General features: G+C 42.3%; 2 protein-coding genes and 1 pseudogene across 3 annotated transcripts; all 3 read left to right on the top strand.

Annotated features, from left to right (window-relative positions):
• Positions 1–10,653: 10,653 nt before the first annotated feature.
• Positions 10,654–11,630, top strand: LOC120051864 (GS homeobox 2-like). Its single transcript, XM_038998749.1, has 2 exons — positions 10,654–11,047; positions 11,290–11,630. Exons 1-2 carry the CDS (start codon positions 10,654–10,656, stop codon positions 11,628–11,630), a joined length of 735 nt encoding a protein of 244 aa, XP_038854677.1.
• Positions 11,631–17,567: 5,937 nt separating this feature from the next.
• Positions 17,568–18,592, top strand: LOC120051865 (annotated as a pseudogene).
• Positions 18,593–29,008: 10,416 nt separating this feature from the next.
• pdgfra (platelet-derived growth factor receptor, alpha polypeptide) lies at positions 29,009–50,966 on the top strand. Of its 2 annotated transcripts, XM_038999577.1 has the most exons (28): positions 29,009–29,266; positions 33,071–33,149; positions 33,513–33,797; positions 33,912–34,175; positions 34,622–34,752; positions 36,030–36,192; positions 36,710–36,902; positions 37,110–37,225; positions 37,397–37,696; positions 37,791–38,191; positions 38,319–38,487; positions 38,632–38,821; positions 39,171–39,286; positions 39,445–39,571; positions 39,859–40,055; positions 40,726–40,820; positions 41,126–41,258; positions 41,769–41,873; positions 42,311–42,421; positions 42,692–42,845; positions 44,510–44,667; positions 45,037–45,152; positions 45,868–45,990; positions 46,171–46,282; positions 46,437–46,536; positions 46,802–46,907; positions 48,543–48,778; positions 49,007–50,966. In XM_038999577.1, exons 2-28 carry the CDS (start codon positions 33,092–33,094, stop codon positions 49,146–49,148), a joined length of 4,401 nt encoding a protein of 1,466 aa, XP_038855505.1. In that variant the 5' UTR covers positions 29,009–29,266; positions 33,071–33,091; the 3' UTR covers positions 49,149–50,966. The 2 variants fall into 2 exon arrangements, 1 of the variants encoding a protein (XP_038855505.1); XR_005477390.1 differs by lacking the exons at positions 45,868–45,990; positions 46,171–46,282; positions 48,543–48,778; positions 49,007–50,966.
• The last annotated feature ends 21,123 nt before the right edge of the window (positions 50,967–72,089 follow it).

Genomic DNA, 72,089 nt, shown 5'->3' on the forward strand with positions numbered 1-72,089 from the left:
CTGAATCCACAGCAGTTTTTTTAGAAGCTGCCTGAGTGGCGCAGCGGTCTAAGGCATTGCATCTCAATGCTAGAGGTGTCACTACAGACCCTGGGCCGTCCAGTCTGAATCAGTGGGTTCACTGATGGAGAGCAGGGGTGGGGGGGAAAACATCAGGACCTTAAAATTTGTGAGGTTACAATATCATCTGGGGGGCAGTATGCCTCTTATCATTGTACATAATATGTACTGTATGTATTAAGCATATCCTGTTGAAACACTCTAATCTACTAACTTTTCCTTGAGATCACACTTTAATCTATACCACTCTGTTCATTCAAAGACTACTTATAGGGCAATTCCAGCACTTTTCAACCTCTTTTTCATTATCTCCAGCATGGTGCATTTCTACGTTTTGTAGAAAAAAATATAAAGTTAAGTTCTACCCGACGACATCATCAAAAGTTAAAACATTTTAAAAACGGAGATTTTCAAACACTATGAGATTCACGGTGAGCAAGAAAAGCAAGAAAATATCTTCCCTCCGGCTAGAACCTTTCGGCAGGGTTTGAAAATCACTGTTTTTCTTACTTTTAATCCTACCCTGTGATGTCACAGAGAAGTGTTTTTTAGGACCGTTCTTCTTATCTTTGTAAGCACAGATCATATGTAGAAACTTGCTGTTTTCACATATGTAGACACTGGTATGGTGCTGAAGACAATGAATATGAGGTTGAAAAGTGGCGGAATTGCTCTTTAACGAAACTCAAGATATTTTTCAAAGGGGAGCATGGGAACACACAAAGAGCATGCAATGGCTGAAATGTATGTAAACATATAAAACCTCTGACTTGAGGAACAATAAGACCTGATTATGTACCTCTAGGTCTGGGAACACACCCTCAGCTACTGTAACCCACCAACTCAGGAATTAACTTTACTGTAAATTGTGTAAATTGAGGGTTCGATTAGAGGCGGATGAATTACTTTCTGTAACAACAATGACTAGATGGAGACGGATAACTATTTAGCAGCATTAATGGTGAAATAACATTGATCACCATCAGCCACAACTCTAGAACTCTCTGTCACTTCCTGTATCACTAAAGCTTGTTCAACACAATTTAAGCATTGGCCAATTAAAGAAAAATCGGATCATTAGTTACCATGTAAAGAATTAAGTAAACACAGTTATTTCCTTGAACACAGATTCACCATGTATTAGCAATGTGTATAAATGCAATATAAAACAGGTTCAGTTCACAGAATATAAATGCTCATGAAATAGTCTTGCAATTGTAACAAAACTATATTATTCACAGGTAGTGATGATAAACAAAATACATGTCCTGTATTTTAAAGAATGTACTTTCTTTTTTACAGAACACTCCTCTAACAAAAATCACATGGCCGTTTGATTCTGCTTGATTTATTCTGATATGCAAAGTATTATTATATAGGAATGGTCCTATCGAGTGTTCTTTGGCAACTATAAGCGGTTAAATCTCACTTAAAAGCAGAGAGTACTGTAATGAACTTTCAGACCTCAAATTGGCCCATAAAATGACTTGATTTGAAATATGGCAACGGTTGTAAATTAATCATTGGAGATGAGCTTTGCTGATAGTCATCTCTTACAGACAGGGAGAGAATCATTTCTCTCTGAGTTCTACATGGCAGAAAAACCCTTTCTAGATGTAACAGAAGAACTGTGCTTCGTTTTATATAAAACACAGAAGATTTCAATTATGCCTGCTTGCGCTAGCAGCTCTGAAAAATGAATACACACAAGCAGTGAAATGCCAACAGCTTAAAGGAAGATGGAAACAAAAAACAAATTGATGCACTCATCATTGTCAAAATGAGCACAGTATGGCGAAGGCCCAGTGTGGGGCTGAATCTTGACAGCTAACCCCCCTCCTCCTCTCAAACAACCCTGTTCTCCTCAGCACATCTTGCTTAGCGTCGCATTAGAAGAACACAGTGGATAATGGGTGTAAAAATGCAGACATAGTCTCAATTAAGAGATGTGTGACTTTGCTCATCCAGAGGGGTAAAGGGTCATTAGGAGACTAGGGATGTAGGGCCTCTCCTTTCCACAAATATAGTAGTGTTGCCTGCCTGTGTGAAGGCCTGGGATGAAGGAACATGGTAGGGGACACTAACTGGCAATGATGAACATCAACATAATGACAAACACTTCTTTGGATGAGGGGCTGACATGTTATCCAATCAATAGTTTGTCTGAGGATGCATTGAGAGAGAAATAAATCATAAAGCTTAATTATTTATTTATAAATAAAACATGCTCAAATAAAGTCAGTTGTGTCAATTTGCTAAATGTCACAAGAGCCTCACTTACCAGATCATTCCCCTGCCCTTGAAAACATCCTCTAAATCCCAGTAATGGGCGTTTTATTCCCTACGATAAACTATAGGGGATGAAAATCTGTTTTTAGGTGGCAATGCATGAGCTACAATCTTTCATAAATGGAAGATATGATATTCCCATCAATGATTTTGTACTTTTATTTGTAAAATACCCCAGCATTATAATAATAATAATAATAACTGACTGATCAAGGAAACCTTTTGTATATGACCGGACTAAATTATTCACATCAGGTCTGGTGACAAAAGACATGGCCTGGCTACACATTCCAGGCTACTTCCGCCCCAGCACACATGCTCAATCCTGGGATTTCCCCTTTCAGAAGGAGAAAACAGTTACAATATCACCTCTTTTATGTCCTGGGAGAGATGGCTGGGGTAACTAGCTGGATAGGAGAGCTAGCACTCACAAGGGTCGTCACTAGTTTCCACAGCCACAAAGTCATAATTATGTCTAAACCCCACCTATTTCTTCAATTGATCTTCTTAAAATGTAATTTTAAACATAACCCTAACCTTAACCACAATGCTAACCTTATGCCTAACCCTAAATTAAGACCAAAAAGCAAATGTTAGTTTTCCTGCATTTTTCTACCAGTATCATCCTCTTGTTGTGGGGGTTTGACTAAATGGCATACAGCTTATGTCAGATTTGACCAGTATTTACTTTTCATAGCAGGTTAGGACATCTTACGTGGAATGTTAGAAAAATGAACATAGCAGGTTAAGAGAATTAGGTTAAGGCTAGGAAAAAGGTTAGCATTAGGGTTAGCTAAAATGCAAAACAATTCAACTTTCGGGATGAGAAACTTTAAGGGTGAAATTCATATATCAGAGGAGGCTGGTGGGAGGAGCTATAGGAGAATGGGCTCATTGTAATGGCTGGAATGGAAACCATAGAACGGCGTCAAACGTGGTTTGATACAGTTCCATATATTCCATTCCAGCCATTACAATGAGCCCGTCCTCCTATAGCTCCTCCCACCAGCCTCCTCGGTCAGACCCACTGTAGAATATTATGATGGCTCAATAATACTAGCCCGCTAGGCATAGCTGATGGAAGTACGGGTGCTGCAGCCCCCCTAAAATGTGACCGACCGCCTCGATTCGGTCTTATGTAGCAAAATTTGAAATTGTGTTTTTTACATCGAATAAAAGTAGACTCAGAGCTAGAAAATGATATATCATACACTACAGTTGAGGAACAATGGGAAAGTAATTCTGCTTTGAAAGTTGATCAACTTGTGGCCTCACTGTTGAGAAAATGTCCCTTGAATGTTTTGGTACCTAATGGAGAGCTCTTCTTTGTTTACACCCATTCAGCATCGTTCACATCCTCTTAAGCTTAACCCCACCCATATCTTTAAGGATTCACATGTGAGGCTATGTACTGAACAATCAAATACTTCAAGACTAAAGGCTGGTTTATACTATGGGTGTGTTTGTAAAATTTAATCTGGAGTGCCAGAGTGTACACTGGGCGTTCGTAAACTCAGAGCGTTGTCAGATTGGCCGTTCATACATGCAGAGCGTTTCGCTCTCTGAGCGTTCAGAGCGCACACTGGATGATCTGCCGAAAATTAGGATTGATAAGAGCTTTCTGAACAAACATCAGTCAAGCACCCAAGCTAACTGGCTAACGTTGGCTAGTTTGCTAGCCACTTCAAGACACAAATGAGAGAACAGTTCACTCTGATCATTTTACTCGCCCTAGCAGAGCTGGTTAGGCTGTTTTTATGTTATCCAGAGCGTTGGTGATTGCAACTGTGCTGCTGGCAACAATTTAATTTTTCGTTTTTGCAAACAGTTACTGACACCGGCCAAATTCAACAAGTGTTGAGTGTTCGTAAATTTGTCAGTTATTTTGCGCTCTGGAACACTCAGACGAGAGTGCTCTGAAATCGGAGTAGATAGCCAGAGCGGATTTACCAGCTACGTCTGTACAGTTGTCACAGTGACATCATAAACATTCTATTAAAATAGTTACTTGCATAGTGGAGTCTTTTGTTTATCTAGCTAAACAATTAACCATAATCCCAACTCATAACGTTACTACACTGCAGGAATCTGCAGGTAGCTAATCAAACAGGTTCAACGTTAGCTAGCTAACATTATGCTATAACTAGCAATGCAAATGAATCTGAGATACGAATAATATTACTACACAGATCATACACATAATGTTAGCTAGCTAGCCAGCTAGCTAACGTTAGCTAGCTAGCTAACAAAAAACTCTCACTTGAAATGAAAATGACTTTCTGACAAAATTAGAAACGTGTAATATCTGAAAACGTAGCTAGCTAGACTCTCTTACCCGTATACATGGATGAGCGCTTCTACCTCTCTGTCACGGATGCCATGGTTACCCTTAGTTTGAAGAAGTAATCCGGAGACAGGTGTTTTATACAACAGGCTTCTTTCTATGTTCTCTTTTCGACAGAGGCAAAAAGAGAAAATTATCTCAGTCAATCATGGCTAGTGGGAAGGTTGCTCCTTTTTCTGTGGCTAAACACATTTTTTTATATTTACCAATGGCATAAAAGTTTGTTAAGACACATGAAAGTTCACATGTTCCAGAAGGCATTTCTGCCAAAAGAAAACGCATTTCGATAGAAAAAAAAGTATCAGTTTAAATGGCGCTCCTGTAGTGACGCGCGACATATGCCTAGTTTTCTGAAACGAGTCACAAATATGAATTAAAAAAAAAATTATAAAAAAATACAACATTTGGAGGGGAAATAACAATTCTTCACAAAGATCGTGCACTGGGCCTTTACTAGTCCTGTATTAGTGGACCGATATAGCCATCTGTAGCGAGGAGAGACCAGGATCTCAAATTAAATGTTTGGTGTATGGTGAACAATAATGCAGTTGTTAGGGTAAAATACCACCCATTAAAAAACAGGGTATTGATGTCCAGAGTGACTAGAAAGAGAGTGCATGACCCCAATATTGTCCCTAACAACAATAACCATTAATACACTGAGGACAGAACAGAGATGCGTCACAGGGCAACTTCTGAAATATCTTATTATTAAAATGAGGACGGATATTTTCTTTGGCAACTCAAGCAAGAGGAGATTGCTATAAGGGTTATTTTATTTTCTGTAGCTCATTTTAGCTCAGTAATGATTATTTGCTTAGTCTTTTGGAAGGAAGAAAAGAGGCAGAAAGGGGAGACCAGGGCCCGTCCAGACACTTCTTGCTGGACGGACACACTTCAGTCTCGAGTACCTCAGCTGAGCAGCTCGCTGAGGTCCAGAAATGTCTCTCTAATTAGTGGGAGCTGAGCGCATCTCTCCGGCCCAACAATGGAGGCCTGTAAGTGGCTTTGTTCACCAGGCTCACCCAGTGTTGTGGGTGTCACTGTCCTGAGGATTGTCTGGAATGGTGTTTTCTATTGAATTTAGGGCAAAATAGCTTCCCTGTTAAATTAAAATATGCTCAATTATATTGAATAAAGCCTTATAGGGCTTATAAAAAATGGTTTGCCAGAGTATCAAGTTCCAAGTTTGACAATTCCGAATGAGGAGTGAAACCCTTATTTTGAATTCTTGATTTTGCTTAAAGACTGTATATATAAGTGGACAAAGCCATTGATCACGTGACACCATTCATTCCTAGGTGAAGACTCAATATCACAATGAAGCCAAATGAAGTCGGTTAAGATGTTGTCTCATAGAGACATAACATAACATGTACAATTTGAGCTACTTCAGGAAGTGATGATGTAGACCAGCTTAGTGCTTGAGTAACTCAAGTTGACAGCCATTAGCAGCTAAATGATCCTTATTAATTCTTCTGTGTGCGATTTAAAAATAAATAATAGGGTCAAGGACAAAGTTGAAGTCGGAAGTTTACATACACTGAGGTTGGAGTCATTATAACTCATTTTTCAACCACTCCACAAATTTCTTGTTAATAACAAACTATAGTTTTGGCAAGTCGGTTAGGATATCAACTTTGTGCATGACACAAGTAATTTTCCAACAATTGTTAACAGACAGATTGTTTCACTTATGATTCACTCTCACAATTCCAGTGGGTCAGAGGTTTACATACACTAAGTTGACTGTGCCTTTAAACAGCTTGGAAAATTCCAGAAAATTATGTCATGGCTTTAGAAGCTTCTGATTGGCTAATTGACATAATTTCAGTCAATTGGAGGTGTACCTGTGGATGTATTTCAAGGCCTGCCCTTCAAAATCACTGCCTCTTTGCTTGACATCATGGGAAAACCCAAAGAAATCAGCCAAGACCAGAAAAAAAGTTGTAGACCTCCACAAGTCTGGTTCATCCTTGGGAGCAATTTCCAAATGCCTGAAGGTACCACGTTCATCTGTACAAACAAGTATAAACACCATGGGACCACGCAGCCGTCACACCGCTCAAGAAGGAGATGCGTTCTGCCTTCATGACTTTTAAAAATCCAATCAGTTTTCCAAGTTGATTCAACGTCATCGCATTTAATTTGTTTGATATAATGACTTGGAAAAAACATTGATTCCACCCGTTTTTGCCCAGTACATCTAGCTACTTAAAAAGTGTAGGCTACCCCTCTGGTGTATTGTGTAACGTCTGCTTCCAACTCACTCTCAAACACGTAGATCCCCTGAACGCAGCTAACTCTCCAGATCCCGATGACCTGAATTCTGATCACCTGTTCACACACCTGTATGTCATTTTCACACACTATTTAGTTCAGTTCTTTGCATTCACATGAATATTGACCACGAAAATTACACTTTTTCCATTCACTATAATGGGGGATCCCGTTTTCTGCTAACAATGCCTTCAGTTACCCACGAAAAAATATATTTAATAATAAAACATTGCCTGCCTGCAGTACCGCGGTCGGCCTTGACCTTCCATGGATTCAATGCGAGGGGCCAGTTGTTCTCCCAGGTTTTGCTCCACATGTAGGCCTAATAACGTTTATCCAATGTTCTGTGCACAAAAATATCCCAAATTCTCTCTCATGGCATAAACTGGTGGATGGTCTGATGCGCTCAAAGAAAAGTTTTTATTTAATCTTGGTTGTCACGCTATTTGTGGAATTATGTATAACTCATTTTTGCATAGAAATCGAATTATTCATTGAGATATAAATTAGATTCCACATTCAGTGCGACCGGACTCCTGCAGAATCCTATTGAATTTCCTCCTACTGGCTCTTTCGCTCACTCTCTCTTTTCTCTGAAACCCATGAGATCGAGCGTAGCCACTGCAGCTGCTATTCACATTTACGAGGTAATTGTTAATGAAAAGTCACTGCGCGCCATTATGTTGTCCGCAGGATCATTGTTCATTTTCCCATCGCCATTGAAAACTATATTGAGGACCCGAGTGTTGCTATTCATGATCTGTTGCCTGGTTACTAATAAAGGGGGAAATCTCCCACTGTATTGGCCAAGATGGGCCGCAAACCGGCCCTGTGTAACAATGCAACTTTTGTAAAAAGGCGTTAATACAAGTTAATGACGCTTGTTCAACAAAACATTAATGGACTTCTTCACGGTATAAGACTGCGAATGAGAGGGACTGCCTCAGCACTGCACTTTAACATTGTGTGTTTTTGTTCCTGAGAAACTCAAAGCGCTGTGTCCACTCCACACACACAAGCAAATACGTGGTTTATCTTCCCACTGAGAGGAAAATATCAACAGCTACTCTGTGTAGGACTAAGCAGTGTATATTAATTCCTGAAGTGTGATTTATTAATACTCATTTGATCTTCATTGTAATGAATGGGTACATGATTAATTGCCACATCAACATGACTTGAATGGGGCTGTCTGCAATAACTGCTGCTGGATTATGTATATAGTTTCCTCACAACATGGGAGAGGGAACTTATTGCAGTGGGGCTCTTGGAGCTTTGTGGATTTCTGACATTCTTTTCACTCTGACGTTTTTAAGCGGGCAATTTGGTAACGGTCCCATTTGTTGCACCCGCTTTTTAACTGAAGCGGACAAAGCTGTAGGTAGTCCTGTCACCCCGAGCAGAATAAAAAGAATCAAAGGATTTTTCCCTTAAATGGACTAATTTTCTCCTTGAATTATGAAAGTAATGGCAAGGTAACAGCCTGTTCTCTGTACCTAACGGCTTAATGCCTGCTAAACCCTTCCACGTGGCTCGACTAGTCGTGGCAATTAGAGCTCATTATAGACTCATAAAGGATCTCATTTGTGGGATTACTTAATAGACAATGACATTTTATCTTGCAGAATTCTGGAAAAATAATATTGGAGCTAAGATGGTGTGATGAGGGCGCGCGCCACACATCATTCCGGCTGGTTTGTTCTCTCTCTCTCTTTCTTTCTTTCTTATCTTCTTCTCTTTCTGTATATCTTTATTTCTTTCTTCTCTCTATATATATATCTTTCACTCTCACTCTCTCATTTGAAACCGTTCTCCGTACCTTAACAACCCAGAGCGCCTCTCGTGTCATACGCTGTGTTCACTTTATTATAGCAATTACAGTCTGCGTGACAGACGTGTTTGTTTTCTGTCATTTATTCCATCTTAAAGTCATATTCTAATTCGTTTAAAGATGCCAATTCAATTCGTATCAGCACTGGTCACCCACTGGTTGCTCCCCCAAATTAGCAGAAAAACACAGACAACGAATTTACCATGTTCCCTTCCCCTATAAAGCTAATTTACACGTAGAACAAAACAGTTATAAACCCCACAAAAATATAAGTGTATGATCGTGGAGATATAGTTCAATTGGAAAATGTGCAGCCAACGTGGTGCTGTTTATAGTCAGTCCAGTTTGACCTCAATATTGTAATCCTTAAACTGAACTCTTGTAGCTTGTAGGCCTACTTATCCTTTGTTTGATAAAAAGGCTTAATGGATGTTTGCGCCTGTAATGTTTGCGCCATTAAAACTCGCAAAGGGCGCGCGCGGCTCGCCTTCCTGCGCTCTGTCTGGAGGTTCGAGGCGTTTGTCCGCAGATGAAAGTAGAAGTTAAACCCACTGGTGACTCACCCGCCTGGAGATCAAACTCGATAATTATTGTCACAAGATAAGGGATTAACATATTTCTGAAATAGCTGCCTGTTTACCCGGCAGAAACCCACCATAACAAACACTTTCTAATTGAATCCTAATAACTATCATATAGGCACCATTCATAATTCTTAAACGTTGGACCCGAAATCTTTACCAAAAGGACGCATGCAGTGTATGATTATATTGCAATTATTAGTCCGCGTAGTCACGAGATTTACAAGCTTAAATATCATTTCCACAAATAAACTTTCACATATAACGTAGACGTACGCTTATTGTCACCATATATAAGGATTGGGCGATACAATTATGTTAATTATACAGTAAATATCTAATCATAATTTGCTCAATAATGGGAATTTTGTAACAAAACGAATAACCGACACTAGAGGCATTAAGATGGTTTGGATCCCTGCTAAAAGAGAGCTCCTTGTTTACAGTGTTATGGACGATCAAGTCTGTGGTTATACAGTACCAGAATTATAATTCGTTTGGAAATTTCACTCATAGCTCTAAGGCAACTGCTCACATTCTAGAAGATAATGCGGGTTTTTTGTATCTCAGTTTGCTGAGAGCTATATTTAGAGACTGACGATTGATATAATGATAGAGGTTGATATGGTGGTTGGGGCTTTTCAACTCCAATAGGCTATTTCAGATGTTTGTAATTAAGTTTTACCTATAGACCTACTCTTATATGAATAGATGTAACCTATCGGTCAAGTTCACCTTTGAATCGAGCGTGAACAGGTGTAGGCCCTACAGCCAATTTTTGGGGAAACATTGCAGATGTGCGCACTATTCAAATCAAATTGTATTGGTCACATACACATGGTTAGCATATGTTATTGTATTGGTCACATACACATGGTTAGCATATGTTATTGGGAGTGTAACGAAATGGGTCACCCATGCGTCACCAAGGCAGCGGATGATACTAGAGAAATATTACTTTGCTAACTAACTTTCACACAATCACATTATGTTTTTGTGTGACTTGTTATTAACATGGCTTTTCATTTGTGGTAAAATTAGCGAATGTGGAGATTTTGATTGGAAGTTCTCTGAGGCATCACGTGGTTTTGCAGAAGAGCATACTGAGCCGGGTGCGCACGTGGGTGACGCTAGGGCCAGCCCTCTCCGGGGTCCCTTTTGTTTAACTATCAAACATAAGCACCTTCCGAGATCCCGAGGGCTTCAGATGACAAAACGGCCAACTTCTTGTGCAAGGATCAATACTGACCGCCTATCGTTCTGCAGCCATGTCTAGGTCATTTTATGTCGACTCTTTGATTATCAAGGACACGGTGCGACCCATACCTCTTAACGAGCATCCCCGACAAGACTTCCTCTTCCCCATCAGCATGCACTCGCCCACCATGATGACGGTCACCGCGCCAGTGTGCCCGTCCAGGAAAAGCGGCACTTTCTGCGTCTGCCCGCTTTGCGTCACGTCCCACCTCCACTCTCCCCGCAGCGGCATTTCGATGCTGAAGAGTCAGTTCCCGAGAGCGGAGCCCCAATATTGTCAGAGGATATCAAACCACCAACAGTCTCCGCCACTGGCGCACCCGTCTGCACGACCTGTCTGCACGCCTGTCTACAAGCCCATGTACAGCGTCACAGACCCCATGAGTTACCACTGTCTCTCCATAGGTAAGAAGACTATGTGCTCTCTGACCACCTGTATCTGCAATATAACAACCTGTCAATTCAACCTTTGAAATTAGAGCGACACATTTTAATTGAACCACTACATAATGTTTGTTAGTTCGTTAGTCTATCCAATTACGCACAGTAAAACCAATGCAATGTATTGCATAAAACATGTACTGCAGTGTTAGAAATTTGGAATAGAACTATAATGTTTGGCTAAATTGTTGTCCTGTCTCCATCAGGCGCCTCTGAGAGCAGTCACATCCAGAATGGCAAGAGAATGCGCACGGCTTTCACCAGCACACAACTATTGGAACTGGAGAGGGAGTTCTCCTCCAACATGTATCTTTCCAGGCTCAGAAGAATTGAAATAGCAACTTATCTGAACCTCTCGGAGAAACAGGTGAAAATCTGGTTCCAGAACCGGAGGGTGAAACACAAGAAGGAGGGAAAGGGCACACAGAGGAGAGCGCACAACGGTTGTAAGTGCGCAAGCGGTCACATGGATTACCCAAGGTCTGAGGACGAGGAATCTCTATCCCCTGCATCAGCGTCAGAGGAGAAACATATCTCCCCAGTCTGAGGGCATCTCAGACTGTCACTGCACAGACTTCCATTACACTACTGGCACTTAGTCTACCATGGTTCATCACGAATTCTGCAACACCAGACGACCTCCGGGCCATGAGATGCTACTTTCAGTCTGAGAAGAAGTACTGGAAATATCCTTGGTTTCCCCTGGTTAAATGATGTAGGCCTATTTGTATGTTCATTTTATGTTAACTGTGAATACATGTTTTATTTGTTGAAACATTTAAAAAAACAAGTGACGTTAAATCCTTCAGGGTTCAACCCAACGTCAAACGTCAGTTGTACATCCTCAGTGGTTGTCATACAATGCTTGATATCATTCTTATCAGTGTAAAGATGATGGCCGTTGATCCACTCTGTTTCATTTCTTATTTTCCCACGTGAAATTGTATGTACATAGTAGACTATGTGTATATAATATGTATATTTGTATTTATTCTAATAAAACATTGGTGAGTTGTATCTCAGACAAAAGATTTGTATTTTAAGGGTTGGCATGGTGGATCTCTGATGCAATCCTAACAGGCATATTGCAATCCCTTAGCATATTTGTAAAGCTTTTGGGTTTGATATATTTGTCAAGAAATCGATGTTTTGTCTGTATTTTGACTAAATTTTTTATTTAATATAATAATTACACGCATTTTATCATGAGACCATTTCAAAGAGCATATTGGACGTCATCACAGGCAGGTGACCAGAGACGTTAAAATGAACAGTATCAGATTCCCATCCACGTTAACCTTAATTTACACCCTGAGGAAGATACTCTAGTACAGGGATCATCAACTATTCAGTCACGGGCTGATTTGTTTTCTTGAGTGGATGGTCGTGGGAACATAATTAAGAATGTGTAGATTGCAAATTGACCACAAGAAACGCAAACAGAATGTTTGATTAAAACACAGCCATTGCTAACATTTGTATGTGATCACGTCTCTCTATTAAGCGTGGGAATACTTGGGAACAGATTTCCAAAATTAAAATAACTTGGAGCAGATTTTCTTGTTTTTAGCCTTTTCTTTTCTTTTCTTTTTAATACTTGGGAACAGTTTCCCAAAATTAAAATCGATTGGAGCTGATTTATAGTATTTATATTCTATTTCTTTGCTCAGAAAACTTGGGGGGCCAAATAAAACTACCCGAGGGCTGCCAGTTGGGAAACCCTCCATTATGTACACTGAGTATACAAAACATTATGAACACCTGCTCTTTCCATCTCATAGACTGACCAGGTGAATCCAGGTGAAAGCTATGATCCCTTATTGATGTCACTTGTTGAATCCACTTCAATCAGTGTAGGTGAAGGGGAGGAGCCAGGTTAAATAAGGATTTTTAAGCCTTGAGACAATTGAGGCATGTATGTGTACCATTCAGAGGGTGAATGGGAAAGACAAAACATTTGAGTGCCTTTGAACGGGTATGGTAGTAGGTGCAAGGTGCACCGGTTTGTGTCAAGAACTGTTTTGTACACTCGGTGTAATCTATACTCATTTTAAGAAGATCAAGAATAGATGGTTTAAAATTCTTAAAAATGTCAGTATGTTCCTTGGACTAGGGTATGCAGTGTGCATCCCACAGGGGGGTGCTCCTACTCGGGTTAACCATGTTATTGTGTCCCTCTCTGAGGAGGTTGATAATGAGTTCATTCACTGTTAATGAACTATACTGGCACTTAATGAGAGTTCACTTGTTGTCTATACTTAACAACTCCCTCGCTCACTCAGTCACTCACTCACTCACTCACACACATTCTCATCAACCCCCTCCCATTATAAAAAAATATAAGACAAATTTAAAAAATGGCAAATTATGATATAAAGCATTAGAGAAAACTAACATGTAACCTAAACTGACCTATTTCAACTCAGACTCAAATACATAGGCAGGCCTAAGCCTAATATAATTTCAAATTGGTCATCTGAAATTGAACAAAAGCCTAAATAAATATGTTTGTTATATTTCCATTTAAGTAGACCTACATTCGTTATTAATTATTTTTTCATTATTATTATTATTATTATTATTAACACCACCATTATTATTACGTTATTATTGATATCTGGGCTTTATTTGAACAGTAGCTACATAAAGTACTAGGCCTATAATTGATCCTGCCCACAACGCCCTGTCCGGTTAAGCCCCGGGATAATAGACATTTACATTTACGTCATTTAAGAAACACTCTTATCCAGAGCGACGTAGAGTTAGTGCATTCATCTTAAACTAACTAGGCCTCTATCGTCCATGTTATGTTGCTTGTCCAAACGGAGTTTAATTGCTGTTTCAGTCCCACGTTGGCTGATTATGCTGCAATTCCTTCGAAACCACAGAACAAGGATACATAGAACTGGGCAAAGGCTTTGACAGGTTAGATTGTCCTGCCTTGGGACTCGCATTTAGCAGTGGACCCCCGACGGCTGCAGACTCTGAGGGCTTTGAAGAGACAGCTACAGGGTTCCTCGGAGGGCGAGAGAACGATTTGGTCACTGTTTCATTAAGCACTATTTGAACCTTTCAGTTTATGGTAAATTGAGGGGGCACGCTGTAAATGGAAGGATTACGTAGGAAAGGCGATAGGAAATGATCTAACGGTTAATTTAAATCGTTTGAGTCGACGTTTGGGGTACATTCCTAATTGAGAAGGGAAGCAGGTGAAGTTTTGGTCCCACGCAGGTCCATTCAGACCAGGAATAAATGGTCTCTTTTCACATCCCGCTGGTGATCATATATTATTGAGGGAAAGCCACCTAATGAATATATATTGAAGTTCCTATTAATCGAATTAGAGTTCACCCCTTGCAGGTGTGAGAGTGAAAGACCACCGGCCCATTAAAACTGATTAACAAAGGAACTGCAGTTTTGAGAAAGTCTCCCCCTTTTCAGACCGACGGCCCTGACCTCGAACTGTCAGTCCACTATAATAGCCTGAAGCTCATGTTTATTATACCTTCAGGCCATGGAAAGACTATCTGGGGAGACAAACGAAACTCTCAAAAACCCCATCACAGTCGTGTAAGCCAGTCCAGTTATTGGCTACAATCAAAGAAAAGGAATAGCATGAAGCAGTTGTGTAAATTCCTGTGGCATTACTTTTAAAAAATTGCATATTGGCCTAAATCATAAACCGTGATAAACCGTTTTCTCTTTGCCCGTGGAAACCTCTGCTTTGGTCATGAATCTGCAAGTAAACTTTGAATTGATTTGGATTTTTGATTTGAAGTACAATTCTGGCACTCGATAAATGTGACAACCCTCTCTTCTGAGTCCAAGGCCTTCGAGTGACCACGAATCATCCTGCCCTGCGTAGCCTATAGGGGCCAGGAGTGTCCTGTGAGGAGCTTGCTTGTTTCAAATGGTGATGAAACTGTGAATTCTGGACACTGTCCCATCAATGCTGTCATTGGTGACTTAGTCTAGTGGTATCCCGGTCACCACACAATATGTGCCAGTAACTTTTGCCATGCTCTTCATAATATGCCTTTTCTAAAGTGTCCATTCATTTGTTGGATTAGAGTTGCCTCTTATCATTTAGTGGCTGAATTAATTAATATAGCTCTACAAAACAGAGGACAATGAACTGAATATGATGATATCGATTAAATACATTTCAGAAAGACCCAATTGCAGACCACTGCAACATAATAATGATAACACCTTATTTTGCAGAGTGATGTAATTTAGCTCAAGTGACTTATGAATAACTCTACCACCAGAATAGAGATGTCATAGGCCAATTGTTATATTCAGTTGTATTATGATCATAATGGCACATTTCTTTGTGTGTGTGTGTGTGTGTGTGTGTGTGTGTGTGTGTGTGTGTGTGTGTGTGTGTGTGTGTGTGTGTGTGTGTGTGTGTGTGCGCGCGCGCGCGCGTGTGTGTGTGTGTGTGTGTGTGTGTGTGTGTGTGTGTGTGTGTGTGTGTGTGTGTGTGTGTGTGTGTGTGTGTGTGTGTATGTGTGTGTGTGTGTGTGTGTGTGTGTATAACAAAGTTACTAATCACTGCCCTACACTGAAAAAAGTAAAAGTTCTTCAATGGTTTTTCCTTGACTGATAAAGAACCTTTGCGTTAAGTGTCGGGTTCTTGACATGACATCTAAGGTTCTTATGAATTCTAAAAGGTTCTTGAAATGTATGGAAGCCTGCAGATGTGTCCCTTTCATAGCACAAAGCAAATTGGCCAGTGTTAACTTGATTTTTCAGTTGAACATTTCTAGTGTTGAATCAATAGTTAAATTAACACTGTAAAGAGTTAAATTAACACACAGTGGTGTAAAATAACCCCAGTGTTGGTGTTAATAACCAGAGTTGAACCAAAATCGCAACCATCATTACCATACAGGTAACTGCCAAAATAATGAAATTACTTGAGTAAAATAAGGGATACAAAGTATAATGAAAGCAGGTGCTTCTACACAGGTGTGGTTCCTAAGTTAATTAAACAATTAATATCCCATCATGCTTAGGATCATGTATAAAAATGCTGAGCAGGCCATTATTTTGGCTACCATGGCTATTCCCCTATCGGATGACAATGCCCGCATCCACAGGGCATGAGTGGTCACTGAATGGTTTGATGAGAATGAAAACGATGTAAATCATATGCCATGGCTGTCTCAGTCATCAGCTCTCGACCTAATTGAACACTTATAAGAGATTTTGGAGTGCGCCTGAGACAGATTTTTCCACCATCATCAACAAAACCTACAAGCTCTCACAATCTCACATCAGAATTAGACGTTCATCCATGTTTCTCAACCATCAATATTCGAAGTGTTTAAGGTTAAGGTTAGGCATTAACTCTGAATGGTTAAGGTAAGGGTTAAGGTTTGGGATAGGCTTAAAAAAATATATAAAAAACATTTTTCTATCCCTGTACTCAAACTTTGGAATGCTTATGGCTATCTGCCATCCCTGTCAACTCCCTAGCAAAACCAAAACGTACTTGAAGATAACAGCGCTCACTGTTGCCCCTAGTGGCCAGTTTCAACGCCCTCTCCCGACGTGAACTGGCTGAACAAAATACCAAATTATGGAATTCCTCATGGAAGAATGATGTCGCATCCCTCCGATAGAATTCCAGACACTTGTAGAATCTATGCCAAGGTGCAGTGAAGCTGTTCTGGCTCATGGTGGCCCAACGCCCTATTAAGACACTTTATGTTGGTGTTTCCTTTATTTTGGCAGTTACCTGTATTTCCCAGCATGCTCTATTGTAGGTTGATTTTTAGAATTCTTTGTTTAAATATCTTTGTTTTTGCATGCACATTGATTGAGTACTTAATCTTATGCTACTTAAATATATATATATATCTAAAAAAAATGTACTATTCCAATCTGTTACATGGATTTATTGCACCCGCTACTGAAATGGTTGCTCCAGTTTATATATTTAAGGTAGTCTCTTGCAATAGTTTCCAGCTCTGGCAGTCATTAAGAAGGCAGGTTGCGGGTGAATAAAAATTCCAAACGCTGGCTGTCCACACTCTGGCTGGATCCCAATAGGATTAAAAGAGCCATCACATTTATGGTTCTTCAGAGATCCGAAAATGGTTCCCCTATCACTCTCAATAACCTGGTTCCAACTTGCAACTTTATTTTTAAGAGTGTACTTACATATGTTCCCAGTTGTTCCATAAATGGAGATGGTGTTATTTTATCAGCTAAACCAGTCATGGTGAATGACAGCTTTACATACAGTATTTACAAAGGAAATAAATTAAACACCCCTTTGATTACGAAAGGTGGATGAAGTAGCCCTACATTTCATGCAACAAGTCATAGTGAACAGTTATTCGTTTAGTGTCAGTCACGTGACTAGGGTCAGGTATGCACTCATAAGTGCACTCCAGGTTGTGGCCTCACTTGAAGGATATATTGCAGGGACGTACATAAACGTCCTAAACATTATCGCTGGGGGAAATTTGCTCAATAATGGATACCTCGGGTATTTATGATGGTGGGCGCTTCCAACTGCCGTCACCGGAGGAGTATGACTCTAACCCTCCCTCCTGCCGCTACAGCTGTGACACCGAGCAGGTACGGATCCCCATTCCCGCTTGTGCCTCTGTCGAACACCAGAGTAAGGGGACTTTACTGCCCTACCATCTACCTCCCTGTCAGTACTCGAGCCCTATTCAGACCCAGACCCAGGACCAGGAATACATGACAGGCCAGGGTCGTGTACCGGACGACTACCATCCAGGAGACGGCCCAGTAGTGGGGGGAGAGTCCCTGGGACACTTGCCATTCTCCTGGATGAGGAGCTCCAGAGTTCACTCGTATCAATCACTCCCAGGTGAGCAGGCTACTTTGGGGCTACTTCATTATTACAATTGTTTTTTTATCTGCTTGTCATAATTGTGAAATTGTTTTCTATTGATTTTTATTAGGCCTACACTTATGTTTTGAATCGATTTTGTGTCTGACAGGTGAAATTAAATGAGAGATGAGGGAGCAGAGCAAAGGTTTCACAAGGCATCAGAACTAGGCCTAACCTAGAATAAATAGGGTTAAAGTATAAGAGTAAAAATGCATACAAATCGAGATAAATTAACTGAAAAAAAATAGCTACACTCCTTGTAACCTTTTATAGTCTTTTTTAAGGTGGTCATTCCGAGAACCCAGACCAACACAAGCGGAGCCGCACCGCGTACAGCCGGGCTCAGTTATTGGAGCTGGAGAAGGAGTTCCTCTTTAACAAGTATATCTCCAGGCCTCGCAGATATGAACTGGCCACCACACTCAACCTGACGGAGAGACATATTAAAATCTGGTTCCAGAACCGGCGGATGAAGTGGAAAAAAGAAGAAACGAAAAAAAATTATCTGACCACCACGAACCGGAGACTTCCAATAACAATTTCTAAAACGTTTGGAGCAGCATATGCCCCTGGGTTTGAAAACCATGCCGGATAATTTTTTGCTCTTGCCTTTTAAATCATATACTGTATGTCCTTAAACTGTATAGCCTACGTTAGGCCTATTCCGAGGTTCAATGAACAGTTTACAATTTGCAGTTGCGAGCTATTAAGTTATTTATACAGTTAATGTGCATATCTAAGTAATATGTTAAGTAGTTGCCACATTGATTTAAAATATCTCACATTTTAATTAAAATGGATAAAATCACCCATTTGTTTCACTCGGAATTTATTGTCTAATTTATTTTAGACATACAACAGTTTACATAAATTAATCACTTGTTTACTGGGTTCTAAACTTGCATGATAAAAGCATGATAGGCCTACATTAATTAATTATCCATGTATGATATGAATCAATTAATGATTGTGTTGAATAGATTGAAGTCGAAATTGGAAGAATATCCATATTCTGAGGCAACTTGGTCTCAGAGCATTTCGTATTATTCTGTACATAAATCACAAACACTCCATTTAGTATATGTTACGTTTTATATGGTATGTATTCATTTGTGGATGTCCATCACCCATTTCATATGATATGTTACGAATTGCAATTCATATTATATGTTACGAATTTTCACAACATACTACATGTTATGAATTTGCAAAATGTATGATATGTTAAGAATTCTAGCTAGGTGGCTAGGTGGCTAACATTAGCTCGCTGACTAATGTTAGCTAGGCTAGGGGTTAGGGTTAAAGTTAGGGTTGTTTAGGAGTTAGATTAAATGGTTAAGTTTAGGGTTGGGGGAAGGGTTAGCTAAAAGGGTTAAGGTTAGGGGAAGAGTTAGCTAACAGGGTTAAGGTTAGGGGAAGAGTTAGCTAACAGGGTTAAGGTTAGGGGAAGAGTTAGCTAACAGGGTTAAGGATAGGGGAAGAGTTAGCTAACAGGGTTAAGGTTAGGGGAAGAGTTAGCTAACAGGGTTAAGGTTAGGGGAAGAGTTAGCTAACAGGGTTAAGGTTAGGGGAAGAGTTAGCTAACAGGGTTAAGGTTAGGGGAAGAGTTAGCTAACAGGGTTAAGGTTAGGGGAAGAGTTAGCTAACAGGGTTAAGGATAGGGGAAGAGTTAGCTAACAGGGTTAAGGTTAGGGGAAGAGTTAGCTAACAGGGTTAAGGATAGGGGAAGAGTTAGCTAACAGGCTAAGTAGTTGCAAAGTAGATCAAAAGTAGTAAGTAGTTGAAAAGTTGCTAATTAGCGAAAATGTTAAAGTTGTCCGTGATGAGATTCAAACTGGCAACCTTTGGGTTGCTAGATGTTTGCGTTATACGTTGGGAAATGCCTTCAAAACTAGCCACTAGGGGCAGCAATGAGTGCCATTACCATCAAGTGGGCAGGGGTGGTGGAAGGGCACTATCCCATGACTCTGCTTCAGAAGGTTGTGTGATTGATCCCCAGGCAGGTTACCCATGATACAACTCAGTATTCTATGTCCATCCATGTTTAAAGGACATTGTGAGATGAAATGGAAACCAGACACTAGGGTCAACAGTGAGTGCTGTTACCTTCAAGTAGGCATGGTGGATGGGTGCAAGCATCTGCCTATGTTTGCATATTTGAATCCAGCAATAGACAGTTGTTTTTGATATTTTTGTTTTAAGCCTATCCCAAACCCTTACCTTAGTCATTCAGAGTTAATGGCTAACCTTAACCTTGGAACGATTCAGAGAAGAAGCCAAACACTTTCACTTTTGACATTTGGAATTTGATGTTTGAGAAACATGGATGAATGTTAAAATCTGACATGAGACTGTGATAGCTTGTTGCACTCCTAGTCGTGGACACTGGTTTGTTATTTTTGGTTTTAACCCAAACCTTAACCCTTACATGCTGACCAGACCGCCCAAGATGTGTGTGCAAGCGTTGCAAAATAAATGTACACATACATATTATTCAGTCATTTAATCCAAACTGCTTGTGCGTGTCAACGGGCGTCTTCGTAGCCAGGTGCTAAAATAGAACTTGGGATAAAACTTGGTTCTATTTTAGACACTTGACACGCTCCAAGTTTTTGGCATCTACTCCTTGGTTTTTAAGAGAATATACCCACATGGGTGATTGAAAGGGGCGGCAGGTAGCCTAGTGGTTAGAGCATTCGACTAGTAACTGAAAGGTTGCAAGATCGAATCCCTGAGCTGACAAGATAAAAATCTGTTGTTCTACCCCTGAACAAGGCAGTTAACCCGCTGTTCCTAGGCTGTCATTGAAAATAAGAATTTGTTCTTAACAATTTTTATAAACCTGCGGCTAAAGATAACAAAATACCTTTTCAAAATGAAGAACAATGCATATTGCAACATTTTCTCTTTCAGGGCCCTGTCATAGCCTAACTCAGAGAAAGTGAAAAGAAGAAAAAGGGACCAGCAGAATGATGGCAAATACCCAGAACAAGTATGACTCCCCCCCGAGTTTGAACAAACAATTAAGTCACTGTGTCACCTCCACTGTTTGTGCAAATGCAGGTTGCTCAGCAACACTCATCAACACAAATCAACACAACCGAGCGACTTTACTTTCAGCCTATAGGGGTTGGATTAAATACATGGTATTTTTGTAAAATCCTGGGCTATTTTTAAACATCAATGTTGGCTGATATGAAAATGTAATTCTTTGACGTTTTGAGGTCGATTTTGCATCAGGACTATATTCGTTTTTAGCAGGTTCCCTTGTAAATTGAAGTTCAGTTATTCAAATCTCTATTTGACTCATTCATTGTGTACTCTGAGGTCATCTGGACCAACCTTTTAAGCTAAATATGACGTATGCACAAGTCATTTTCATGTTGTTAGAATACTAAGATAAGGATATTTGTGTTTGAATGGGAGTGGAATGGAATGGGCTGCACCTTTTGGGTGCGGACCACTGTGTGAAACGACGAGAAAGCCCCTACAGTCGCGAGGGCGCGTTTCAGCAAGCTAGACAGCACTCGAGGGGACAGATAACCCTATACCATGCAATGACCACTGAATATGCTCTAGAGACAGTAGACTATGCCTAATTTTACGGAAAAGCCATGTGTTTGAATGTCTGAAAGTGAAGTTGCATTGCTGATTGAAACAGCCTAAGATTAGACGAGTTTTGTTGGTCTATCTACGAATTACCTTACAAAAAGCTTAAAGCGGCAACCAGCAGTTGAAACAATAACAAAGAGCGTCCCCGCCCCTGTATCGGTAAAAATCTGAGGGACGGGGTCGGAGAAATGTTACAACTCTCAAATTCATAGACAGAGCTATGGATGTAAGGACTGACCAACCATGATATCAAAATTATAGTTTAAACCATGTTTTTAAGTTATGTAGTATCTGTTTAAATGTCCTTTGTTAACAAACATTGGAGTAAAACAAACTTATATTTTGGTTTCTGTTGGGGTGCGACAGTTGAACTAAGCTAATGAGGAATTTACAAGTTATATTCTTCAATAATCAATGGGTAGGCAACTACATATCATTAATTTCTAAGTCCAAGAATGGATGTAGCAACTGCAGATTGCTCCTCTGACATTACGTTTTAAGACGGCAATGTCGATTTCAACAGGGTGTGTATCTTCACATTTCTGTGGTGATTAAGATACATATTTTTGGCCTATCCTAATTCAAAATATGCAGATGTATGCCTTAATTGACATATATTCTGCCCAGGGGCAACACAAATATCCATTTGACCTTATATATCACTGATTAGGACCTTTCATATAGCTCTATATAACAATGTTTTTGTCTTCATATAGCCTAAGTAGTGCAATCTCTTTGGAACTTAGAGGGCTCTCCTAAACTGCTGTTTAGAAGTCTCACATGGCACATCCATAGATAGCTTATTCCTATTCATTTCTATGGGTTTACAGTATTATAGGCTATTGAAACTGTCATTTTGACTGATGCTGGGTTCAGACACTAAAACAGGTCTGGAAAAACAGTTTGTGGTCAATTATTGACCAAAAAGCCTCCAGTTGAAACCAAAACCATTTGAATGCCCCCTTGTGGATGCTTGCTTCTCAGTGTAAGTAGGCTACAGGTAACTGACAAAATAAAGGAAACACGAGTAAATGAGGGGTACAAAGTACATTGAAAGCAGCTGCTTCCACACCGCTGTGGTTCCTGAGTTATTTAAGCAATTAACATTCCATCATGCTTAGGGTCATGTATGAAAATGCCCAGTTGCCCATTATTTTGGCTACCATGGCTAGAAGAGAGCTCAGTGACTTTGAAAGTGGGGTCTCAAAGGACCATTGGGGGTTTAAAGGGTGCAAATGTGTGTGTTTCTGTGTGTCAGTCACCAGATCTCAAGAGCAGTGCCTGAGACAACATTTTCCACCACCATAAAAAAAAAAAAAAAAAGATGGAATTCCTCATGGAAGAATGGTGTCGCATCCATCCAAAAGAGTTCCAGACACTTGTAGAATCTATGCCAAAGCACATTGAAGCTGTTCTGGCGCGTGGTGGCCCAACGCCCTATAACGACACTTTATGTTGGTGTTTCCTTTATTTCACAGTATGCAATCTTTTCTTGTTGGCAGTCAATAAATGTTATCATCCTGATCCCCAGTTGGTTATTGGGCGACACAATTCATGAATTACATTTCCAAATTATTACTATAGACCAGGGGTCCACAAACTTTTTCACTTAGGCCCCATCATTGGGGAACATCTGTAATTTTTCAGGTTTAATAAAGCTTATATCCTCGAATTCCATAGGCCTACATTTTGCCATGGCATGGATTTTTTTCTTCATTTTTAAAGCTCATTCCCTGCAATTCTACACACTTTTCCATGGGTTGGAGAGAAGATTTTGCCGTTTTAAAGGTTATTTCTTGCAATTGTACACTTTTGCCATGTCTTATGTGTGTTCGGTGTGATATCTGAGTAACTCAAACATCACAACAAAATCAATGGGCTAAAACACCTATCTCAAAAACATTAGCTGACATAAGCCAGTTGATCTAGACATTTCTGAAAAGTTATAAATAGCTCTCTAAGGTCTGCAATGACTGACATGACAAGAGGAACTGATGATGCACTATCCAATTTCGAAATTGCACCTTGTGCATTGTACTATTACAACTGTCCAGAGTAAGTTGAAAGTCTGATTGAGTTCCTTAAATAAACTTAAAACGTGTATTATTTATTTTAACTCCGGGCCCCGTTCTGACCATGCCCCACAGTTTGGGAAACACTGCTACAGTATACACTGAGTATACAAAACATTAAGAACACCTTCCCTTTCCATGACAGACGGACCAGGTGAATCCAGATGAAAGCTATGATCCTTTATTGATGTCACTTGTTAAATCTACTTCATTCAGTGTAGATGAAGGGGAGGAGACAGGTTAAATAAGGGTTTTTAACCCTTGAGACAATTGAGACATGGATCGTGTATGTGTGCCATTCAGAGGCTGAATGGGCTAGACAAAATATTTAAGTGCCTTTGAACATGGTATGGTAGCAGTGGTGTAAAGTACTTTAGTAAAAATAGTTGAAAGTACTACTTAAGTAGTTTTTTGGGGTATCTGTACTTTATTATACTATTTATATTTTGGGCTACTTTTACTTCACTACATTCCTAAACAAAATGATGTACTTTTTAGTCCTTACATTTTCCCTGACACCCAAAATTACTTGTTACATTTTGAACGCTTAGCAGGACAGGAAAATGGTCCAATTCACAATCTTATCAAGAGAACATCCCTGGTCTTCCCTACTGCCTCTGATCTGGCGGACTCACTAAACACATGCTTAATTTGTAAATTATGTCTAAGTGTTGGAGCATGCCCCTGGCTATCCGTAAATGTAAAAAAAAAAAAAAAAAATGGTTCTGTTTGGTTTGCTTAATATAAGGAATTTGAAATGATTCATACGTTTGATTCTTAAGTATATTTTATCAATTACATTTACTTTTGATATTAAAGTATATTGAAAACCAAATACTTTTAGACTTATACTCAAGAAAGATTTTACTGGGTGACTTTCACTTTTACTTTTGAGAATTTCAATAAGCATTTTTCTACGGCTGGCCATGCTTTCCACCTGGCTACCCCTACCCCGGTCAACAGCCCTGCACCCCCCCACAGCAACTTGCCCAAGCCTCCCCCATTTGGGGTGGCAGGATAGCCTAGTGGTTAGAGCGTTGGGCTAGTAACCCGAAAGGTTGCAAGTTCAAATCCCAGAGCTGACAAGGTACAAATCTGTTGTTCTGCCCCTGAACAAGGCAGTTAACCCACTGTTCCTAGGCTGTCATTGAAAATAAGAATTTGTTCTTAACTGACTTGCCTAATTAAATAAAGGGAAATAAAATTTCTCTTTCACCCAAATCCAGATAGCTTATGTTCTGAAAGAGCTGCAAAATCTGGACCCTAACACCTGGCTACCCCTACCCCGGTCAACAACCCTGCACCCCCCACAGCAACTTGCCCCAACCTCCCCCATTTCTCATTCACCCGAATCCAGATAGCTGATGTTCTGAAAGAGTTGCAACATCTGGACCCGTACAAATCAGCCGGGCTAGACAATCTGGACCCTCTCTAAAATTATCAGCCGAAATTGTTGCAACCCCTATTACTAGCCTGTTCAACCTCTCTTTCGTATCGTCTGAGATCCCCAAAGATTGGAAAGCTGCCGCGGTCATCCCCCTCTTCAAAGGGGGAGACACTCTACTGCTACAGACCTATATCTATCCTACCCTGCCTTTCTAAGGTCTTCGAAAGCCAAGTTAGCAAACAGACTAGACCATTTCAAATCCCAACGTACCTTCTCCGCTAATCAATCTGGTTTCTGAGCTGATCATGGGTGCACCTCAGCCACGCTCAAGGTCCTAAACGATATCATAACCGCCATCGATAAGAGACAATACTGTGCAGCTGTATTCATCGACCTGGCCAAGGCTTTCGACTCTGTCAATCATCACATTCTTATCGGCAGACTCAACAGCCTTGGTTTCTCAAATGACTGCCTCGCCTGGTTCACCAACTACTTCTCAGACAGAGTTCAGTGTGTCAAATCGGAGGGCCTGTTGTCCGGACCTCTGGCAGTCTCTATGGGGGTGCCACAGGGTTCAATTCTCGGGCCGACTCTTTTCTCTGTATACATCAATGATGTCGCTCTTGCTGCTGGTGATTCTCTGATCAACCTCTACGCAGACGACACCATTTTTTATACTTCTGGCCCTTCTTTGGACACTGTATTAACTAACCTCCAGACGAGCTTCAATGCCATACAACTCTCCTTCCGTGGCCTCCAACTGCTCTTAAATGCAAGTAAAACTAAATGCATGCTCTTCAACCGATCGCTGCCCACACCTGCCCGCCCGTCCAGCATCACTACACTGAACGGTTCTGACTTAGAATACGTGGACAACTACAAATACCTAGGTGTCTAAGACTGTACACTCTCCTTACAGACTCACATTTTAGCATCTCCAATCCAAAATTAAATCTAGAATTGGCTTCCTATTTCGCAACAAAGCATCCTTCACTCATGCTGCTAAACATACCCTCATAAAACTGACTATCCTACCGATCCTTGACTTCGGCGATGTCATTTACAAAATAGCCTCCAACACTCTACTCAGAAAATTGGATGCAGTCTATCACAGTGCCATCTGCTTTGTCAGCAAAGCCCCACCACTGCGACCTGTATGCTCTAGTTGGCTGGCCCTCGCTTCATATTGGTCGCCAAACCCACTGGCTCCAGGTCATCTATAAGTCTTTGCTAGGTAAAGTTCTGCCTTATCTCAGCTCAATGATCACCATAGCAGCACCCATCCGTAGCACGTGCTCTAGCAGGTATATCTCACTGGTCACCCCCGAAGCCAATTCCTCCTTTGGCCGCCTTTCCTTCCAGTTCTCTGCTGCCAATGTCTGGAACGAACTGCAAAAATCACTGAAGCTGGAGACTCATATCTCCCTCACTAACTTTAAGCACCAGCTGTCAAAGCAGCTCACAGATCACTGCACCTGTACATAGCCCATCTGTAAATAGCATATACAAGTACCTCATCCCCCATACTGTTATTTATTTTATTTATTTTGCTCCTTAGCACCCCGGTATCTCTACTTGCAAACTCATCTTCTGCAGATCTATCACTCCAGTGTTTAATTGCTATATTGTGCTTATTTCACCACTATGGCCTATTTAATCCCTTACCTCCCTTATCCTACCTCATTTGCACACACTGTATATAGACTTTTTCTATTGTATTATTGACTGCATGTTTGTTTATTCCATGTGTAACTCTGTGTTGTTGTTTGTGTCGCACTGCTTTGCTTTATCTTGGCCAGGTCACAGTTGTAAATGAGAACTTGTTCACAACTAGCCTACCTGGTTAAATAAAGTGAAATAAAAAATAAAAAATAAAACTTGAGTAATTTTCTATTAAGGTATCTTTACTTTTACTGAAGTATAACAATTGTGTACTTTTTCCACCACTGTATGGTAGTAGGTCCCAGGCGCACTGGAACTGCAACTGAGTGTTTCACACTCAACCGTTTCCTGTGCGTATCAAGAATGGTCCACCACCCAAAGGACATCCAGCCAACTTGAGACAACTGTAGATAGCATTGGAGTCAACATGGGCCAGCATCACTGTGGAACGCTTTCGACACCTTGTAGAGTCCATGACCCAACAAATTGAGGCTGTTCTGAGAGCAAAAGGGGATGGGGGTGCAACTCAATATTAGGAAGGTGTTCCTAATGTTTGGTATACTAAGTGTAGACTGTAATGATTATGTATTAGGTAATGCTGGGAAGTGTGTGTGTGTGTGTGTGTGTGTGTGTGTGTGTGTGTGTGTGTGTGTGTGTGTGTGTGTGTGTGTGTGTGTGTGTGTGTGTGTGTGTGTGTGTGACATGACGGTTGCGCATTAGTGCCATACATGACGTTCCATTCCTGTTTAGAAATGTGGAATGTTGAATCAACATCTAAATGTAATCATATCATATCCAGAGAACACCCTTATACTTGTTTACAAACACAACTTGATAGATATGAGTTGATGCAAGAAACAGTTATCACAAACAGCATCCTCAAGGGCCAGCTGACCTTTTACAGAGTTGGAAAAAGTAACACTGGTAATAGCCACGATACTGTCTCTGAATCTTGATCAAAGAAATTAATAACTTAGACGAGAGATTGTCAGAAAGTGAGCTCTAGCTGGCCCATATAGGCTACGCATGAAAATGTCTGAAAGCAATTGGCTACACATGAACCCTAATACGTGTAGGTATCCAACTGATTTGTGCAGCAATCCATTGGTTCAGTTTTTTTTGTATAGCCAATTTGCTTAAAACAAATCACAATTCCGAAAATCCCAATTAACTTACTATTTTAATGGACTGACGTTTTGAATGTGTTGTTGTAGAGTGTGAAAGAAAATGAGAGCCAACAGTAAGGATCTCTACACGTTTTAGGCACAAAATATTGACTTCTTTGTTTGGAGAAAAAGGTACACCGTTTTTTTGTTGTTGCGATTCTTCGTCTAAGCCAGGAACATGTGGAAGTCATCGTGCTTGAGCGGCTGGAGAGATGTGTTTCTCTGCAAGGGAAGCGCTGCGGTGCGGGCCGGGCACCGCTGGAAGTGCCGCTGAGAGAGAAGCCAGGTCAGCCGGCCTGGTCGTCTGACCTGGCTCCGTATCGCTGAGTGCAGTGAGATATAAATTCATAATGACCCTTTATCCTGTGTGTCTGTTAGGAGAGCTTCATGTTCGGGGGTGAGGCAGGGAGTCACATATCACCATCACAGAGTCCGTAAACAGAGGCAATGGTGTGCCAAATCTGCCAACAAAGCAACTATAATTTTGTTGTTTTTCTTTATAAGCTATTGCCCAAAAAAATAAGAATGACTGGAAGTTATTCTATCTGAGAGTTAAATGAAGCAAATTTGTGGTTGAGAGAGAGAGAGAGAGAGAGATTTGAGTTGTGTAGTTCATGGTGTTGGAGCGCCCCCTATGCGCTATGGAGGCTTGGACGATCATGTTTCCAAGTTTCGGGTTTTGAAAAGTGCCGATGAGCTCTAGGCTACATTAATGTTAGACCACAACTCTCCAAATACAACCTATTAGTATACTATTGTTACTATTTAATTAGATGTGTATGACAATCACATTTATTTGACTTATTTTAAACATAGGCCATCTTAATAATTAATAAAACAACCCTGGTCACATTTGTACATTTGACAGTCTGTTCCCTTTGCGTCTTTGCGCAAACATCCTTAAATGTCGCTTGATAACTCAAATGTATATTGCGTGCTTTCCTTCTATAATAGTCTCTATACCGGATTCTTATTTCTCCCCCTTTCCTACATCACTACATAGCAGAGAAATCTGACTCCCGCTCCAGTCTCACTGAGAAAACAGCTAGGACTCTTATTTTGAAAGGAACCCCATGCTGGAGCGGAGTAGAGGGGGTCATTTCCTGAGAGTTATTTACTTTGAGCCAGATGATTAGTTTTTTGGGGGAAGGATGGACTGTAACGTTGAATCAATTACAGGTCGCTGTAGCTCAAGCGCATTTGTGAGCGCGGTCGTGGATGCAGACGGAGGGGTGCACATATGCTAGCTCTCAGAGTGAAGGATCGTGGCCATAGGATTACTACTACTACACACTTGAGGAGAGGAGCCTTCACTGAGAGGAGCCCTCACCGGAGTGATTTTATGCTCCTGATTTAATTCTACTGGGATTTATCATCGAGACGCAAAAATCCAAGGGAATTTAAAAGGTTTGTATTTTAGACAAATTAGCTAATCTTTTTCATTTTTGCAAACTTTAATTTTCTCAAGAATCCTATTAATTGAGATAATTTTTTTCTGAAAAAATGAAAAAGTTACTAAACCGGACCACTTTTAGGCTAGTTGAATATGTCCTTCTTTGTGAAAATTCACAAAATAGCTTAGCTTTTTATTATGGCACAACATTGTGAACAATTTTCTTGATAAGAAATTATTCATCAGACCGGATCCATCCATCACACTTTGGGGGCTTTCATTATCCTAATTTCGCTACGAGGAAACATTTCACAATTCGTGTTTAAACTTTGAAGATGCATTAGCTTGCAGGCTATGTGTTACTTCTGCATTGAACGGGATTCAGTTTACCATGCAACATATGGTCTCACCTCCGGAAGACGAGCGGAGAAATGTTGCAAACTCGAATGGATAAAAGCGCTCAATTTCGGCCTTACTCCTGGAGGTGTCACCTCGAGAACTGAGCCTCCATTGTGGGATAGCGCTGCCTGCCCCTCATCTAATGGGAAACACATTGGAAAGTGGATTTCAAGTTGTTTTCGTTTCTGCGCTTGGAATGTGTGGAATTAAATGGAATAATGTGCATTGGGATTTACTTGCTGAGATGGGAAGCAGGCTGTAGCCGATCGGATTTTAAGTTAGACACAAGAGTCATTTTGAGACCCACTACAAAAAAGTAGTGTAATGGGGACCCCATTCCTGGTTGGATGTAATTTCAGTACGCCAGACAACAAAATGCAAATAGCCTACACGCATATTGCCATCAAGAAAAGTATTCATAATTAGATTACAATTGAATGATGCACTATATTTCTTAATATTTAAATAATTGAGTTGAGCGCTGCACGAAAGTCAAATTTAGAACAGATAGAACAGTTAAAGTTTTTCATCAGTGAAACTCACTGCCTTGCTTGCCTCAATGCCCCAACCACCCTTTTCATTTCGAAATGCTATCTTTATACATCTCTCTGCTATATTCCCATGGAAATCAATTCTGCACATGTGGGATTGCATTTAACAGTTTAAGTGTCTGTGGAGGACAGTGAGCTGAACATCCCTCCCTCAGCTGTTGCTCCAAAGTGTCAAGCCCAGAACGGCGCGTTTGGTAGGCTGCACATTTGTTGGGACTGTACTGTAGGCGGGGGTGAGGAAAATAGGGGAGAGGAGAACCAGCGGACAAGCGGCACATTTGCACAACAGGCTGGATAGGAAATGTCCTACACCAACGATGTGCGCAAAAGTGTCGAAGTATATTAGTCAGGATTCCCACGCTAATGTTTGTCTTACAGACTTCTCTTCAGAGGGGGCTCTTAATTATAGGCCCTCTAACCCTGGGTTTGATTTGCCAGTCATAATTAGCCAGTCCGGGATGAGACAGAGCGGATTCGCACAAACAACTCTCTTACAGTCAAAGTAGCAGCAAACTGTTATAAGACAAATGGTATTTTGATAATGGATAAAAAATAATGTAGACTATTTTAATCGCCCCAATGGGAGATTAGAACAATTAGTAGATCATTTTAAATAATTATCCTATAGTCACAAATTTGTTTAAAACAAAGAATAGATTAGAGTAAAACTGGTAGACTGCATTTATGTTTCCAATGTTTTCAGCGTTGAGCGTCCGCCTCTGCTTGGAGTTGCGTCTGTCTCTGATCATTTTCTGATGGGATTCAGGGTCCGAACATCACAGACAGACAGACAGACAGACAGACAGACAGACAGACAGATAACACACAGACCAGGAAAATGTCTGTTGACCAGAACATGACCAAACGGCAAACTAGATTAAACCTAGATTAGTTATTTAACAGCCATAAAACGTATATTGGTCGAGTTGCTTGGTTTACAAGCCAACACTGAAACAAATAAATGTTCTTAAATGGTTCTTCCTCAGCTCTTAAGGTTCCTTGGAAAACTCTTGACACGATAAATAACCTTTGACTTAAGTGTGGGGTTCATGACGTGGCATCTACAGTTCTTTGGAATTCTAAAATGTTATTTAAATATACTGAAGCCTGCAGATGTGTCCCTTTCATAGCACACAGACAATTGGCCAGTGTTAACTAGTGTTGATTTGTCAGTGTAACATTCCTAGTGTTGATTCACGAGTTACATTACACTGTAAAGGGTTAAATTAACATTCAGTGGCGTAAAAGAGTGTTGGTGTTAACAATACAGAGTTGAACCAAAACCACACGCATCATTATCATATTTCCCAGCATGGTTGATTTTTCAAATTGTTTGCTTCAATATCTATGTTTTTGCATGTACATTGATTGATTTATTAATCTTATTCTACTCAAATATGAATAACATACATTTTTCTAAACTATTCTAATCGGTTACTTGTATTTATTACGCCCATTACTGAAATGGTTGTTACAGTTTAGATGTAGTAGTCTCATAATGTCATGTCTAAGTCTGTCCAACCCTAGCATTCATAAAAACAACAAAAAATATCACCATTCTGTGTGTATTCTAATAGGAATTGCACATCTCTTTGCAAAGCATCATGATGTAACATGCAGGCCTGATGCAGCCTCTAAACTAAGAGTTTTATGCTGCTGTGTTAGGGCAAAACTAGGCCCTCTAAAGAAGGCCTTATGAATATTAATTATCTTAACTATTACAATTTTAATGATAACATAGTTACTTAGGATTTCAATTAGTGAAAGCCACAGTCCCTAAAATGAATGAATGCAACAACCATGTCTCTGTCACTAGCAAACAGATTCATGGGTGGTACTGGTAACTCTAAAATTCCCTTGAAAGGCACCCTGGGAAATACGCAAATAAGGTTTAAACCCCGACAGGAATTCCAGTTCTGGAGAGCTGAAACATTTCTGGTTTTGGATTTTTCTATGGTTCTTCAAAGAACCATCCCATTTATGGTTCTTCAGAGACCCAAAAATTGTTCCCCTATTGCATCGCTCTCAAAACCTTATTTAGTTCCCACTTGCATCTTTATTTTTAAGAGTGTATGGTGGTAATGTCTAGATTTTCAGTTGCAGTGAAGAAATCAAGCCTATTTGTAGACACAAACAAATATAGGTCTATTTGAAAACGTTTGTAGTGCTTTCAATGTGTTGATTAAGGGTGCTAGATTAGGCAGGTAAATCAATCAAATGGAAAATAGAGAAGGCCAGATTTAAAACTTCAAAGCAATAAGAAGAGAATGAGCACACAATTTCTGTAGTTCTATATAGCCTAATGTACATCCAGCTCATGTTGCTGCTACCAATGTGCATTGTATGGAGAAGACAAATACAGTCTGCAAGGTTGTAGCCTACCTAGCCACAGAAATATAATATTCCTCTAGATGACATGGAACAAAGGAACTTTCCTGCTGGAGAACGGATTTACAGCCAGAAGATGCCTGATGCAAGCAAAACGTGAACTATGTCGCCCCCTAGCGATTTCAGTGCCTGAATTTATTTTTAACCTTGGCCCCTATGCTATTCAACCATATCCAACGTTTTAATAAACATCTCCCAAGAACAAACCAGCGTAATCATTGACTCATTGTGCCCTTTACAAGACCTGGCATGCCACAGTTACAACTGGAATAAGGAGAAAGACAGTCAGTCTAAATGATGTGCTGGAGCAATAAAAGTCCACCTATTGATTTTAATTGATCAAATTGCAATGTTTTCCAAAAAGACAGAGGTATCTTCTACCATGAGTCAATGTATTTTCTCTTCGCTTAGGCTGATAGTTTTGTTTTTGCAACATCTGGTGGAACCATGTTTGACCTGCCTGTGTTTCTACTCTTCTAGCTGAATTAACCATCCGTGACCATGGATGAAATGAAGACATGTCTCATCATTGGGGTGGTCTTGTTTGGGTTGTTATCAGGTAAGAAGCTAATTTAAATAAGTAAAAACCTTTCTATCACCTGGGGGTGTATTCATTAAAACATTTACTCCAAATGGAAAATGTTTTGCAACGAAAACTAGAGTTTATATTGGGACAAATCAGGTAGGTCCCTCCTCATTTTGTTTTCCGTTTGATCTGTTTGCTTCATTTTGGTTCTTAAACAGTAAATGGTTTCTGTTCCAAGATGTAATGAATACACCCCTGGGTGTGTTCATTAGTCAGATTCCGTTGCAAATCAAAACAACCTGCCTTTTAGTTTTAGTTTTATCACTGTTAAAAACCTGTATTGTTTTGTATTGATTATCCTATGGACGTTCAGTGAACTGTTGCCCTTTCCTTTAGTTACCTGCGGACTGATGCCACCGACCATTGTATCAACTGAAGATGAGTTTGTTCTCGAGCCACTCTCCGTGTTCAACATCAGCTGCACTAGTAAAAGGACCGTTGCTTGGGTCGAGCCCTTACCCGTCAACACATTTGTTTTGCCTGGATATTACACGGCCACGCTCTTCATCTATAACGCTTCCGTGACACACACCGGATATTACACCTGCATATACCAAGACAAAGAGGGCGATGAAGAGTATGATGAAGACAATGAGGCAGTCATATACGTTTTTGTCCCAGGTAAATTTGGTGGAAATGGTTGTCATTTCCATGCACCATCACTTTATTCTATTCTATTCTACTTCCCATAGCTTGCAGTTTTCTGACTGAATAACCTTGTTTTGCCTTGTGCAGATCCCAAAGTTCCGTTCGTGCCTGAGGAGCCAGGTAGCATGGTAGTTCTAGTCTATCCTGGTGAAACCATCATCCCATGCAGGGTGTCAGACCCTCACTCCCCGGTGGTCCTGAAGAGTGCTCCCAGTGGAGTAGAGATGGACGCTGCTTATGACAACAAGATCGGCTTCATTGGCAACCTGGGCGCTGGACTCTACGTCTGTGAGACCACCGTGAACGGCGTGACAACGACCAGTGACATCTACACCGTGAAGGACAACAAACGTAAGTCCAGATGTGGATGATTTGGCTGCGCTGCTTAGTTTTCATATCACATTGGTTGTATGTACACATGGCTATAAGCCGCTTTGGATAAAAACATCTGCTAAATGGCATATATTTTATTATTTAAAAAACTGTCTTTGTTTACCAAAGAGAGAGAAATAGAGGGAGAGCGAGAGAGAGCGAGAGACGTGGGGTGATCTGACTGCATTGAAGAAATGACATCATGTCATTAGTACCAGGGGAGATGACTTCACAGGGTTGTTGTCAGACAGACAGAGAGAGTGTGATGGCATCAGCCTGCAGTGAACTCTGAGAGGGGGATGACCTCATGGCTGTCAGGGGGAGCAGTTGACCATGCAGGGACCTGTAGATGACCATATTGTCCCCGTTGACCGTATTGTTCCTGTTGACTATATTGTTCCTCCCTACTGTGGTGGTCTGTACAGAGATGGAGGACTTCCATGTGGAGGTGAAGGCCAGCGAGGAGGCAGTGAGACTGGGGAAACCCTTCAACATAACCTGTGTGGCACCTCCAGGACTGCCCTACCAGCAGCAGTGGCTTCACCCCAGGAAACAGGCAAGGACCTTATCCCTCTCTCCGTCTCACTCTTTCTCTCTGTCTGTCGGTGTTTGTCACTCCTCCCACACCCTCCCTCTTTCCTCTACTTCCTCTCCCGTGTTAGCCTCCTCTCTTACCTCCCTTTTAATAATATCTATATCTCCTTGTCGTCCGTTCTCCGTAGCCCACTTCTCTTCCCTCCTTAGTATGTCTCCTTCTGTCTCTCGATCCAGCTCTCCTTCTCTCTTTCCATCCCTTATCCCTCTTGGTGTCACTACGTCTGATTCATCTCCCCAGTCTTCTTGTAGTGATGAATGTCTTGGGCTCAGGCACAGTGTGGGTCCGCGTAACATAACTCTGAGGATGGATGGGCCTTAGTTGTTAAAGGTATGTGTCACTAAGTACAGCTGTATCTCAGCGCCGTGTCCATTACCAGGGCTGGAGCCAAATGGTGCATCATGGTACTATAACCCCAGCTCTCTCTCAGTCAGACAGAGGGAAGGAGTGAGACAGTTGTTTGTTAAAAAACAGGGCAAATGGGTAGAAGGAAGAAGGAAGTTCAAAGGAGAGGGGAAACAGTGAATCACGTGACCTCTGTGACCTCTGGATGTGTAGAACAGATATGCGCCCCACCTCCTCGTAACCCCAGTGAACCTAGGATGTGTGTGGATGTGTTTGAGCATTGAGTGTGTGTTAGGTCAATGGCATGTTTATATGAGGTAATGAGAGTTTGTCCATTCGTGTGTATAGTCATGCGTCATTTAGTACATTTAAGTTTGTGTGCCAGTGTATATGATAGTAGTATGGGTAGTGGATGGAGACTTTGTCTGAAGTGTCTATGTGGATTAAAATGTACGTGTGCACCACTCTCTTTGTGTGCACTGTTCGGTAATCCCTGCATCACATTGTGACAGAGCGTCTGTTTTAGTGGTGGGATTACTCTAAGCCCTTTTCCAGAGACAGTTAGGGTAACTAGAACTCAGGACTTCTGACTCCTGGCTTTAGTCTCAGTTGCAATTACAGGCTTTTAAAAGCCTTGGGTCCTGATTTATCTCCTGTGGACCAGCACGTGTTTTAACCATCAGCTCACCGACAGATAGAGAGACATGCTGCTCTGACATACAGAATTTAACACTAAACCTGTAAAAAGGCGCAGAAGAGTAGAGACAAGATATTTTATTTCCTAGAGATGGGGATTGTGTGTGTTTGTGTGTATGCATGTGTGCATGTGTTTGTGTGTGTGTGTTTGTGTCTACAGTGGTTTTAATCTCCTGTCCTCTTGTTCCTCTATCTAGGCTGTGGATGCAGTCCAGATGAAGCAGACTCTGCCTGATAGAGTGGTCTACACTCTCAGTATCCCAGCAGCCTCCTCTCAGGACAGTGGGGTGTATGAGTGCTCTATCACCAACAACTTCAATGGAGAGATCAGAGCCAACATGGTGGCTGTCACTGTCTTCGGTACGCTCGCTCATCCTTATGGCCAATCCAAAATTCTATTTGGAAAAATATGAGTGATGTTTAGCACCAGTCAAACCATGCATTGTAGACATTTTGTCTTAAGACATTGCCTATCCTTCAAAAACATTTATATGTATTACCAATACCACTTAGTTGTAGATGTATTAAACAGAAACGTCTTGGGATTTTTTAAGATGTATTTGAATCCAGCTGCTACTTGGTTGGACTCTTTGAAAGTAGTCTCATTGAATTCACATTAATGCGTAGAGTTAATTCATCCTGCCTGTCAGTGTCAGTATGAGGCGCTAGAGGGAAGGGGTTCTGCAGTCTCCCTACAGTAGAGTCGAGGCACACCTCTGCTTTCATCATCAGCCCGATGCTTTATGGAATGGCTTCAACAGATGTGTGCCAGACTTTCATTTCTCTTTTTCGGTTTCTCTTGTCCTTCCTTTGGGTTGTCCCCCCTCTATTCCTCTCTTTTTCTTCTACTTCCTCTCTTTTGCACCCCTCTCTGTAGAGGAGAACTCCTTTGTGATGTTGGACCACAGTGGGATCGGAGCGGTGGAGTTTGTCAGTATGATGGAGGAGACAGAGTTCACCATCAGTATTGAAGCCTTCCCTGCTCCTAAAGTCACCTGGCTGAAAGACGGTATCACCATCACTGAGAACAGCTACTTCCTCACCAAGACCAGACGTCTGGTGGGCAACCAGTAAGATCATAACATTTGTATATAGCAACGCCGGTGTTTGTGTGTCTGTGTGTCTATGGAGCTCTGTGTGGTGTGCCTGTGTGTCTATGGAGCTCAGTGTGGTGTGTCTGTGTGTCTATGGAGCTCAGTGTGGTGTGTCTGTGTGTCTATGGAGCTCTGTGTGGTGTGTGCTGCACTGAGCTATGTGGTTCTCTGCCCATCTCTCAGCTATCAGAGCACTCTGACTCTTCGGCAGTCACTAGAGAAGGACAGTGGGAATTACACCATCATAGTCCTCAGCAGCGCTTACACTGACCAGTTCTCCTTCACCCTCAAAGTGAAAGGTGAGAATAACCTCAAGCCAAGTGAAAATGCACTTCTACATGTGTGTGAACATGCATTTATGTTTCTATGTTTTCAAATGTGTTAGCAACTGAATGCGTCAGTGTGTGTGTATTATCTCAGTATCGTCCTATATCTGACAATATGTCTGCCTATGTGTGTGTGTCTTCCAGAATCAGGGGCAGTACTGTTCCAGCCAGCCTCAGCGCCAGTGCTGTTCCCCCAGAGAGAGGAGTGGATTGTTCCCCTCCACACCCCCTTCACCCTGACCTGCAGAGGCGAGGCAGAGCTGGCCTGGGACACGCCCATCTACCTATCAGAGCAGACCGAGGAGGACAACAGCGGCCTGTTCATCACCACGGTTACCGTAGAGAACGCGACAGCAGGGCACACTGGCTTCTACATCTGCTTCTACAAAGGAGGGAACTCCACTGAGGAGGGAGAGGACAGCAGCATCTACATATATGTGCCAGGTATAGGGAAGACAGCACTGTGGTGCTGGAGTTCAATCTGTGCTAGCAATTTGAATTATAGGAAACTTACCATGCCCTCTTCTCACTTCCTCAGATCCAGAGGTGCCCTTCGTACCCTCGCTGGTGCCCTATGGCAACCACGTCCTGAATGGTCACGATGAGATGGAGATCCAGTGCCGCGTGTCGGACCCCGGTGCCAATGTGACCCTGGTCAACGCTGATACCCAGCAGGCCGTGCCCATGGCGGTCTACGACAGCAGGAGGGGTGCCGTGGGCTTCTTCAGCGCAGGAACCTACGTCTGTAAGGCCCTCGTCAACGGAGAGGAGCACCTCAGTGAGGAGTACATTGTCCACGGCTGGGCAGGGGGGTCGGAGCTGCGTGTGGAGCTGAAGGCCCAGAAGACAGCCCTCTTGGTGGGAGACACCATCACTGTCATTTGTGTGGCCCGGGGGTCTGAGATACTGGAAGACCACTGGAAGTACCCTGGAAAACTGGTAAACAAAAGCACATACATAATTATTTTTCTCTTATTGGAGAGGAAATTCATTGACTCATTTTAAAATGCATTTGTTTGTTTGATTATAAATGGGTCTAACTTTTGTGTGTCTGTGTGTGTGTCAGGCGGCCCGGGGCTTGAAGTCGGTGCGTGAGAATAAGAGGGACCAGGAGATCCAGTACACATTGACTGTCCCCCAGGCCTCAGCCAAAGACAGCGGCATCTATGTCTGCTCCATCACTGACATCATCAGCAACGAGAACCAGACCAAGAAGCTGGCCATCACTGTCTATGGTACGTTTGTGTCACTGTTTATTTACCTAATATCAAGGCAATAATCTTGGTTCAACATCTTGCTATAACTGGTAGATTGCTCTAACTACCTGTAACCTTTACATAATGTATTAATGGTTCTATCTCCATTTTCTGTCCCGATAGAAAGGCCATTCGTGTCGCTACGCCCGGCGTTCAGTTCACAGGAGTCAGCAGATTTGGATGAGGTCAGACAGTTCCAGGCTGACATTGACTCCTTTCCCAGCGCTCAGGTCACATGGCTCAAAGATGGCCTCCCTCTCAACGACGTGGCAGCTGAGATAACGACCAGCCTCCGGCAGGTCAGCGAGACCAGGTGAGAAAGACTTCCTCTGACACCACTCAACAACACCTAAATACTCGCACACTACACTCATTGGCTAATAACATGTCCAGGTCAGCAAGATCAGGTGAGACTTCCTCTGACTTTATTCAACACTGACTGAAGAGATAGGATATACCACCATCCTGCACACAACACTCTGTGGCCAATGACAGGTTCCCAGTTCACCTAGGATGATCAGATGGCTATTATTAAGGTCTGGTGTTGTTGTGCGATGTTAGTGGAACTAGTCTCTCGTGACAGACTTAACAGCGTGCTCATGAGATTTGGTTCTGGTTGCCATGATTAGAGTGTAATCATACATGTTGTTTGGACTCTGTAGGTACCAGAGTGTTCTGACCCTGATTCGGGCCAAAGAGGAGGACAGTGGGAACTACACCATCAGAGTGCAGAACGGGAACCAGACCCACAGCCACAACTTCAGCCTGCAGGTCAAAGGTGAAGCAGAGGAATGCTCCAATCACTTCATTTGGATTTACCTTTATTTTCCTGACTAACAGGGCTCCCATACTCCCTGACACTCTTTCTTTTACCCACCTCTCTCTCTCTGTGTCTGTATTGTGGTCTGACCCCCTGTTCCCTCTGTCTGTGTCCAGTGCCTGCAGTCATTGTGGACCTGAAGGACCTCCACCATGGCTCAGCCACAGGCCAGTCTGTAGTGTGTATCGCTGGAGGCATGCCCACTCCTAAGGTGGAGTGGTTCATCTGCATGAACATCAAACAGTAAGGGCCCACTCTCACGACCCTGCCTTCTTCCTCTCCATTCTATCTCTTTCAGTCCAACAATAGCCCGTTTTCTTTCTTACAATTCACATACACCTACTGTACATTGTTCACCTCTACCTGGCCACTTCATATGCTACTATGCCCAATGTGACAATGTCATGGTATCATTTGGTCTCATGTCTTTACCCTCCCTCCCTCCCTCCTACCCTCCCTCCCTCCCTCCCTCCCTCCCTCCCTCCCTCCCTCCCTCCCTCCCTCCCTCCCTCCCTCCCTACCCTGTCCAGCTGTGCCAACGACTCGTCTCAGTGGGTGCCCCTGCCTACCAACAACACAGAGATCACTGTGGAAGCGCACATGGACCAGGACAAACAGCTGGAGAGTCGGGTGATCTTTGGGCATCTGGAGAACACCTTGGCCGTTCGCTGCCTGGCCAGGAACGAGATGGCCGCCGTCAGCAGGGAGGTCAAACTGGTGTCACAAGGTGAGACATACACTCACCAAGTCACACTTACCTCCTCCTTCAGTTAAACAACAAACACGGTTGGCAGAGTGTGGTGAATAGATTTACAGTATCTTAGATTGCCATTTTGCCTGCGATATATTTTCTCCCTCCGCTAGTCTCCTCTTTTACGAGCTAGTTTCTTCCTGTAGTTGCTTCCCTTTGTGACACTTGAAAAGTGATAGGCATTGAAGAGACTTTGCTGGGCTGTCAGTGTTGAGGCAGCTGTCTGGTAGCTATCTGTGGTGGGGCAGCGTGTCCCACACAGTCATTGTGCAGCTGTGTGTTAGCCTGGGAGACTTTTACTGTGAAAAGTGAATCTCCAGTAGTTTAAGCCATTTGGCCCCTCCAGCTGTGCCCCCCTCCCCAACCCTGCCCATCTCCTTAATCCCTTCAACACACATTTTGAAGCCCCACTGGCTTGGCTGATTGGATGTGAGACTGCATGCTGAACTATACCATTTAAATAGGGTATTTGGATTGCCATGTTGACGTTCTTCATATTTGACCTCATTTGGGGTTTTTCAATTCATCAAACTAACATTCCCATATTGACTTACATTGATTTCTCCATGTTATTTTTGTTCTCTGTGGCATTCTCCATGTTGTGCTCTCCATCTCATGTGTGTGTGGTGGTTCTCTTCCTGAACAGACCCTCACTCAGAGCTGACTGTAGCTGCTGCTGCCCTGGTGCTGCTGGTCTTTGTCATCATCTCACTCATTGTTCTGGTCATTATCTGGAAACAGGTACAGCAGATGATCAATGCCCCTCACACACAAGCACAAACCCACCCACCCACTCACCCACCCACTCACTCACTCACTCACTCACTCACTCACTCACTCACTCACTCACTCACTCACTCACTCACTCACTCACTCACTCACTCACTCACTCACTCACTCACTCACTCACTCACTCACTCACTCACTCACTCACTCACTCACTCACTCACCCACTCACTCACTCACTCATTAAATCATTCATCTACACTTTAAGTGTCCTAGAGCCTTAGGTACTGATCTGGTTTGCTATGTCCTCTGTCCTACAGAAGCCTCGCTATGAGATCCGTTGGAGGGTGATAGAGTCAGTGAGCCCTGATGGCCATGAGTACATCTACGTGGACCCCATGCAGCTACCCTATGACTCCAGATGGGAGTTCTCTCGCGATGGGCTCGTACTGGGTGAGCCGGCTGCACTGCTTCCTCTCTCTGTGATCTTACTGTGGTCATGTTCTTGTCAGAGTGTCACATCACCATGTTCGGGTGGTCAGAGTGTCACAGCACCATGGTCTGATGGTCGTGTTCTGGTCAGGCTGTGGTCTGGATGTCTCCCTCTGGTCTTTGAAGTGAAGATGTGATAAGGCCATCTGGCCTGGCAGACAGGGGTGGCTGGGACATGCTGCCTAGGGTTTGGGTTGTGACTCACTGATCAAAGAGAATCTCAACCACTGGGGACCTGGGGAAGTCACTGATGAGAGGGCAGAGGCAGACGTGTGTACGTGTGTTTTTTTTGTTTGTGTGTGTGTGTGTGTGTGTGTGTGTGTGTGTGTGTGTGTGTGTGTGTGTGTGTGTGTGTGTGTGTGTGTGTGTGTGTGTGTGTGTGTGTGTTGTTGTTTGCTTGCCTGTCTACGTTTGTGTATTTGTTTACACTCCATGTTAACTGATCGTATGCCATGTTTGGTGTGTCCGCAGGACGTATCCTGGGCTCTGGGGCGTTTGGGAAGGTGGTGGAGGGAACTGCATACGGACTCAGCCGCTCCCAGCCTGTCATGAAGGTGGCCGTGAAGATGCTGAAACGTGAGTTGACCACAGACAGCTATACAGACAGCTATAGAGAGGATCATTAAGGCCTGTGGAGATTGCCTGGAGAGAGCTGTGTCCTTGAACACCATCAGAGTCACAACAATACCTTTAGGCTCAGACACACCGGTAGCCTTTGCCGGCCGAGAGTACTTAGCACCTCTGAACGGAGTGCCGGCCGTAATTTGTCAACTGAGTGCAAAACGATTCTACACGTAGGATCACATGAAAATGTTGTCAGTCAGACGTCCATCAGCGGGTGGTCCATAAAACACACACATCTGCACGGCAGATCCACATTCGGTGCGGTGTGTGTGCTCCCTTACGTTGTGATTGATGAAACAATTGCAGGCATTGATGGGTGTTGTTGATGTTGATTGATTGTGTGTGATGGACTGACAGTTGCGGTGTGATTGATTTGTTTCTCGTTGCAGCCACGGCCCGCTCCAGTGAGAAACAGGCCCTGATGTCAGAGCTGAAGATCATGACTCACCTGGGCCCTCACCTCAACATCGTCAACCTGCTTGGGGCCTGTACCAAGTCAGGTGACTACACACGCACAAATGAACGCACACACATATGCTTATAGGCACGCACGCACATGCACACACACAGACACACACACAGTTTTGATAGCCAAGAAGGGAAGTTGCCATTTCTCTCTGAGCCAATGGTGGATGTGGTATTTTAATAGGATTTTTATGAGTGTAAAAGCTTGCCCTCTTGACGTTGCTTTTAGCCTTTACGAGCCTCTGATAAGACTAGCCAGCAGACTGACGCCTGTGTCTCTATCTCTTTGTTCTGTTCCCATGCAGGCCCCACCTACATCATCACTGAGTACTGCTTCTATGGAGACCTTGTCAACTACCTGCACAAGAACAGAGAAAACTTCATCAGCGTGCACCCAGAGAAGACCAAGAAAGACCTGGACATCTTTGGCATCAACCCTGCAGACGAGAGCAGCAGGAGGTAAAGAGACATCCCAGCTAGCACATTTGGTTCCTTGGAAGTTGTGACAACCTACCTTTTTGGTTTCGCATTGGTTCTGGGAACGAACCCATACGTTTCCTGACTGGTAAAACTGAATGTTTTTTAACGTTCTGAGAAAGAAAAGTGAACATTTAGCCAGTTCTGGGAATGTAGATTTTTAAGTTGTAGGGAGGTTCTGAGAACATTTTACTGTGATTCCCTGAAAGTTTTCCTGGGAGATTTTATTAGCGTTCTGAGAACGTAAATTATAGGTTATTTGAAGGTAATTAAATCACGTTCTGAGAACATGTTTCAATAAGAATTAATAACCTTGCTAGGTTAGGTTAACGGTTTTGAACAGATAAGACACATGGAAATTAATTTGCTTAGGTATTAATCATGGAAACACCTAAAAATGTTTATTGTGGCACGGCGTCAGTGAGATTCAAACCTATGATCTTGTGTGTTTTATCCATGGAATTAGTCACTGCGCCACTAGGATGGAGCAAACATGCCATGTTTTTTTTACTCATACAAAGCTGTTCATTTTAGTCTATTCAAACAGATCCCATTTCAAAGGAAACAAGCACTCATTAAGATTAGGTGTGGCCAATTAGTGGACGGGCCAACACTCCTGAACACAGAGGATAGAGAGAGTCTTGTTGACGCTGAGATTGGAATGTATATGTTTTAAATAACACTCTTAGAATGTTCTTTGAACATTACTAATGTTTTCTTGTGTTTTTTATGGAACATTTTCTTAATGTTCAGAGAACATGACTTTAAATATAATCATGAGGAAACCTGCAGAAAACATTATGCTGAATAACTGAAATTCTCACAGAAGAACATTGTTTCTTAACATTCTCTGAACAATTTCAGAACGTTACTTTAAATAGAACCATAATGAAACCTGTAGGAAACGTTATGCTGAAGTACTGAAATTCCCACTTAAGAAACATGGTTCTCAGAATGTTATGTGCTAGCTGGGTATTCTGCACCATTCCCAGAAGGTTGTATGCAACTTAACGATAGGACAACCACGCTCTCAACCAAGCTCTAAGAATCATATGGTTCTCAGAACATTGTGTGCTAGCTGGGCTATAGGATCAGCTCCGAAAACATACACAGGAGCGCACACTCACACACAGGCCAGGAAACACAGACACAGACACAGACACACACACACCCACCCCTCTGTCGTGTGTCCCTCTCTTCAGTTGCTCCTCCTTTACCCCACTCAGTCATTCTGTCTCATTGACGCAGCACTTTACTGCACTCGCTCAGTAACATAACGTAACCCTACCCCAGGCTTCCTCATGGCTGAGGGGGTTGTCTGGCGTCTTCCACTAATCAAATTTGTGTCTGAAGTGGTACTCGGCTTTCAGGCTAATCACATTACTCTTGTTTGGCACCTGTTAATGGTCTCTGTCCAGCTCGTCTGTGTTTGCTGATCTGTGTTGACGGATGACTCACAATGACCACATTTCTGAGTGTGACCACACCATGATTTAATCTCAACCACCCTGACCATCAACCACACCCTCTATGTAGGGAACCTCACGACATACAGTACACTGGGCCTTCTTAGAGAACCAACATGGCTGTTGTTGGTCTCTTCCCAACCTCCCCTTCTCCCTCTCTCCCTCCCTGTCACCATGCAGCTATGTGATCCTGTCCTTTGAGAGTGGTAAAGGGGACTACATGGACATGAAGCAGGCAGACACCACGCAGTATGTGCCCATGCTGGAGATGAGTGATGCCTCCAAGTACTCCGACATCCAGAGGTCCGAATACAACCACCCGCCATCACAGAAGGGTGGTGAGTACACAGTCTGACAGCCTCCTTCTCTTCCCTTTTGCTCTTCCTCTCTTAATCTAACTCTCCGTGCCCTCTCGCTGTGTGGCTTGGCTGCGTTGGCTGAAGTGCAGGGTTTAAGTCAGTGCTGGTTGTGTTGAGGGGTCCACCCTTCTCAGTATGTAGGCCTGCCTGGGCCGGCCTGTAATCATATAGAGCGGGTAATTGTAGCATACATAATAATGCATCGTTCTCCCTGCCATTAGGAATAAACAGGTTACAGCAACCAGTTCTATATTTACATGCACATAAACATACAAACACTTTATTCACTCACTCATAGACCGACTGAAGCTAAATGGGTTTGTGTGTCTGTGTGTTTTCCTGATCCAGATAGTGAGATGGACAACATGCTGTCAGGGGATGGTAACGAGGGCCTCAGCACCACAGACCTGCTCAGCTTCACCTACCAGGTGGCCAGAGGCATGGAGTTCCTATCCTCTAAGAACGTGAGTGACCAAGGACTGGGAATGATTGTAGATCAGAGGGACTGGTAACATAATGTTAGTTCAGTGCGGTGGGCTGGGGATGATGTCATACAATAGAATAGCTACCCAACAGACAGGTGACGATATCAACTAGAGACACAGAGGTGAGCCTAGGAAACCATATCCATCTTTTAACGGTCTGACTTAGCAACTAAAGAAGGAAGTGGTGGCGACATGATTCCATTGGCTTAGCAGAAGATGGAGCCACTGGCAAGCTGGTTCTGTCCTCTCTGTTGGTACACAGCAGGGAGTGGGTCGGTTGCCACGTCAACACTGTACATTTCAGGGGTAACCACGGTAATGATGGCAGGCAGGTTGTGGGCTGCTGTTGTGCTTGATGACAGCTGTGAAAGCCAAGAGGTTGGCTAAATCAGGGGTTGTGTGATAAGCGGCCCTGTGAAGGCTGAGCTCACTGCTCAGGAGACAGGCCAGGTCTTTATATAGAACACCCTGGAATTACACTGGGTACAAAGCAGCTATAAGCTCCTCATAACAGCCTCCTAGTTATTATCCTTGAATATACTCTGGGCCGGAGTGGTCAGTCAAGGCCGTGTCTTAGGCTGGCTTGTTGCCATAAAGCCACCCTTTAAACACAAGGAGGTGAGAGAGAATAAAAGGAAAGGATGTGTGTTTTGATTGAATTGAGATGAATGAAATGCGGAATTTTGCGGTGTAGTGTGTGCATCGGGACCTGGCTGCCAGGAATGTCCTGCTCTCTCAGGGGAAGATAGTAAAGATCTGTGACTTTGGCCTGGCCAGAGACATCATGCACGACAACAACTACGTCTCCAAAGGCAGCGTGAGTATTCCTCTAGGACGATACTGGCTGTTTGTGTACCCTGATGAGCTTAAACATGTATCTGTGAAGGTGGTTTGTCCCCTGCTTGTTCATGTTAGCAGTCCAGTATGGTCCACTATTGTATTGTCCGTTATACGAGTGCAGTGTGTTTTATCCGTCTGCGCTCTGTGTTGACCACAGACCTTCCTGCCAGTGAAGTGGATGGCTCCTGAGAGTATCTTTGACAACATGTACACCACCCTAAGTGACGTCTGGTCCTACGGCATCCTCCTCTGGGAGATCTTCTCTCTAGGTGAAGCTCAGCTGACCCCTGACCTTTTTCAGTGACACGTTAACAGCAGCATGTTAGCGAGACGGCTGACTCCAGATCAGTGTGTAGATACAGTGTGTTTGACAGTGGTACTGGTGTTCGCTGGTGTACTGATGGCAGTGTGTTTGTGTTAAAGGTGGCACCCCATACCCAGGGATGGTAGTGGACTCCAGCTTCTACAACAAGATCAAGAGTGGCTACAGGATGGCCAAACCTGAGCACGCCCCCGCTGATGTGTATGTACATATATTTTTTTATATAATTATTATATGTTGTGTTGTGTACATTATTATGCCAAAACACTTATTGAAACACTGGATTAGATAACATGAAAATACTTCGGAAGGCTATGTACTACTGCTGTAAAAGTCGAACGCACAGTACTAAACTGTGATGTACAATGCCATGGCATGACTCTAACACTAAATGATACCATGCTGTTCCTCCCTGCACTGTTTGTCCTGCTCTATCTGTTTAACTAGTGTGTTTTCCCTCCTCCAGGTATGAGATGATGATGAAGTGTTGGAATAGTGAGCCTGAGAAGAGGCCTTCCTTCTTCAGCCTGAGTGAGAGCGTGGCCTCACTGCTGCCTTCCGGCTACAAGAGGGTGGGTGTCTCTACTGTATGACCTCTGACCTAACGGCCTCTAACAGGGTTCCTCACACCTGCTTTCTAATCTCCCTGTCCCTTTCATTTCTGACCCTGACCTATGACGTTAGAACCTACTCTGCACTCTTATCATTTATGTTCCTTTCTATCAGTCTCATCCCCCTTTTACCTTACCTGACCGATCCTATTTTTCACCAGGAGCGGAGAAAGTGTGTTAACCATCCTCTTTCTCCACCCCCTGCATTGGGTCATGTTATAGTTCTATATTACTAATAAAGTGTAGAAGTTCATCTAAAACCAGGCTCACAAACTCCAACCACTTCCCCCGAACTCTGCCAGTTGAGTGTGTTTCTGTGGGCTCTGTCAGTTGAGTGTGTTTCTGTGGGCTCTGTCAGTTGAGTGTGTTTCTGTGGGCTCTGCCAGTTGAGTGTGTTTCTGTGGGCTCTGCCAGTTGAGTGTGTTTCTGTGGGCTCTGCCAGTTGAGTGTGTTTCTGTGGGCTCTGCCAGTTGAGTGTGTTTCTGTGGGCTCTGCCAGTTGAGTGTGTTTCTGTGGGCTCTGCCAGTTGAGTGTGTTTCTGTGGGCTCTGCCAGTTGAGTGTGTTTCTGTGGGCTCTGTCAGTTGAGTGTGTTTCTGTGGGCTCTGTCAGTTGAGTGTGTTTCTGTGGGCTCTGTCAGTTGAGTGTGTTTCTGTGGGCTCTGCCAGTTGAGTGTGTTTCTGTGGGCTCTGCCAGTTGAGTGTGTTTCTGTGGGCTCTGCCAGTTGAGTGTGTTTCTGTGGGCTCTGCCAGTTGAGTGTGTTTCTGTGGGCTCTGCCAGTTGAGTGTGTTTCTGTGGGCTCTGCCAGTTGAGTGTGTTTCTGTGGGCTCTGCCAGTTGAGTGTGTTTCTGTGGGCTCTGCTAGTTGAGTGTGTTTCTGTGGGTTCTGCCAGTCGAGTGTGTTTCTGAGTGTTTTTCTGTGGGCGCTGTGCATTTCCGCTGTGTTAAAGCCCAGCCCTGGCGGTGATTAGAATGCTAATGCTCCAGCTGGCGGTCAGTGGCCAGCCCCAACCACTGTAGTGACGCAGCAACAGCAGCCCCAGCTCCCAGGTCTCGCCCTCCGTCCACCGGCTAGGCTAACCGTAACGAGCATATTAAACAGCACGCCACACGTGGCACATCAAACCTCCTCCTCTCCCCACTACTCTGCTTTAATGGCCCAGGAGAGTGGAGGAGCTGGCTCCCATTTTAGCACCTCGGATTGAGGTTGGCTGGGCTAGGGTGGGGTGGGAAATGTGGTTCACTGTATGGGTCTCACCACCAGGCTAACAGACTGACTGAGTGAGAACACACATACCAATGACAGCTGGTTGAACTGGTTCACGTGTTATATCAGTTTTAGCATTCATCAGATTTCTGAGTTTTGTGATTTATGAAGCTGATGCAGCTGTTTTGGAGGTACTGTATGGGAGTTACCAGAGCACTAAATAACTCTGACTAGTACAGGCCAAAAGTATTTCCTTTATATGCACAGTGCTCTTGGCTTTAGAAACAGCTAGCTGTATAGCGACGTTTTCTGCATGGTACTGTAGACATTCTGCTCCAATGCTACTAGATGGGTTGATGTTCATTGTGCCCTCTCTTTCTCTGATTGTGCAGTGTTTCGAGAGGGTGAACCATGAGTTCCTGAAGAGTGACCACCCGGCAGTTACCAGGGTCCAGGTGGAGAATGACGACACCTACGTTGGGATCACCTATAAGAACCAGGGCAAGTCGAAAGACAGGGAGAGTGGCTTCGACGAGCAGCGCCTCAGCTCTGACAGTGGTTACATCATCCCCCTCCCTGACCTGGACCCCCTGTCTGATGACGAGTACTGCAAGAGGAATCGCCACAGGTAGGCTACCACCTCAGTGTCAGACATGTCTATCTTCATTTCAGACCCTTATAAGTGGTACAGATTGATAACACTGTTTTACACCAAAACATGTGCTAGTCCTGTCTAGCAAATCCAGCAAGTGAGATACCCGTCTTATTTAACTCATGGTCACTCCTGTATACTATACCCCATCCACTCCCATTAGCTGTTTAGTAACACTAACTTGCTCCTCTCTGTCCTGTGTAGCTCTCAGACGTCTGAGGAGAGTGCCATAGAGACGGGCTCCAGCTCCACGCTGGCCAAGAGAGAAGGAGAGACCCTGGAGGACATCACCCTATTGGATGAGATGTGTCTGGACTCAGAGCTGGTGGAGGACAGCTTTCTGTGACAGGCCTGGAGAAACCTAAAGCCTGCCAAAGAGAGAGGGATATTGGGGGGAAAGACACCTGAACATAGACCCTTAAACCACCCACTCGTCCTCGCCACCCCTATCTCAAACCCACCTCATCCCCCGCCCCACACACCTCCAGTCCTCTTAGGAGGACAGAGAAAAACCACTTCACTGCTTGGATGAGTCTGTGGCTAGATCATGGTATGCCTTCTGTTCCCTCCTCAGAAAGCGCCCCTTGTGGGGCTGGAGGGACGTGCATGGATAGATGGATAGATGGATAGTTGGGACACTGAGGACTCGCCACTATCCTGTGGTTACTGAGTCTCTATAGAAGGTCAGTTTTGAATGGGACTAAGAGCACATGAGGAGAACACGGAGGAAGATAGATTTTTATATACATGTATAGAACCTTATTGTAATGGGCATTCCGAACAGCAACATAAGCAAGGATGGATGGAAGGATCAGAATGGATCAGGCGTGAAAATCAAAGACCCAGAATGAACAGCAGTTTATCTCGGCCATGCAGAACCACTACAGACAGACCCACTATTTAAACCACATCACACCAGTGCCAGCAAACAGACCAGTACGAGGCCAGCTACACAGCAGACAGCTTTACTTCACAACTCACCTACCTGTAGCATATGATCTATAACTACAATATATCTGATGCTGGCACAATCAGTAGTAATACTTTGATTAAAAAGCACAACATCTGGACTATGTATATGTTTTTATATGCAATTATACAGCATTTGTTGTCAATAGCTAAATAAGTGCAGCAGTTCAATAAAAAATAAAAAACTTTTTATCACGCATATATATATATAAATATGTATATTTTTTTAATACTGCGTCGAAGAAGGTGATGATATGGGTTTTGAAATTAAGAATACAACTAACTTCCAAAACTAGACTCCATAGAACATAATCCATTACATTATGTAAATTATGAAATGGGAATTTGTTTATTCAAATTGTAAAATGAACTCATGCTAAGTATGAGTGGCATTGAACCTGGGCCAAAGTACATTTATGTGCATTAGTACAGTATGCAAGAATAATTGTTGTTTTCAAGCTTATGCCATTGTAATAATAGTAATGAATTGATGTTAATAATAAACACAGAGCGTTATTCACTGCAGATAAAGGAAGAGAACAAGTGAGGAAAAACACCATAGTCATCTGATTTGACAGTTTGACAGATCTCATGATTCTCAAAGCCAAGGAGCTGGTACATCTTCCAAATCAGAGAGGACGTTATGCATGTGTTGTTCTGATTGGTAGCAGTGATTTAGCTGAAGTCGTATGTACAGCCATTTTGCTGTCCTGTACAAAGACAAAAGTACATGTGTTGTATCAATGTTAAATACACTAGTTTTCTACACATAACGTGATGTCAGCAACATACATCATTATGTGTATGTTTAATGTTTAGTCTTGTAGTATTTCCTACCAGCTGTCCTCACTGCTTTCGTCTGTCTCTACCGTCGACTGTGATGTTCTCTGTGATCACATTAAAACTGTAGCACTTTTTTGTATTTTCCTTGTATTTGATGTGTGAAATGATTGGGCTTTTTGCTGAGAGAAGGGCTTGGTTTGGCTCTGGGAGGTTCCCTCTCTATGGCAACAGCGTTGTGAATGTAGAGTGGAAGAAGTGGGGGAAAGAGAGGTATAAAGTATAATCCACGGTACAGTATCTGTAATTATAGGTAGTTATCACCAATACCCGGAAATGATCCTCCTGTTTCAATGTTTCATTATGCATTATGTACATTCAGATGATTTATATTTCAATAAATGATTTAATAGTGTCTCTTGTTTGGAAATCTGTTTCCCTTTCTTTCTTTCTTTTTTGTATATGTTTGACACACACAACATTCTCCATGATAAAAACTGGTAAAACTAAACGATACCTTTTTAAAGAGGCGGTTTATAATTATGGTTTGGTAGGTAAGAGAAGGGGTCAAGGGTTAGTTTACCTGGCTGACGTCACTTCCGATTTTCTAACGGCTTGCATCCAGTTGTGCTTGTTCTCTCTAACTCAGAAACCGATAAGTGGTCAAGTGGTCGAGGGTCAATTCGTTAGTAGGTGGAGGAGTATGCTTGCCTCATTACCTACTATGAGAGAGGATGCACAAGAGTATGTTGTTTTCTCGATTGGAGAAAGCATGCACACATTTAAAAACAGTACGCTACTTATCCTTTTATATATAAAATGTCTTGCACGACTAGCTAAATTAGTTTTTATCACTTTACACATTTAATTGGGATTCCACCCCAGTAAACGTAATTTTCCTAATGATGCACGACTGGAGGAGTCTCATTTCATACAAACACATTTGTCTCCACGTTTCCTCTCGTCGCCTCCTATACAAAGACAAACTATAGACTACTAGGGCTAGGCTACACAACACAACAACCAACACACAATTCTGGTGCAACTGACATTGATTATTAATTAGCCCAGTAGTGTTGTCGTCTCCACCCCATAATAAACCCCCATGACACAATTTCATAAACAGAATAGCTACACTGAATGCAGTCTCAGAGAAGGCCACTAGGCTGCATGATAATCCCACCATTGAGTTCAGGGATAAAATCCATAGTTATAGTCATGCAGATTATGTATAATCATAAATGCATGATTTGTGGGAAAAAAATGTAGTGTGTCATTTCTTATATATATTTTTTTGTATTGTTTATTTATCAAAATAATATTTCCAACAATCGGTATTAATACCAAAGTTTTATTTTATTTTATAACTAACCAAATATATACCACAGCCTGTTGTTTCCAATGGGAGCAAATTATTCATAGTGGGCAGAACAAGCGAAGAGGTGGGCAGAGCCCAGCATGAGCTAGTGAGATCCTATTGGTGCATTCTAGTTTGTATTTGCATTTCTGTGATGTGCATGTGTGCAATAACTCAATTCGCTCTTGCACTCCTAAACAACACACTTTTTAAAAACTTTGGTAAAGGGTAAAGTCTACAAAACGTAGTCCACTCTGTTCGTAACATATTCTAGTTTTGGGAACAGAAAACAATTTGCAGAATGTAGGCCAAAATCCATCTATCTCCATCTTCTCCCACTGCCGGCCACTGGGCTTCCTCGGAAACGCCAACCAGATGGCTTCAGATTTATACATCCGGTAAAACATCTGGTTTATTGTTCTATCTGTGTTAATACTATATATAATGTGTGAATGTCAAGTAACTCCACCAGAGGGAGATATTCCATAAGTCATTCTTAGATACAAAAAGCATTTCCAGTTTAATGCTTGAGAACCAGGGGTCTCATTTAAAAGTATGTTTTTAAATTAACTGTCAGTGAATGGTCAGTTCTTGGAAAGGAGACACCTAATTCAGAAAATGTATGTTGTGTGTCTGATGTGTGTGGTATATATTGTTTTGCCACACAAAAAGTATTGTTTTGAACTTTTGAACATCTCAAATTGACTTTGGTCAAATGTACTTTTCTCCATAATGTTTATGTTTATGTTGTTTATGTTTTCTAGGTGCAAAAGCTGATTTGCTTGGAGCAATAAAAACACATGGTATCGCTTTGGTGCAATTTTCATAAGTATGTGTTTCATTTTCCAAACACTTAGTACAAAACCCAAAACAGATCATCAAAAAGGCAGTTGCATCAAAACTCTAAGCACATTTTCAACTGACTAAGTACAACACACAAAATCATACAATCCCTTTTTCACCAAACTTAATCAGTGTTTCATCTAGACATACATGTTTCACATTGCAATACATGTTTATATAAAGTAATTGTTCATCACAATGCAATGGTCACATTATTTTTGATATGATTGTCTTCCCACTTGTTAAAATACATTTTACTATTACTTAAAGATGCACTATGCAGAAATCGCTCCGCCATTTCCTGGTTGCAAAAATTTTAATAGCAAGTATCGTGAAGAGAATCCTTGTACCATCTAAACCGCTGTGAAATATATTTTCTATAACCAAAAATATTGTATTTTTAGCTGTTTCTAGCCGGTTTACAAAACCAAAAGTAATAGACAAACTTAAACATGGAAAACATAGAAATAGCACATATATAAACAGATCTACAGCTTCTTAGACTGAGAATGACAGATCTGTAACACATATCTCTATGTGAATTTGGTAAACCTATATATTTTAAATTAGTTTGTCTACTACAGATTTTGAGAACTACATGAAAATGTATGTTTGTAAAGTATAAACATATAAAGTATGGTATTTATTGTAATGTACTATTATGATGATGACTATTATGATTTTACAGTAGATTTTTTTTAAATCTGATAGTGACAAGATCAGAGATGTACTGTATGTAACAAATGCATCCCCTATACAGTAAACATTTCTACAAAATTAACTGATGGGGTCTTTTTTCACACAGCTTTATTCAAATTGCATTGGCCAATACAGTAATATATGCCATTTACGTAGCAGGCGCTTTTATCCAGTGACACTAGAGAGTCCATGTCACGCCCTGACCATAGAGAGCCTTTGTTTTTCTATGGTATAGTAGGTCAGGGCGTGACTGGGGGGTTTTCTAGTTATTATTTTCTACGTGGGGTTCTAGTTTAGTTTTTCTATGTTGGTGTTTGGTATGATTCCCAATTAGAGGCAGCTGGCTATCGTTGTCTCTAATTGGGGCTCATATTTAAGTAGCATTTTTTCCACCTGTGTTTTATGGGATATTGTTTTGAGTTAGTGCACGTAGCATCTCTGTAGTCACGGTTCGTTGTTAGCTTATTGTTTATTTGTTTTTGTCTTTGCTTAGTTTCACTTTCTAATAAATATTGTGGAACTCAACATCCGCTGCGCCTTGGTCCGACATTTATTCCAGCGAATGTGACAAAATATCCCATCACAACGGGACCAAGCAGCGTGCCCGGGAGGAGATGGCATCCTGGTCTTCGGAGGAGATCAAGGAGAGAATATCCTGGACTTGGGAGGAAGTCTTGGCAAGACACGAAAGCCTGCCGTGGAAACAGACGACAGGAGAGAAGGGAGGACAGCGACGACGCCGGGGTTCGCGGCCACATAAAAAGCCCAAAAAACTGCCCGAAAATATTTTTTTTGGGGGGGGCACCAAGGGTGGTCAGCGGAGCCGAGGAGTGAACCAGAGCCAGTCTGGGAGAAGAGTGAGATGAGAGAGATGTTGTGCAAGTGTGTTCTGCTCAAAATCCGACCAGAGGATCCGGTTAGCAGTCTGGTGCAACTTGTGCCGGTTCCACGCTTCTGGCCTCAAGTGCACCTCTCCAGTCCGGTACGTCATGTCTCCTCCTCGCACTCTCCCTGAAGTGCGTGTCCCCAGTCCGGTACGTCCTGTGCCTGCTCCTCGCACTCTCCCTCAAGTGCGCCTTCTCAGTCAGGTACGTCCTGTGCCTGCTCCCCGCACTCGCCCTGAAGTGCGTGTCACCAGTCCGGTGCCACCTGTGCTGGCCCCACGCATCAGGCCTCCAGTGCGCCTCCCCAGTCCAGAGCTTCAGGCGACGGTCACCGGTCCAGAGCTTCAGGCGACGGTCCCCGATCCGGAAGCTCCAGAGCCGATTCCCGGTCCGGAAGCTCCAGAGCCGATTCCCGGTCCGGAAGCTCCAGAGCCGATTCCCGGTCCGGAAGCTCCAGACCCGATTCACGGTCCGGAAGCGCCAGAGCCGATTCACGGTCCGGAACCTCCTTCAACGGTCCGGAACATCCAGCTCCATGGCCGGAGCCTTCTCCTGCGCCGATGCCCAGTCCAGGCACGGCGTCCGGTCCAGCTCCATGACCGGAGCCTTCTCCTGCGCCGGTGCTCAGTCCAGATACGGCGTCCAGTCCCGCTCCATAGCAGGAGCCTTCCTTGATACCGAGGTCCAGTCCAGGCACAGTGTTCAGCCCAGGTCCATGGTTGGATCCATGGGATGAGCGGGTTTTTCGGCCCGCACCAGAGCCGCCACCGAAGATGGTGGCTCCGCGAGCTGAGCGGGTTCTTCGTCCCGCACCAGAGCCGCCCCCGATGCTGGCGGATCCACAAGCTGAGTGTGGGCTATGACCTGCACCAGAGCCGCCACCGACACTAATCACCACTCCTACCCTCCCCATTTGTTTCAGGTTTTGCGGCCGGAGTCCGCACCTTTGGAGGAGGGGGGGGGGGGGGTACTGTCACGCCCTGGCCATAGAGAGCCTTTGTTTTTCTATGGTATAGTAGGTCAGGGTGTGACTGGGGGGTTTTCTAGTTATTATTTTCTATGTGGGGTTCTAGTTTAGTTTTTCTATATTGGTGTTTGGTATGATTTCCAATTAGAGGCAGCTGGCTATCGTTGTCTCTAATTGGGGCTCATATTTAAGTAGCATTTTTTTCCACCTGTGTTTTATGGGATATTGTTTTGAGTTAGTGCATGTAGCATCTCTGTAGTCACGGTTCGTTGTTAGTTAATTTTTTTGTTGTCTTTGATTAGTTTCACTTTCTAATAAATAATGTGGAACTCAACATCCGCTGCGCCTTGGTCCGACATTTATTCCAGCGAACGTGACAGTCCACATATTTTCATAGGTGACCCCAGTGGGAAACGAACCCACAATTCCTGTGTGGGGCCAATACAGTACTGTAATACAGTAATATATGCCATTTACGTAGCAGGCGCTTTTATCCAAAGTGACAAGTGAGTCCACATAAATTTTCGTATATGACCAGTGGGAATCAAACCCACAACTCGTGTGGGCCACACAGGATGACTACAATACATAAGTGCAGTACTATATTGTAAATACAATTCATGATTACAATACAGGTGGAAGGTGCATGATTTCCATCCCCATGGAAGTGCCTTCCTCCTTCAGACCATGGATGAGGCCAAATGCTCAAGACAGGCTTGATGTAATCTAGTGCCTACTAAACGTTATGTTTCTTTAATTTAATTTGTTTCATGTGATTACAGTACATAATTGTAATTATATTGTAATTATATCTGAACAATACATTTATTTTTTGCATCAATGATTGTGAAAGATGTCTTTAGTGATCAAACCTTTAATTAATCACACATGGTACATAAATGACGGAAATTAGATTATCAGTCAATTTTGATGCGTATTGCAAGTGTATTGCCAAATGTAAAAAAAAAACTGTAACGTACTGTAATTTACAGTACTGTAGCATATAACATATTCAAAGGGCAAATTTTAAACTTATCTTGCATTTTTTTACTATTGGATTAACTGTTTCTTAAAATAACTACGTTGAGAAGTTTAGGTGATTTAATTAATGTTCTCGTGCAGTGGTGATTTTAACATTTAAATCTTGGTGGGGCAAAAAATATATAATATGAGATGCATGCCAGCAAAGCCACTACACAACACAACACTAAACAATACATTAATTGCACTATAACACAAAACCTGGCTATCAGCAGAGCCTTGAATGGCAGCGAAACAGTTCATTCAGCCTCATTTACTGTCTTTTAAAAAAACATAGCTGATATGGCTGACTTGCTTAAATGTGGTGTCTACTGACAATTGAGATGTACAAACTATGGCATAAGGGGACGACGAGCGGATAAGAGGCAATCCGTAATTTCGATTAATGAGCGAGCTAGGACGGGCGTAGTCAATATAACCATTTGTTCAGCACGTTTGAAATGTACAGCGACAGAATTCAGAACATGGGCCGTTCTTACAGTGTTCTCCCTGCACAACAAGTCAGAACCGTAGGATAAAGGGGGCATATAGGCAGACAATGAAAGCTCTTACAATATTGGATGATTACATTTATCAAAAACAGGTTATAGACTACATGTGCACCATCAAGTCAGAACAGTAGGCAAAACTAAGAGATTAAAATATACCAAATTATTAGGGTGAGGCACATATCAACAGCTTACTACACAACATACACTTAGTATTACTTAATTAGCTACAGCATACATATCTCCCTGGCATATTACATAATTTATGCAGCAGCATACAAGACAAGTTTGGACTCACCTTGTTGTGCTGTGCTGACTTGAACAAGAAGGTGGCGCGAGGATCCTTTGGGGGCAAATTTTGTCATCAAACTTTGCCAACAAAGTTTGGCATTCTCTGGATTTATGGTGCTTTCAAGACAACTGGGAACTCGAAAAAAGGTTGAATCATGATGACATCAGTGATCTTCAGGTCGTAGCTCTAGAAGAGGCCAGAGTCCCCGATTTACAATTCCCAGTTGTAGCTCGTTTTCCTGAGTTCCCAGTTGTCTTGAACTCACTAAAGTCAGATTTTGCAGTTCCGAGTCAATAGCTGTTTAGAGCGCGGCACAAATTATGCTTCATTGACAGCATGGCCAATGTTGAATGTTTATAATTTTAAACTAGGAAAAGAGACCCTTCATCTTAGATTTGAGAGCACACAGCCACTCCACTGAATAGCATGCTAATGATTGCTTTGCAACGCTTGCAGTTAGCCGCTGATTTCTTCCAAACCACTCATTGTTGAATTTGCAATTTCCAATGGCCGATGAGCACCGATACGTTATATCGATAATTTCTCTTCATATGACAAGGATTAAAAAGGATTTGCCAGTAGATTGTCGACTTGATTCATGATGATGACTGCTGGCTAAGATTTTGTCAAATCAAAGCTACTGTCGATATAACGTGATTTGATGTCATTTTATCTGTGGCCAATAACCTTGAGCCTTCTTGGATGGACACTTCTAATGAAACTCTATGGCAGCACCCAAGGGGCTAGAATTTTGAGCTTTACCCTTAGACTCGGTGGTGACGTAGTGTTCCCATGAGTGATAGAACACTGAGTCAATCACGGCGTGTGTGTGTGTGTGTGTGTGTGTGTGTGTGTGTGTGTGTGTGTGTGTGTGTGTGTGTGTGTGTGTGTGTGTGTGTGTGTGTGTGTGTGTGTGTGCGTGCGTGCGTGCGTGCAGGCGTGATGGAGTGAGTGACTGCATGTTTGCTAAGATACCGAGAGTCAGTGCCGGTGGTCAATCCAGTTCAAGTGTTAAGCAGTCTGATGGCTTGTGGATAGAAACTGTCTTTGAGCCTGTTGATCCGAGACCGGATGCTCCGATCCCGTCTGTGGGATAGTAAGGGAGGGAACAGTCCGTGGCTGGGGTGTGTTGGGTCCTTAATTATGCTGCGTGAGGCATCGTTTTGAGTGGATGTTGTGAATAGTTGGGAGCATGGCGCCAGTGATGAACTGGGCCGTCTTCACCACCCGCTGGAGGGATTTGCGGTTGTTGGCAGAGAAGCTCCCTTACCAGGCCCTGATGCAGCATGTCAAGACACTCTCGATAGTGGAGTGGTAGTATTTGGAGAGGACCGGGGGGCATGACGAATTTCTTCAGCCGCCTTAGGAAGTAGAGGTGCTGTTGCGCCCTCTTGACATGTTGGTCCATGACAAGTTCTCGGTGATGTGGACGCCGAGGAACTTAAAACAGCTGATTCTCTCCACTGCACTCCCGTCGATGTGGATCATGACGTATCCTCTCCTCTGCTTCCTGAAGTCGACAATTAACTAATTTGTTTAGCCGACTTTGAGGGAGAGGTTGTTTGTTGTTTTGGCACCACAATGCCATTTCAGTTACCTCCTCCCTTTAGGCGGACTCGTCATTGTTAGTGATCAGGCCTACAACCGTGGTGTCATCAGCAAGTTTATGTCATGCTTAGCCTCGCAGTCATGGGTAAACAGGGAGTACAGCAGAGAGCCGAGGACGCATCCCTGGGGGGCCCCTGACTTAAGAGGTGTTGTTGCCAATCCTCACATCATGCGGTCTGCCTGTCAGGAAGTCCGGGATCCAGTTGCAGAGGGTGGTGTCCAGGCCCAGGACCCTGAGCTTGGTGATGCGCTTGGAGGGAACAAAAGCGTTGAATGCTGAACTGTTGTCAATGAACAGCATTCTGGATTTTGTATGGTAGGCCTATGAAATAATTTGGCAGCTCTCATACATTTCTGTCAATGAAACAAAACCAAAGGCAAACTAACCAGAAGATACCAACGTCATTCCTCTAATGTATATTATTGAATTGGTATTGGATCTGATTTAAAATGAGAAATATGGATCTGTTTTAACAGTAAGCAATGCTTGGTGAGACACCTTACAGACCATAACTCAGCTGGCCAAGTGGGTGAAAGAGGGAATGAAATAGAGGGAAATTTGATTGTATAATGTTTTACTTTATGAGAGTGAGAGGGAATCAGATTTTTATGTATTTGGCCATATGAGCGAGTGCCAGACAATTAGATTACTAATCTCTTTGGCTTGTTTGATATGTAACATCAGTCTCTCTTGTGAAACTCGAAGCCAGGCGGCTGAGTAAACTACTGTGGCCGGCCTCCACTGTCCTGCACTTTTCTTCTCCGTGAGGAGAGCCTACTTACTGTTTGGACTGCTCTGCTGTAAAATGGATTCGTCTCTTGGCCCCGGCAGGTCCCTCAAGGCGCGTATCCTGTTACAGATGCGTCTCCGTGGACCGGTGCTTTGCCAGGCTTTTGTTTAACAGAGGTATCATTTCCAGATTAAAACACCATCTCTGTAAGTGATACTTCCATTGATTTATCACTTAGATCAAAACCTCTGCCCCAACAAAATAAAAAACCACTCACAACTGGAGGATGGAGTGTCCATAGGCCTATCACTTTCTTAAGTCATTTGGCAATATCAAAATAACAATTTCAGGATTTATACACTATTATATTAGCTCACTTAATGAATAATGCATTTTTAGACACAAAAGGGGATTGGAACATACACAGTAGGCCTAAAGCATTAACCAGTTGCCCGATGGAAAGAAAATTATAGGCTACTCTTAAACAGAAAAGTATTTTAAGACCATATCCAACAAGTTTACTCATATATGTTATAGTTTAGATAAAGATAATTGTGTAGGATTGACTTTGAGTTAATTTATGATGTAAAATCATTTTGAGATTCTATTTAAGGATTTGTTGTAAATGTAACTAAAGTTGTGCTCTTCTCTTTTACTCTCAGAGGCACACACACAACTATACAGAGAGAGAGGAAGAGGGAGAGAAGGAGAGGAGAGAACTGCTGATTTAGTACAGTGATATATTTGTCATCATATTGCTGCGAGGTAGAACCTAATATAAACAGATGAGAAAGAGTGCTTATCTTATGACTGGTGTAAAACCCTATCTTGGTTTATCATGTGAGACCCTGCTTCTGGGCAAGACAATTCAGGCATTACACAAAGTACAGTTTTGTCCTTATTTAGGCTATATTTGCCATACACCTCTTTCTATCCTTAAACTCATGCCTAAACATATTTCCCTTTGTACAAGACACACATTTCCAGGTATCAACTCCATTTTTGGCTGTATGGAGTGCCAGCAGTAAGAGAATTAGCACTGTATTCAGATCAGATGATAACAATATCCAATTGTGAAACGTAAACCTCCCTTTATCATTTACAGTTTATATTTCTCATTTGTGAATACAGTCAGATATTTTCTTTCTCTAGGACCAGTTACTGTATATCCATTGTTTTTGGCTGCAAATCCCATTTACTAGTTATTTACCACAGCACAATGTCATTTCCATGTTATACATAGAATATGTCTGACCTCACCTATAGATCATGTTCTCATTATGATGCCACAAACAGTGATGAGTAGCTGTTCCCTCAGAAATAACATGGACCGACATGAGTCAGTCAACAGCTATTTGTTGGTGGAATTAAAGGTCAGAGGTCAAGTGCCAAATTATGCCTCACAAATCAGGTGAGCATTTGATCATCTGAAGTTCACCTGAGAACACAGTTCCTCTATTTCGTCAGATGTGTTATTCCATTAATTCCATGTAACAGAGGTCAAAGTTCACACAATCAGACATACACTAAGTGCACAAAACATCAGGAACACTTTTCTAATATTGACTTGCACCCCGTTTTGCTCTCAGAACAGAACAAAGACATTGTCTGGAATAAAGACATATTGTTTGGAACAATATACTCTACAAGTACATCAAATTTCCAGAGCGGGCTCCGCTTATTTTGAAGTTGTAATACATTTTATTCACCACCAACACAGTAATCTCCGTGGACAGATCTACATAAACATAACTGGTACCGTAGAATCTGTTGGGAAGAAATGGGATTTGTGGAATAACGAGGAGCAGTAGTTCCGATGTTTGGGTTTTTTGTCACTGGTTATTTGGGCAAATCACGATTTAGCATCTTTCCAATTTCGGAAGGGGGGGGGGGGGGGTATTTGGTCCATAACTTGAAAAGAGAGAGGGTGGAGCTCCTCGTTCGGGTTCTGCTCTTCGTTCTAGCATCTCTTAATCCCTTCTCTTAACACATCTGAACCCTGAACTTAATTGAGCAGCTGACCAATTACTTGAAACTTTAGTTCTTGGTTAACCGAGATTATCAACACAGTGAATGGGAAAATGGATTCAAAGAGAACTCCCTCAGCTGGTGATTTGCTGAATATGCAATCCTAAAGGAGGGCTGATCAGTTAATGACATGTCATGTCAATTGTCTATGTATAAAAAGGTACCACAGAGCACACTCTCAAAATTCAACGTCTTTGAAGAGTATATTGTTCCAAACAACATGTCTAAAAATAAGCAAATGAATATATGTTGCAGAATCAAGGCGTACTTTAGAGCTCACTATGAGGAGCATAATGACACCAAGATGTTGTCTACATCATGTTCACGGATCACAGGGTCTTACTGGAGGCACGTATAGGTCTAAGGGGCCTAAAATGGTCACTTTCATAAGGATTTCCTAAAAATAAAAGTGTGATATAAATGTAAAAAGCATGTCAAACAACCTTTCTCTCAATGAAGTTTCTGTGAGAATTTCCAGAACAATCTGAGATACCAAAAATATTTCCGGTCACTCTGGCGTGGAATCGCCCCGATGTTTCTTTCTTTCCCACAGGTCTTCCAGCCCAGTTCACTGATGATAAACTGCTCAAATAAAAGTCAGGGAGTTTATCTGACACAAATGGACAAATACAGTCAGATGTTCACTCATCAGTCACTGACACACATATATCGGTATGCAGAGCTCTATATTAAAAGACTTGCACTTAAACCATTTTCCATTTTTAACTGGGGGATGGGACCCCAGAGGGCATAACTGGCAAACTGCTCACCCCAGCAGGGGTGTAGGCATCCTGGGAGCTTCTCGACAGAGTCTGGCCTGTTCCTTTCAGCTGTGTCTCTGTTGGCCATATTGCTCTTTGTTAAAGAACAGTATCTTATTGTTGAATACTAGAAGAACCTTGACCTGTTTCCCTCCCATGTTTGCTGGGAGCATGACAGATTATTTCCCAGGGGGTGTGTGTGTGTGTGTGTGTGTGTGTGTGTGTGTGTGTGTGTGTGTGTGTGTGTGTGTGTGTGTGTGTGCGTGCGTGCTGTACGCACCATAGTCATGTGCTCTCTCTGTGTTGAGCTGTAGCCTGGAGATGCCACCCCTTTGCTCATGTGATTAGTGATGGTGGGGTTGGCCCAAGGGTTCAAGGTTGAGGGTGGATGCTTAATCTTCTTGCAACTCCGAAACACTGAAATAAACGTTCTACACCATGCAGCTAAGATGCCTGCTCAAACATATTCTAAATATTGTCTTTCTAGGGAATCTATTTTTATCTCTAGGAAATGTATTGACGTGTACGGGAGACCAATTAAACCCCAAACCCATGCATTTTGTGTCCTTCTAGCTCAGGGTTTGGTTAAGAGGGAAAATGGATTGTTAACACAAACAAAAATTGGTCCTGAAGATCAAGTTGAATCATTTGGACTGACCTGGCACCTTGGTCTGGGCAGTAGTGCCGGTGTTGCAGCACCTTTAGTGATTTAGCACTGGGCCAGCCATGGGCTGAGAAGACGCTCCAGGTGCTTCTTTCATCCACGTGCTCTTTCTTCTCATCCACCAGGAATGCAAAACTATCCCCCTTTCCAATTCCTTCCAGGTCCACTGCCTTCTTCTCAGTCCTCAGAGAAACAACATGGCTACCGTTTACTGATAGTAAAACTCATTGGTCCTGGTAGTTCTATTAGGCCTGCCACTTTTCTTAATTTTTTTCTCTGTCTTCACACTGTGGAGCAGAACAGTACTGTTTGTATATCAAACACTGTGTTGCACAGTCATAGTACAAAAACATTCAGACACACGCATCAACCTGATCTTCCCTACTGTCATGCTTAACAAAAGAAAATGTTACTAAACCTAGCTTCGACTTGTTTGCTAATTATTCTCATACACTAATTGAGGAGGAAAGAGTTGGGTAGCACTTTATAATAGTTTATCCATCATTATTCCCACATTTTTAAATGTTAGTAAGGTAGTTATTCACACAATTATAAACAACTTTTAAAGTATGTCAAAAATGATTAATAATTTCATTCAAGGGGATGTTTAATATAGGTCCTTAATAACCTTTAATTAATCAATAGTAAAGTAATCTAAAGGGAGGGCTATATATAATTTATAAATACTTTATAAATGTTTTGAGTGACCAGTGTAGTTTCTCACAAAAAGATGGACATGCCTTTGGTAGAAATTCCAGCAGTACCTGATGCTCGTTAAAGGAAAAATAAAACATACAAAAATAAAAATGCTCCTGACGCTCCACTCAAAAATTATATTTTTGTATTTTTTTCATACAGTCCCAAAATATTTTGCATGTCAGCAGTCAAGTTTTCAAGATATTGGACTTTCAAGAAGCAAAGTGTCACTTGCCACATCATTATCATGATGCCAAATGCATCATCATGTCTCAAAATAGCCTAGACCATATCAATTGTAAAATAATAAGGACAACACAGGAAAAATATTGAACACTTTATTCACAAAAACTGTTATAAAACAACTGTTTCAAGGACGTGAGGAAGAGTTGTAACGCAAATGTTTTTGCTAGTGTTGTCAACCTTGCGAATGTGAACTAATCATAAAACAGGGAGACAGTAGCTTACACAACAGCTGGCCGGACCGGAAAGTTTTTCTTCATTCCTTCATTACTTTATTGCTTCATTACTTTTGATGTCTGATTGAGGTAGAAATGTTACATGTATGATTTGCAGGTGGAGATGTGACATGTATAACCTTTAAATTCTTCCAATGCTTCAGGCTTTTAATGTCAATAGGTTTGTTTGATGTCTCTTGCACAAGGGTAGACTTAGTGCATGTTAGCTTTGCTGAATAGACAGAAGTGTAGAACTTATCAGGGTATTGGGACATGGCCACAAGTCTACAGCTGGTTTGTATGGGTATTTTGGCAGCGATGCGGTTGTATATCTGCTTAATAATAGTATTGGGAAGTATACCTATTTTTATTACAATTGCAGTTTTATGGTTTCATGTTTTTTTTACATATTGGGTTAGTTGTACACCTGGTCTGTAAGAATATTGGGGTTAAAGTACAAGTGTAGACCTGGTTTGAAGCTTGGGTACTGGGGTAGACCTGTTTTATATGAGAATGCACATGGATTTACCTGGTTTATATGAGTAATGGTGTGTAAGGATACAACTAGCTCTCACAGTCTCACGTCAGAATTAGACGTTCATCCATGTTTCGCAAATGTCAAATTCTGAAGTTGTTGTAAACGTCAAATTTTGAAGTGTTTAAAGTTAAGTTTAGCCATTAACTCTGGATTTTTAAGGTTAGGGTGAAGTTTCAGCATTAACTCAGAAATATTAAGGTTAGGCATTAATTCTGTATGGTTAAGGTAAGGGTTAAGGTTTGGGATAGGCTTAAAACAAAAATCTCAAAAACAACTTTCTATCACTGGATTCAAAATTGTAACCAGAGCCAGATAGAAATAGATGGTGCTGCTTTTAAACTTTTTTAACCAATCAACCAGAGCTTAAATATTCAACATGTAAAATGAAATGAAAGATATAATGTGAGTCATTGGAATCTCTAATGGATTGTGTCCCTTCTCTTTACAGAGCACAATGACAGTTTTACTACTGCAAAACCGCTGTGTGTGTTTGTTGTACTGTGGGAACTGTGGCATTACTGTACAGAGAGGTATTAATGTGAAATGAGACGTGTTATTGTGCAGGGGCGTATATAATGCAGGGAAATAGCGCTTGCTATTTAAACTTCATGCATACTTTCACTCTATCTTCTATTTTTAATGCCTCTCCTATTAGGCCTACTCCCCCAAAGCCAGTGCAACAATGCTCTTGAGTAAAATCACATTTTGTAATTGACATCCGAAAGGCTGGTGAAATAATGTGACCCAGTGAAAATATGAGCTTAGTCTTTCACAATCACAGACACACATGGGTGGAAAACCACTGTGAATAAATGGATGAAATGCATTTGTTTGAGACAAATCCATTTTCATCACTTTGAGGCAGTAAGTAAACACTAGCACAGACTCCGCGGCTGTCAACAAGCTAAGATATGGTTCTAGGGTAAGATAATGCCTATTCTACCTCCAAAGTCAAAGTTTGAGAGATAGTTTCAATTTGGAAGAGAGAGAGAGAGATAGATAAAGAAATGCAGAGAGAGGTTACAACTGGATTTGAACTTGCAACCTTTGGAATCATAGGCAGATGCTCACAGGTGCAGACTTTGTAGGTATGTAAATTGGAGGTGAAGTACAGGTGTTGACCTGGTTTGTTTGAATATATGGACTGAAATGTAGAAGTATACCTGTTTGTAGACAATTGCGGCTTCAAGGAGTAGACATGTTTTTTTATTTATATATATATATATTGGATTAGTTGTACACCTGGTCTGTAATTAAAGTACAAGTGTAGACCTGGTTTGAATTAATGTTGAGGCTTGGGTGCTGGGGTAGACCTGTTTTATATGAGTATGCCCATGGATTTACCTGGTTTATATGAGTAATGGTGTGTAAGGATACAACTAGCTCTCACAGTCATCCATGTTTCTCAAATGTCAAATTCTGAAGTTATTGCAAACTTCAAATTTCAAAAGTGTTTAAGGTTAAGTTTAGCCATTAACTCCGGATTTTTAAGGTTAGGGTGAAGTTTAAGCATTAACTCCGAAATATTAAGATTAGGCATTAATTCTGAATGGTTAAGGTAAGGGTTAAGGTTTGGGATAGGCTTAAAACAAAAATCTCAAAAACAACTTTCTATCACTGGATTCAAAATTGTAACCAGAGCCAGATAGAAATAGATGGTGCTGCTTTTTAACTTTTTTAACCAATCAACCAGAGCTTAAATATTCAACATGTAAAATGAAATGAAAGATAGAATGTGAGTCATTGTAATCTAATGGATTGTGTCCCTTCTCTTTACAGAGGACAATGACAGTTTTACTACTGCAAACCAACCTGTGTGTGTTTGTTGTACTGTGGGAACTGTGGCATTACTGTACAGAGAGGTATTAATGTGAAATGAGATGTGTTATTGTGCAGGGGCGTATATAATGCAGGGAAATAGCGCTTGCTATTTAAACTTCATGCATACTTTCACTCTATCTTCTATTTTTAATGCCTCTCCTATTAGGCCTACTCCCCCAAAGCCAGTGCAACAATGCTCTTGAGTAAAATCACATTTAAGCTCCTCACACGATAAGCTCACTTGTCTTGCCCACGTTAAGGGAGAGGTTGTTGTCCTGGCACCACACTGCCAGGTCTCTCACCTCCTCCCTAAAGGGTGTCTCATTGTCGTCGGTGATCAGGCCTACCGCCGTCGTGTGACTTCGACAAACTTAATGATGGTGTTGGAGTCGTGCGCGTCCACGCAGTCATGGGTGAACAGAGAGTACAGGAGGGGACTGAGCATGCACCACTGAGGGGCCCTCGTGTTGAGGGTCAGCGTGGCGGATGTGTTGTTGCCTACCGTCACCAACTGGGGGCGGCCTGCCAGGAAGTCCTGGATCCAGTTGCAGAGGGAGGTGTTCTGTCCCAGGGTCCTTAGCTTAGTGAAGACCTTGGAGGGCACTATGGTGTTGAACGCTGAGCTGTGATTAATGAACAACATTCCCCCTAGGTGTTCCTTTTGTCCAGGTGGGAAAGGGCAGTGTGGAGTGCAATAGAGATTGCGTCATTTGTGTATCTGTTGGGGCATATCGCGAATTGGAGTGGGTCCACGTTTTTGGCATTGTGGTGTTGATGTGAGCCATGACCAGCCTTTCAAAGCATTTCATGGCTACAGATGTGAATGCTACGGGGAAGTAGTCCTTTAGACAGGTTACCGTGGCATTCTTGGGCACAGGGACTATGGTGGTTTGCTTGAAACATGTAGGTACAGAATGGGTCAGGGAAAGGTTGAAAATGTAATCTAAGACACTTTGCCAGCTGGTTAGTGCATGCTCAGAGTATGCGTCCTGGTAATACGTCTGGACCTGCGGCCTTGTGAAGTGATCATATAATTAATTTAGCTCGTCTGGTTGGTTCGCGTCACTGGGCAGCTCTCGGCCGGGTTTCCCTTTGTAATCCGTGAAAGTTTGCAAGCCCTGACACATCCGAAGAGCATCAATGCCGGGGTAGTAGAATTCGATCTTAGTCCTGTATTTACACCTTGCCAGTTTGATGGTTCGTCAGAGGGTGAACCGGGATTTCTTATACTGTAAGTGTCCGGATTAGTGTCCCGCTCCTTGAAAGCACCAACTCTAGCCTTTAGCTCAGTGCGGATGTTGCCTGTAATCCATGGCTTCTGGTTGTGATATGTACTTACGGTCACTGTGGGGACAACGTCGTCGATGCATTTATTAATGAAGCCATGGCTGATGTGGTAAACTCCTCAATACCATCGGATGAATCTCAGAACTTATTCTAGTTTGTGCTAGCGAAACAGTACTGTAGCTTAGCATCCGCTTCATCGGACCACTTCCGTATTGACTGTGTCACTGGTATTTCCTTTTTAAGTTTTTGCTTGTAAGCAGGAATCAGGAGGATAGAGTTATGGTCAGATTTGCCAAATGGAGAGTGAGGGAGAGCTTTGTATGTCTCTCTGTGTGTGGAGTAAAGATGATCTAGAGTTTTTTCCCTCTAGTTGCACAGTTGACAAGCTGGTAGAAATTAGGTAAAACAGATTTCAGTTATCCTGCATTTAAATCACCCACCACTAGGAGAGCAACCTCTGGATGAGCATTTTCTTGTTTGCTTATGGCTCTATACAGCTCATCGTGTGTGGTCTTAGTGCCAGCATAGGTTTGTGGTGGTAAATAAACAGCTACAAAAAATACAGATGAAAACTTTCTTGGTAAATACTACATTCCACATCTTATCATGAGGTATTCTAACTCAAACGAGCAGAACCTCGAGACATCCTTAATTTTAGAGATTGTGCACCAGCTGTTGTTGACAAAGAGACCCCTCTTGTTCTTACTGGACTCTGCCGTTCTGTCCTGCCGATGCATAGAAAAACCAGCTATAGTTGTTCACATACACTTAGGTTGGAGTCATTAAAACTCGTTTTTCAACCACACCACAAATTTTTTGATAAACAAACTATAGTTTTGGCAAGTCGGTTAGGACATCTGCTGTGTACATGACACAAGTCATTTTTCCAACAATTGTTTACAAACAGGTTATTTCACTTATAATTCACTGTATCACAATTCCAGTGGGTCAGAAGTTTACATACACTAAGTTGACTGGGCATTTAAACAGCTTGGAAAAATCCAGAAAATGATGTCACGGCTTTAGAAGCTTCTGTTAGGGTAATTGACATAATTTGAGTCAATTGAGGGTCTACCTGTGGATGTATTTCAAGGCCTACCTTCAAACTCAGTGCCTCTTTGCTTGACATCATGGAAAATCAAAAGAAATCAGCCAAGACCTCAGAAAGAAATTGTAGACCTCCACAAGTCTGGTTCATCCTTGGGAGCAATTTCCAAACGCCTGAAGGTACCACGTTCATCTGTACAAACAATGGTACACAAGTATAAACACCATGGGACCACGCAGCCGTCATACCACTCAGGAAGAAGACGCGTTCTGTCTCCTAGAGATTGCAAAAGAGTGCAAATCAATCCCAGAACAACAGCAAAGGACCTTGTGAAGATGCTGGAGGAAACAGGTCCAAAAGTATCTATATCCACAGTAAAACGAGTCCTATATCGACATAACCTGAAAGGCCGCTCAGCAAGGAAGAAGCCACTGCTCCAAAACCGCCATAAAAAAGACAGACTACGGTTTGCAACTGCATATGGGGACAAAGATCGTACTTTTTGGAGAAATGTCCTCTGGTCTGATGAAACAAAAATAGAACTGTTTGGCCATAATGACCATCGTTATGTTTGGAGGAAAAAGTGGGAGGCTTGCAAGCCGAAGAACACCATCCCAACCGTGAAGCACGGGGGTGGCAGCATGTTGTGGCGGTGCTTTGCTGCAGGAGGGACTGGTGCACTTCACAAAATAGATGGCATCATGACGTAGGAAAATGATGTGGTTATATTGAAGCAACATCTCAAGACATCAGTCAGGAAGTTAAAGCTTGGTCGCAAATGGGTCTTCCAAATGGACAATGACCCCAAGCATACTTCCAAAGTTGTGGCAAACTGGCTTAAGGACAACAAAGTCAAGGTATTGGAGTGGCCATCACAAGGCCCTGACCTCAATCCCATAGAAAATTTGTGGGCAGAACTGAAAAAGCTTCCAAATTTAATAAAGCATACGTGGTCCCGTTCCCATTGTATTATTTTTGGGGGTACATTTTCGTTGAATAAGGCAGCTACAAAATGCAGCTGTTTCAGCCACACTCTGTGCTTTCTGTGGTGGAGCGCAGACAGAGAAAGTACAGAGCATAGGGGTCATTGATCTTCCCTGGTTGCGTGTGATTGGCTGAGGGTGCTGTCACTCATGGGGATAATACGTCACTGCAGCACCTGTTGGGAGAGCTAGCCAGCAAAAGCCCCTATTCTGTGCGCCATTGATTTAGAGTAGAAGTGCCCACCCATGAAGACCACAGATAAATCAATGTCTTATGCCCGGTAACTTTGATCGGACTGATGAACTTCATAGTTAGCTAGTTGTTTACCACGCACTGTTACCACTTCTTCAAGCTAGGTATCTTAGCTAGCTGAAACATGTCACTTAGCTTAGCTACCTTCTGGCAAATAATTTTAAAACTTTGCATTATGAAGGAAATGTAGAGATAAAACGTCTCGGTGCTCATTAGCCACCTAAACTTTAAAATATGTCAATCCATTCAAATAAAACAAGCTGGAAAATAAGGTTCAAGTGGAGTGGTTTGTGGTGGTACATGGAGCAGTGGCTAACATCTGTTTTGAGGTAGGCTAGCTACGATATCCAATAAGCTACATGTCTTATTGTTGATGTTAGATGGCAGACTGTAATACGAATGGAACCACATGTAGAAGAATGGTTAGTTATAAATATATTTCATGGAACTGTACATGCAATTGATGAAGCAAGAGAACAGCATTATGAATGTTGCATATTGTTAACCAAGCCCATTTGGAACAGGCAGGCAGACGCACGCAGTATCGCAATATTGCAGAACGATTACTAGCTAGTTTACTCTATTAAAGTATGCTCGACTGCTGTAGTCTTCCATGCAATAAGAGCTAAAGATATCGGCGGTAGCCATTAACTGATCATAACCCAAATGTTATAACATTTGTGCGTGTGGCTCAAAACTAATTTCTGGGATTGGTTATTACTAGTGCATTCAATGTGTAGCCACTGTAGTGTACTGGTTTCAATGCACATGAGCTTTGATTGATTGACTTTGCCCCACCAATATTTTCATGTTAAAATTGCCACTGGTGCTTGGGGTAATTGTCTTGCAGGAAGATCCACTTGTGGCCAAATGTAAGCCTTCTGGAAGAGGCAACCAGGTTATGGCTAAAATATCATGGTACTAGGTAAAGTTCATGATGCCATTGACCTTAACAAGGGCCCCAGGATTTCATGCTTGCTTAGTTTATTTTTTGTTTATGCATTCTTATTTACAACAATGAGTAGGATTTAGTTCTTATTTTAATATAAGTTCTGATACAAATTCTGATATAAAAGCACCAACAAAATAAAAACGCTTCCTCTTTCAATGGTAACCTTTTCAGTCACATCGCCGTAAATGCCTCTTCATCCGAGCTAAAAATGACATGCCTGGGAAACTTCAGATATGACCCCTGTATGATATAATATATCATAATATCTGTCAGAAGTCACATTCACTGTGGCCCAGAGTACAGTACTATAGAGGCAGACCTCACTCCTACTTACTTTCCCTCTCTCATGGCAGTTCGACGTGTTAATTACTGCTCATTAGGCCCATGATGACGGGTTTACGACAGATAACAAACACTTCATTCTGTTGGGCAGAGATAGGGACAGGACATTTTTACAGTACTATGGAAGAAGTTTGCTCCCGTACACAAATAGTGTTATAGCACTTCCTGCTATAGGTGTCTTTCTGTCACCTCAGATTAAAACGTATTTTAACACCTACCTCCTGTCCTTCACCTCTCTGTTTCTACTCTTTTATCCATTGAGTTGTGGGAGGGTGTGTGGAACACAAATATCTCTAGTAGTGTTTGGACAAGCGAAAGGAACAAAGAGGAGTTGTTCCTGTGTCAGATTCACAGCCACTGACACGGGACTGACGGGAGAGGAGACTCTTCGGTGGATGTTCACTAAATCCCATCCACAATAACTATAACAAGCCCTATCTCCCCTTCTTTCCATTTCAACCATGTACAGCTTGCAGAATGCTGCTATTATGTTAACCATGGCAGCCATGTCACAATGCAGTGCATACTGTATGTCTACAGGTTTGATGTTACTGTGGCTATGACGTTGTTACTAATGATCAACGTGGGGTAAACAGAGAATGTGAAAAGCGTTCCATCATTCATACCGGAGTGCCATGGAATCCTTCATGCAGTAGACTAGAGTAATGTATATTTCTTTGTATGTCGCCACCCATCATCACTGGTATTCATCACGACAAGACTGACTACCATGGTGTTCAGTTACAACATCATTTTTATATGTCTCTCACCCTGTTTCTCTTTGTCTTTCATTTTTC

Source organism: Salvelinus namaycush, chromosome 8 (genome assembly GCF_016432855.1).
Source record: "Salvelinus namaycush isolate Seneca chromosome 8, SaNama_1.0, whole genome shotgun sequence".
Lineage (NCBI taxonomy): Eukaryota > Metazoa > Chordata > Actinopteri > Salmoniformes > Salmonidae > Salvelinus > Salvelinus namaycush.

What these genes read in the sequence shown, in the direction of transcription:
- pdgfra (XM_038999577.1), top strand. Translation starts at nt 33,092, where the DNA reads ATGGATGAAATGAAGACATGTCTCATCATTGGGGTGGTCTTGTTTGGG. An exon ending in GGCCGTGAAGATGCTGAAAC is followed by an intron (nt 41,874 to 42,310) that starts GTGAGTTGACCA and finishes TTCTCGTTGCAG; the next exon opens with CCACGGCCCGCTCCAGTGAG. An exon ending in TGCCTTCCGGCTACAAGAGG is followed by an intron (nt 46,908 to 48,542) that starts GTGGGTGTCTCT and finishes CTGATTGTGCAG; the next exon opens with TGTTTCGAGAGGGTGAACCA.
- LOC120051864 (XM_038998749.1), top strand. Translation starts at nt 10,654, where the DNA reads ATGTCTAGGTCATTTTATGTCGACTCTTTGATTATCAAGGACACGGTG. An exon ending in TTACCACTGTCTCTCCATAG is followed by an intron (nt 11,048 to 11,289) that starts GTAAGAAGACTA and finishes TGTCTCCATCAG; the next exon opens with GCGCCTCTGAGAGCAGTCAC.